Source organism: Henckelia pumila, chromosome 2 (assembly GCF_033568475.1).
Source record: "Henckelia pumila isolate YLH828 chromosome 2, ASM3356847v2, whole genome shotgun sequence".
In the NCBI taxonomy this organism is placed as follows: domain Eukaryota; kingdom Viridiplantae; phylum Streptophyta; class Magnoliopsida; order Lamiales; family Gesneriaceae; genus Henckelia; species Henckelia pumila.
Window position 1 is genome coordinate 181,460,005 of NC_133121.1, and position 72,089 is coordinate 181,532,093.

The 72,089-nt window shown below is 33.7% G+C and overlaps 3 protein-coding genes and 2 long non-coding RNA genes across 11 annotated transcripts; 3 read left to right on the plus strand and 2 right to left on the minus strand.

Annotated features, from left to right (window-relative positions):
• Positions 1 to 766: 766 nt before the first annotated feature.
• LOC140884929 (uncharacterized) lies at positions 767 to 2,974 on the minus strand. The gene is made up of 3 exons (XR_012150760.1): positions 2,853 to 2,974; positions 2,630 to 2,703; positions 767 to 1,835 (listed from the first exon to the last, which is right to left on the minus strand). It is a non-coding gene; the product is annotated as an uncharacterized lncRNA (long non-coding RNA).
• Positions 2,975 to 10,801: 7,827 nt separating this feature from the next.
• LOC140879569 (uncharacterized) lies at positions 10,802 to 23,296 on the plus strand. Of its 4 annotated transcripts, XR_012149458.1 has the most exons (12): positions 10,802 to 11,098; positions 11,788 to 13,460; positions 13,548 to 13,911; positions 15,090 to 15,174; positions 15,320 to 15,376; positions 15,460 to 15,519; positions 15,600 to 15,818; positions 16,363 to 16,568; positions 16,663 to 17,833; positions 18,330 to 19,623; positions 22,651 to 22,734; positions 23,045 to 23,296. XR_012149458.1 is itself a non-coding variant. In XM_073283331.1 (10 exons), the coding sequence occupies exons 2-10, from the start codon at positions 11,882 to 11,884 to the stop codon at positions 18,792 to 18,794; spliced, it is 4,206 nt and encodes a 1,401-aa protein (XP_073139432.1). In that variant the 5' UTR covers positions 10,802 to 11,098; positions 11,788 to 11,881; the 3' UTR covers positions 18,795 to 19,955. The 4 variants fall into 4 exon arrangements, 1 of the variants encoding a protein (XP_073139432.1); XR_012149460.1 differs by lacking the exons at positions 22,651 to 22,734; positions 23,045 to 23,296 and adding an exon at positions 20,175 to 20,367; XR_012149459.1 differs by lacking the exons at positions 22,651 to 22,734; positions 23,045 to 23,296 and adding an exon at positions 19,788 to 19,955.
• LOC140879570 (uncharacterized) lies at positions 20,086 to 21,085 on the minus strand. The gene is made up of 2 exons (XR_012149461.1): positions 20,976 to 21,085; positions 20,086 to 20,890 (listed from the first exon to the last, which is right to left on the minus strand). It is a non-coding gene; the product is annotated as an uncharacterized lncRNA (long non-coding RNA).
• Positions 23,297 to 53,995: 30,699 nt separating the features above from the next.
• On the plus strand, positions 53,996 to 56,756 carry LOC140883448 (uncharacterized). The gene is made up of 2 exons (XM_073289914.1): positions 53,996 to 55,418; positions 56,164 to 56,756. Exons 1-2 carry the CDS (start codon positions 54,293 to 54,295, stop codon positions 56,574 to 56,576), a joined length of 1,539 nt encoding a protein of 512 aa, XP_073146015.1. The 5' UTR covers positions 53,996 to 54,292; the 3' UTR covers positions 56,577 to 56,756.
• An 8,301-nt stretch (positions 56,757 to 65,057) lies between these two features.
• LOC140881589 (magnesium transporter MRS2-5) lies at positions 65,058 to 69,181 on the plus strand. 4 transcript variants are annotated; one of them, XM_073287012.1, is made up of 6 exons: positions 65,058 to 65,352; positions 65,889 to 66,519; positions 67,059 to 67,129; positions 67,821 to 68,291; positions 68,687 to 68,734; positions 68,822 to 69,181. In XM_073287012.1, the coding sequence occupies exons 2-6, from the start codon at positions 66,075 to 66,077 to the stop codon at positions 69,050 to 69,052; spliced, it is 1,266 nt and encodes a 421-aa protein (XP_073143113.1). In that variant the 5' UTR covers positions 65,058 to 65,352; positions 65,889 to 66,074; the 3' UTR covers positions 69,053 to 69,181. The 4 variants fall into 4 exon arrangements, with proteins under 4 accessions (XP_073143113.1, XP_073143112.1, XP_073143114.1 ...); XM_073287011.1 differs by having other exon boundaries at positions 65,058 to 65,348; XM_073287013.1 differs by having other exon boundaries at positions 65,058 to 65,301.
• The last annotated feature ends 2,908 nt before the right edge of the window (positions 69,182 to 72,089 follow it).

Sequence of the window (72,089 nt, forward strand, 5' to 3'; positions counted from 1 at the left end):
CCACTCCAAAACATCGAAGCTTGAGCTCCATTTCACAAAAGGATCTGAGAAGTACTTGTCCACTTCATTGGTTATTTCAACTTGATTTTGAGCTTTTCTTACTTGAGCCATTTTCAGATGGTAGTTCAGTTTAACCGGATCATTCTTATATATTTTCATAAACTCTTTATCTACATCACCATCATCAATCCTGTTAAAAGTATCCAAAGATGAATTCCCTTTATATGCATGATACAACTCCAATAGACAATTCTTTAAGCCATCGATAAATGATTGTATTTTAGTAGCATCCAATCTCATATCTCCCAAATGAATAGCAATCATTTGGAGTTTATAACGAGGATCTAGAACATGACCTAAGAAAACAAGTTTGTTAACCTTCTCAAGATCACCCCAATACTTTTTGAACTTACCCTCCATTTTATAAGCAACTTCTTGCAATGAAAGATCTGTAGAGTCAAGCATTGTTTCGTCAATGATTGTCCGCATTGAAACTATTTCTTCCCAAATCAAGGTTGATGTAGTTGTCTTGCTAGCACTAAGTTGCAATGTAGAGTCATAAAACCTCTTGAGAAATTTGACAAAGACTCGTGCATTCTCCCAATCCTTTTCCAAAGGCGGCCCCACCCTCTTTTTTCTCTCCGAACCATCAACCTCCTCAAAGTATTCAGCAAATTGTGCATTCTCTGTCATTCTACCAAACACTTTCTTGAACTTGCATGCAACAGAAAGCATTGAATATGTGGAATTCCACCTCGTAGGCACATCCATTGGAACGGTTGACATTTTAACCATCTTCAATAGGATAGCACACTCCCTAAATTGGTCCAACCTTGCCCCATAAGAGTGAATATACTTCACACAATTTCTAATAGACTCAACTAATTCATTAAGAAATTTTAACCCACTCTTGACAATTAAATTAATAATATGACAACAACATCTCAAATGCAAGTATTTACCATCAAATAATAGATTGCCCATCTCCTTTAGTCTCTTTCCCATGTACTCTACCGCTTTATCGTTCGTGCTAGCATTATCAACCGTTATGGTGAAAATTTTATCTATCCCCCAGTCGCTCAAACATGTTTCTAAAACTTTGCCGATGTCATCTCGTTTGTGAGAGGTGATCTTGGTAAAATTTATAATTCGTTTATGCAATTTCCAATCATCGTCTAAGAAATGAGCAGTGATTACCATATAGTTGATATTCTGAATTGAGGTCCAAGTATCGGTAGTGATACTTATCCTTTGATCACCTATGACACTCTTTATCTTAGCCACTTCAACTGCATATAAATCTCACACAAGTGATGCAATCTTCTTTCTGCTAGGAATCTTGAATCGAGGTTGAGCCTCTTTCATCATCTCTACAAACCCTGCCCCTTCCACTACCCTAAATGGCATCTCATCTTTAACAACAAATGCAACAACTTTATCTTCAAGCTTCTTCTGGCTAAAGATGTGAGGTGTCAAAGCATTATTCATAGACAACTGTGCTAAGATCGGTTGAGAAGAACTTGAATTCACCGCATTATGAGGATTTTTTTTGCATTTCTTCACGTGCCCATCAATATCATTATTTCCATGGGTTTTGCTATGAGCAGGAACTTCAGTGTTACAATAATTGCAAACAGCAACAATAGAGATTACCTCATTTTTGTCATTTTTCCTTACAATTTTCTTGGCGTGTGACCACACGTCACCTACTTTTTTTCTTTTGGCTCCGACATCCACTACCTCCTCATGAATGGTCGGTGTTTTGGATGAAGATTGTGTTGGAGGTCCAGTGGTGGAAGGAACACTACTGCTTCCGCTAGATGCATCCATGTTCACTTCATTAAAAACAAATGACATATAGTTATGCGGAATAACAAAAAAAGAAAGAATTTTCAGAATAAGAAGTAACAAAACCTAGTACTTAGGAACATGACTTTCTTAGTAATTAAAAAAAAAGCTTGAAAATAAGCAAGAAATTTTCCAGTAAGGGATTTTTCTCAAACACGCATAAACTCATATCAAAGTCAGAAAGGCACTTTCAAGACAGATTATTTGATTTTGAAGTAGTAATCATTTGAGTCTTGATAAAACAAAACTACACTATCTACACAGATACAAGTACAATGCATCAAATGTATTTAACTAGATTTCTCATGGTTATTAGCAGTGATAACATGCATTGAAATTAGAAAGTGCATTTCATTTTCTATTCTCTATCATAAGAAGTAAAATAACATAAAATTCGTGATTATTTCTATCTAATTAACAAACGACATCAAAAATCAAATAATAAAATCATCAAAATAAAATAAAGACAAATAGTTATATTTATATTATAAAAACACACAAAAATATGATACGTAAGATATAAATTGGAAATAAAAAATTTAAAACCCATTTCCAACATTATCGAACTGAATGCTAAACATATCATTAATCCATAAATCGAATAAACATCAGAATATGGACATGAGATATAATGATATACTATAAGTTTCCAACATTAACATCACAAATTAGTTCAGAAGCAATTTTTAACAGCTAATTTAGTGAAATTTTAAAAATGAAAACAACAATTTACACCGAACATATAATTATGCTCTGTCATAAGTCATAACAAATCCCCAACCTTGTAGTGTTTCAGAAGGGTCCTTGGAATGTCCAGAGGCTGAAAGAAGCTTATTTTCATGATTTCATCAGTACCTGCCAAGAGCAAAAATTATTTTGAAATCGTAATTCAATTCCAAAAATTAAACAAGAAATTAAAAAACTGCTTACATGGATCAAGTTGTAAATTAAGCAAAAAAAATTTGAAATAAGCAAGAAATAGAGAATCTTAATAGATAAATTACCCGAAAGCAACAAGGATTTTTCAATCTTGAGGGAGAAAGCATTTTCTCATTTATTTGTTGAGGGCGGCAGAACTCAGCGGAAGAGAGAATGGACATGAAAGTAAACGTCTAGTCATTTTCCTTTAACCCTAGTTTGACTAATAAAAAATTAAAATTAAAAATATTAATATAAAAAATATTATTAAAATATTCGGATCGGGTCGGGTCGGGATTCCCGTCGAGAAAAAATTATTTACCCGTTCCCTCTCCCGATACTGATCGGGACGGGAGAAATCCCGACTTGTCGGGTCGGGAAATGTTTGGGTCGGGAAATATTCGGGTCGGGCTCGGGTTGGGAAACGGGACGGGTCGGGATTTATGAGATTTTTTCCAGCCCTAAGATAGAGTTAGAAGCAAGCAATGACTTCAATGATAATATATTCGTTTGAGGAATCCTTTTCCAACTTCAGAAGTGAGCCAGCTTTAAGACACATCTCTGCTGCTACAACTATATGATATATATAGTTTTCTTGGGTTCTAAGTTTGGCTGGGAAATTTGATGAAAATATTTTATGCACAAATATATATATGGCTCGAATTTTGATGGATAAAATGAGAAATAACACGTGGCATATATATATATGGCAGCTTCTATGCTACATCGGGTGTTTTTCACCCGGTGCAGCATCTGCCCTTCATGGGCATGGGACCCACACATTTTTGTGGGCCCCATGCCCCATGAAGGGCCAAGATCCACCGGGTGAAGAACACCCGGTGGAGCATAGAAGCTCCCTATATATATATATGTATATATATATATAAGTAAAATTTATAAAACTCAAAAACTCAAAATATTCTCAAACTCCACACTTTAAATTTATTCTCTCAAATTGTGTTTTTCTACACAAATGGAGAGACCTATTTATAGATCTCAATGGGAGATTAGTCTAAAAATTAAATCATCATCATCTACATCATCACACACTAATTTTCAAAATAATACAACTCAATTTTCAACAATTCTAATATAATATAATATATTTTCAACACTCCCCCTTGTGATGATGATCGTCATATGATGATTGTCTTTATTACGTGTTTTATGCTGCCTCGTTAAAAACCTTACTAGGAAAAACCCAATGGGATAAAAATCATAGCAAGGAAAAAAGAGTGCAGCCACGTAAACTCCCCCTCATGCTAATATGAGTGATTCTTCACATATTCCGTAGATTGCACATCCCAATGTTGTATATATGCTTTATAAATATCGTCGTGGGAAGTGCCTTTGTGAAGAGATCTGATGAGTTCTCACTTGATTGAATGTAACAGATATCAATATCTTTATTCTTCTCAAGCTCTTGAGTGTAGGCAAAGAACTTTGGGGGATATATTTGGTTCTATCACTTTTGATGTATCCTTCTTTCATTTGAGAAATACATGCAGCATTGTCTTTATACAACGTCATAGGCTTCTTATCTACTGATAATCCACAAGAAGTTTGGATATGTTGTGTCATTGATTTTAACCACACACATTCACGACTTGCTTCATGTAATGCAATAATCTCGGCGTGATTTGATGAAGTTGTTACGAGTGTTTGTTTCTGTGAACGCCAAGAAATTGTGGTGCCTCCACGAGTAAATACATATTCGATTTGGGAATGTGCCTTATGTGGATCAGATAAATATCCAGCATCATCATAACCAATGATACTTTGATTGGTGTCTTTTGAGTACAAAAGTCCCAAATCTGTCGTTCCTCGTAGATAACGAAATATATGTTTAATTCCGTTCCAGTGCCTCTTTGTTGGATATGAACTGAATCTTGCCAATAAATTTACAGCAAAAGATATATCAGGTCTAGTGCAATTTGCAAGATACATAAGGGCACCAATGACACTTAGATATGGTACTTCTGGACCAAGAATAACTTCATCACCCTCACATGGACGGAATGGATTCTTTTCTATGTTTAATGATCTTACAACCATTGGAGTACTTAATGGATTTGATTTATCCATATTAAAACGTTTAAGGATCTTTGCTGTATAATTTGCCTGGTGAACAAAAATTTCACATTCTTTTTGTTCGATTTGCAAACCCAGACAGTACTTGGTTTTTCCAAGATCCTTCATTTCGAATTCTTCCTTCAAGTACATCATAACCTCTTGAATTTCTTTATTCGTTCCAATGATGTTTAAATCATCAACATATACAGCAATAATTACACATCCTGATGTTGTTTTCTTGATGAAAACACAAGGTCATATTGGATCATTTACATATCCCTTTTTCATCAAGTGCTCACTTAGCCGATTATACCACATTCGGCCGGATTGCTTCAACCCATATAATGATCTTTGCAATTTTACAGAATAAAATTCTCTGGGTTTTGAACTTTGTGCCTCAGGCATCTTAAATCCTTCAGGGATCTTCATGTATATATCACTATCAAGTGATCCGTATAAGTAAGCCGTAACAACATCCATCAGACACATTTCCAAATTTTCAGACACTGCCAAACTAATCAAATATCGAAACGTAATTGCATCCATAACAGGAGAATACGTTTCTTCATAATCAATTCCAGGCCTTTGAGAAAAACCTTGTGCAACAAGTCTAGCTTTATATCTTACTATTTCATTTTTCTCATTTCGCTTTCGAATAAAAACCCATTTGTATCCAACAGGTTTTACACCTTCAGGTGTGAGGACTATAGGTCCAAAAACATTACGTTTATTCAGCGAATCCAATTCAACCTGGATGACATCTTTCCATTTGGCCCAATCATGACGAGTTTTACATTCACCAAAAGATTTTGGTTCATGATCCTCATTTTCATTTATGATGTCACAAGCCACATTATAAGAAAATATCTCATCAATATCTTCTATGTCTTTTCGGTTCCATATTTTTCCAGTATTAATATAATTGATAGAGATTTCACGATTCTCGTCAGTTTGTGGTTCTGACAGAACATTTTCATCATCAGGTGTTTCTTCTGGAACACCATTTTCTATTTTATGATCATCGTGCTTCTCTATGCCTTTTCTTTTCCGAGGATTTTTATCCTTGGAACCGACTGGCCTTCCACGCTTCAGGCGTTTAATGACATCATGAGTGTCTTCAATCTGTTTCTTTGGAATTTCAATTCGAGCTGGGGCATTTACAGCATGTATATATGATTTTGTCACCCCTTTTGTGTCTGCAAATGCATCTGGCATTTGATTTGCTATTCTTTGCAAATGTACAATTTGATGTACATCTTTTTCACATTGTTTGGTCCTTGGATCCAAATGTAACAATGATGGTACATACCATGTGATTTCTTTTTCGATGTGTTTCTTTTCTCCCCCTAACATTGGGAATATTTCTTCATTAAAATGACAATCAGCAAAGCGTGCTGTAAATACATCGCCTGTCTGAGGCTCAAGATATCGAGTGATTGATGGACTATCATAACCGATATAAATACCGATTTTTCTTTGAGGACCCATTTTTGATCGTTGAGGTGGTGCAATAGGCACATACACCATACATCCAAAAATTCTTAGATGAGAGATATTTGGTTCTTTACCAAATGCAAGTTGCAATGGGAAGAATTTATGATATGCACTTGGTCTGATGCGAATTAATGCCGCAGCATGTAAAATTGCATGTCCCCATATAGAAATAGGGAGTTTTATTTTCATAATCATTGGTCTAGCAATCAGTTGTAGACGTTTAATCAATGATTCAGCTAATCCATTTTGCATATGAACATGAGCTACAGGATGTTCAACAGTGATTCCCATTGACATACAATAATCATTAAAAGTCTGGGATGTAAATTCTCCAGCATTATCAAGTCTTATTTTCTTGATTGTATAATCGGGAAATTGATTTCGCAATTTTATTATTTGAGCCATCAATCTTGCAAATGCCACATTCCGAGTTGACAATAAGCATACATGTGACCATCTGCTAGAAGCATCGATCAATACCATAAAGTATCGAAATGGTCCACATGGTGGATGAATTGGCCCACAAATATCACCCTGAATACGTTCAAGAAATATGGGTGATTCAGTTTGGATTTTAGCTGGTGATGGTCTTATAATAATTTTTCCAAGTGAACATGCTTTACATTGAAACTTATTATTCTGAAAGATCTTCTGGTCTTTCAGTGGATGACAATGTGTATTTTCAATAATTCTTCGCATCATTGTTGAACCAGGATGTCCCAATCGATCATGCCAATTTGTTAATATTGATGAATTATCCATCACCATATTTGATTCAATTGGACTTATATGTGTATAATGCAATCCAGTAGGGAGCATTGGTAGTTTCTCAACTACAAATTTCTTTCCTGACTTATATGTGGTAAGACACATATATTTTTGATTTCCATCAGTCATTGTCTCAGTATCATACCCATGAGAATATATGTCATTAAAACTCAACAAATTTCTTTTCGATCGTGGTGAATATAAAGCATCATTTATCAAAAATTTTGTACCATTAGGTAACAAAAATTTCTCTTTACCAAAACCTTCAATCAAGTCTACAGGACCTGATATTGTATTCACCACTATTTTTGTTGGTTTTAGTTCCAAGAAATATCTTTCATCTCGCAGAATAGTGTGCGTTGTACCACTATCCGGTATGCAAATTTCCATGATATTATTTCCATGTTTGCTCATAGCATTTTCCATATCAAACTTCACAAAAATGTAATAAAGAAAAATTAAGTACAATACAAATGTAAAATATAACATGCTTTATAATACAAAAATGCATGAAAAATACAAATTTGTTACAATCTAGTCCCACCAATCTTTTAATCAATGTCTTCGAAATCATTCAAAAAATCTACAGCACTGAAACTAGTTGAACCAATTAAATGGTCACTATTTTCAACAAAATTGGTCTCTTTTCCTTTTCCCTTTATCGATTCTTTATAGAGCTTACAAAGGTGCTCGGGGGCTCTACAAGTTCGTGACCAATGTCCCGGAGTGCCACATCTATAACAAACACTCTCGGTTCTTTTTGAGTGATTTTTTTTTCACTCATGTTTTCACGCTGCCTTTTTAGTGGGTGGTGTGTGATGCTCTTTTGAGATGAGTTACTGAAATAACTATCTCGATTATTTTCATATCCACGACCGCGTCCACGACCACGGTCATTTCTACGTCCACGTCCACGCCCACGTCCTCGACCTCGTCCACGACCAAATCTGGTCTATTCCTTTGATTTTAGTTTTCATTTTTCATTACGACATTTGCTTCAGGAAATGCCGTTGATCCAGTGGGTCGGGATTGATGATTTCTTACTAACAATTCGTTGTTCTTTTCCGCCACAAGAAGACATGCGATTAGTTCGAAATATCTCGAAAATCCACGCACTCTATACTGTTATTGTAGAGTTATATTCGATGCGTGAAAAGTGGAAAATGTTTTCTCAAGCATTTCCATCTCTGTGACTTCAAGTCCACAGAATTTTAATTGCGAGACTATTCGATACATCGCAGAATTATAATCACTGACTTTTTTAAAGTCTTGGAATCTCAACGTATTCCATTCATCACGGGCGGTCGGGAGTATCACTTCCCTTATATGCTCAAATCTTTCTTTCAGCCCTTTCCATAAAGTCATTGGGTCTTTTTCTGTGAGATACTCACATTTCAACCCTTCATCAAGATGTCGGCGCAAGAAAATCATAGTTTTTGCTTTATCTTGTGAGGTTGATATATTATTTTCTTTAATGCTTTCACTTAGACACAATGACTCAAGATGCATCTCAACATCAAGAGTCCATGGCATATAATTTTTTCCAGTGATATCGAGTGCAACGAATTCAAGCTTTGCCAAGTTTGACATGGTGGTACTAGAAAAATAACAATGCATTTTATTAGTTAATTTCCATTAATATGACAATACAAAATAATGGATAAACGATGAGTACAAGTAAGTGTACAAATAGAGAAAAAGTATGTAGTGGAAAATCGCTGGTGAGTACAAAACTCGTGAGCATGATGATCATAATCGTTATGAAAAATATCCTTAGAAAAACCAAAAACTCCATCTTCTTCTTTTTCGAAAAAAAACCGAGGAGAAAATGTTTTGAGATGAAGAATGAATTTTGGTGTGACTGAAAATGAGTTTGAGTGAAAATATTTATAGGCCAAAAACTAGCCGTTTGTGACCGTTGGGGGTAAAAAAAAATCGAGTATGTGTTGAATAAAAATTTGTGATAATGATACAATGCATATAATGATAATCATAATTAAATAATTATGTATATCATATCACATTATTATAAGATCGGTGTCGTAGACAGTCTTTTATATAATATTGTGAAATTATACCAATATAGTTAGTATAAAGTCAGGTATAGTATATCATATCACATTATTATAAGATCGGTGTCGTAGACAGCCTTTTATATAATAACATGACATTATACAAATATGATTATAATGTTTAAAAACCTTAGAGGCTTTTATACTTGTCGTATCCCTTATCGGAAGTGTGGGATGTCGTCTTAACATCGTCCCAGGATTTATAACAAGTTTTTTAAAAAAATTCATAACATGATATTATATATTAATATATACACAATAAAAATATATAAACAGTAAAATAAAAATTCTTACTTGTTGAATATTTTTGACTTCTTCTTGTATTTTGGAGCGTCGAAAATTATAGAGAACCTTCGAGCGATCGTGCTGATAACGTGTTGTGAAAAGTAAAATTTATAAAACTCAAAATATTCTCAAACTCCACACTTTAAATTTATTCTCTCAAATTGTGTTTTTCTACACAAATGGAGAGACCTATTTATAGATCTCAATGGGAGATTAGTCCAAAAATTAAATCATTATCATCTACATCATCACACACTAATTTTCAAAATAATACAACTCAATTTTCAACAATTCTAATATAATATAATATATTTTCAACACTATTGTCTTTTATTGTTTTTCTTTAGTTATTATTATATGATGTAAGAATGGTGATCCTAGAATTAATAGAGTAGTCTCTCAACCAAGTTAGTTAGATAAATTGCAATTGGTAAGCACTACGTTGTGCAATAAATTCGCCTGGAAAGGATATTGATTGAGAAAATTGAAATTGACCACTGATCAAACGTTTATCTACTCTATCAACTCGAATGTTGGTTTGTGAAGTAAACTTTTTAAGAATTTCTAATATCATTTAAAGTTTCAGTTGTGAAAATATGACCTTGAAAAATCTAAATATAAAGTTATACATTTTATATTTTTATTAAAAAAATTTATTTAAGAAAAATTATGTACAAATTCCAGTTACCACTCTAGTAATAAAATATATTAAAAAATATAAAACTATATACGTTAAATTATATATATATATATATATATATATATATATTATAAAACCCATATATTTTCATTTTCGGGAACAATTTCCTTACTTGTTTCATTTCTCAATTTTAAAACACGGGATTTTTAAAATTTCATCTAAAAAATTCATATGAAATCGTGTAATAAATCAATTTTGTGAAATAAATATCTTATTCGACTTATGAAAAAATATTAATTTTGGTTATAGATATGAATCTGGGATCTGTACGTGATACCCTTAGGGTAGCACCCAAAAACTGATCTGGACGGACCAAATCAGTTTGCAAATCAAATGATGTGATCTGTTGATCTGATCTGGGCCGTCCAGATCAGCTTGGGGGAACTACCCTGATCCGATACGTCTCAAAAATTTGGATTCTTGATATCGTCTCACAAGATACTAACTCTAATTTTGAATAATGCCGTATAAGGAAGGACTTGTATACTTTTCTTGAACTTTAGCAGAGGCGTTAAATGTTATTTGTCCGATAAATTAGACCCGGGAATTTAAGATTGATTGGATTTGATCTTTTAAATGATTGGGCTTTAGAGTAACAAAATTCGGTCCACTAAGCGTACAACAAAGCCTCCGGCCCTCCTCAAAAGCCCACAACCCGCCAAGAACCGGAAAAGAAAATCCCAAGCGTAGCACAGCCCATCCTACCCCGAACCACCGCCTTTCGCGACCGTCTCCGGACATCTGCCGCTCTGACCGCTCTCCGGCCAGCCATTGCCGTCCAGGCCACTGGAAAATGCATAATATTCGAGAAGGAACTGTGTATAGACAGTAATCAAGAAACTTGAAGATCTTGCTTAGTTTTTGGAATTTTTTTTCTCGAACCACCACCTTGGGGAACCTTCTTAGGTCAATTTTTGAAAGATCATCAGACCTCGAAGCGGTAGATTGTTTTTCCCTTGTTTATCTTCCAGTTTTTGACAAATTTTGGATGTTTTGTCTTTAAAAAATTTTAGATGCCTCGACGACCGATTATTGACATAGGAATGCATATGAGCCTTGTTAGGCGATATTATGCAACGTTTACCAGCTGGAAAAGGGCCGAAATGGCCCAAATGAGGGCTATATGCAACCGGGAAACAGCAGCAAAACGGCTCTGTTTCAGGCAGGTTAAAGGGCCAAAAACAGGGTGTCTGGTATTGCAAAATTTGGTATCCAAGCGTGGTTTGAATACCCGGAAGCCTGGCCAAAAATAGCTGCTTTATAATTTTTCCAGCCTAAAGAATTATGGTTTCGACTTTCAAAATTATTGTTTTAGGTTTCCTGAGGTCATGGTACTTTGTAAATTAACTTTTTCGAAGTTTTAGAGTTGTAATTAGTGTTCTTCACACATGCGACTTGAATAATTTCCAAAACTCATTGATCATGGGATTTGTAGGTTATTTAGGGGATTTTTGGATAGGAGAAGTGATAATAATTATTTAATTATAAATTAAATAGGAATCAGGTAGTTAAGTTAGAAAATCGGTAAATAATTTTCTTGCTTGATAAATTTGTAGGGAAAAAAAAAGCTAGAAATAGAATGGGGGAAGTAATGCATTTCTAATTTCTATGACCCACATAATTATGCAGGATGATTCAGTCTGTGATTTTGAGGAATGTTCATCAAAGTTGATCCCTTTGATGTTTCTTAGCCATCAGATTTGCTACGAAACATTTTGATAACATGTCTGCATTTTCAACTTCTACATCAACTGAAGTTCTAGAGCCAAATCAACCCAGTCCTCGTCCTACTCGTGCCAACCTAGCCAAGAGTGCTGAAGACTGCCCTTTGCAACATCAGGAGGACATGAAAGATAACAAACAACGAGATGGGAACCATGCTGGGAATGTGGATGAATACGAGGATGATGATGAGGATGAGGATGTAGATTTTAATCCTTTCCTTAAAGAAACGCTTTCTATAGAAGCCTCTTCAAGTTTGAGTTCTGAACTTGAAGGCCTGGATACTGATGTTGCTGACAGTGAGGAGAAAACTTCTGCTGCCTTTTTAAGTAATTCTGTGGATACACACTTAGACACTGTTGATAACTTTCATCCTACTGAAGCTGTAGAGCACGGTGAAGAGATTGTGATTAAAACTACTGTTTCTTCCGGAGAAGCAAGTGGGAAAAGGTTTGACATAGCTTTTGAGACAATTTCTCGAGAAGAATGTGAATTGATTACACAATCTGAGAATGGATCTGTATGTTGTAACGAAACTGGATTGGACAGCCTGAAAAATGTTACCGAAGATGTAGAGTTTGATAAGCTTGCCATAAATGTGGACTCTGAAGATGCCATCTGCATGCGGACTAGGGCTCGGTATTCACTTGCTAGTTTCACTCTTGATGAACTTGAGACGTTCCTTCAGGAAACAGATGATGATGATGATCTCCAAAATATCGATGATGAGGACGAGTATAGAAAATTTCTTGCAGCTGTTCTACAAGGAAAAGATGATTCCCAGAATGTACAAGGGAACACTAATGTGGATGATGAGGATGAAGATAATGATGCTGACTTTGAGCTTGAGCTCGAAGAGGCACTGGAAAGTGATCCTGATGAAATAGAAGAAAGGCGCAAAAGTAGGCGAAATAGACGTCAAAGAGGTTCCCTTGAACGCAACAACAAATTATCTGGGCAATTGAGTAGACCCTTACGACCCCTCTTACCTTTTGCACCTATGGGATCTTTTCCAGCCTTTGACGGGAAACATCTTATGAGCAACATTTCTCCGCAACCCTATATACCTCCAGTGAATAATTGCTTCACCAGTGGATTCACTCCGCATCAGATAGGGCAGTTGCATTGTCTGATTCATGAACATTTACAACTTCTTATTCAGGTTTTCTCCCTCTGTGTTCTTGAGCCTACTAAAGGCCATATTGCTCTTGAACTTAAGGAATTGATTTTAGATTTGCATAGAAAATATGATCAAGTATTGGCATGGAGGTCGCATCCATATCCCATATTTTGCTTCCTTCCTCCATATATTCATCCATCGGTGCCAGATGAGTGTCATGAGATATCACCACCACAGTGCATCAATGAGAATGTGGAGTGTGAAGGTAACACAGGACGACATTCTGCTATCACTTCCTCCACTAACGGGACATGTAAACATCTATTTAATGATCCGACAAACTCTTTTAGAACTGAGGAACATACGTCCTGGGTGCCTTATATTTGTGGTCCCATGCTGACTGTTATAGATGTAGCTCCTTTGAGATTAGTTGGAGACTATATTGAAGATGTTTATTCTGGTATGTACTATATTTTGTTTTTCCAACCATTATTTTCTTCATGTTCTTTATTGTATTTTGCTTATTGCGCTATAAAATGTTTTACAGCTGTTCGTGCATATGAACGATATCAAATTGATCTTGGTTTTGAGAGTCGCTTTGAAAAGGAACCATTGTTTCCTCTTTCTAATTCTCTTATTTCCGCCGAAGCTGATGGTCAAGGAGACATTAGATTCAACACCCTGAGTTCTAGTGGCACGCAGTCTTCATCGTCCAGCAAGCAAATGCCTAAAAAGACAATGGCTGCAACTCTAGTCGAGAAGGCAAAAAAGCAATCAGTTGCTCTTGTTCCTAAGGAGATTGCCAAATTAGCGCAGAGATTTTTTCCCTTGTTTAATCCAGCTCTTTATCCTCACAAGCCACCTCCTGCGCCAATTGCAAATCGGGTGCTTTTTACTGATGCGGAGGATGAGTGAGTTGTATGCTTTTTTACTGAAATTTCATGACATTAACTGGCTTCTTTAGAATGATATATTTATCTAAACGATTGTGATTGTCGCCATTTCTTAAATTTTATTTGATGGAAGATCATCTTCAAAATATGTCATGCTAGGTCCTTATTCCACTCGAATGTAGGAGTAAATGAGCCTAAGACGTTTATGCCAAAATATGATTCGATGCTATCAAGATCAGACATTGTTCATGTGATTAGCACGAGTTTCCATTTCTCCCCTACTTGTAGTGGCTAAATAAATTAAGGGAAGGCCACAATTAAAGTTCCTGACCGGATATTCAACTGCCATTGATGTTTTCATCATCAATCTGCATTTCCCCAATATACCACTATGCAGGGTGCTTATTTTGACTTCTGATTGACAACTTTGTATATATCATGCTTGTAGCTCTGGGTTTCCATGCCATTTTTTCCATCTTGTTATTAATTGAAAAAGGCAAATGATTTTCATGAATTTAGTTTCGAGATCTATTACGAATATTTGAGGTCAGATGAAAATATTTTTCGTATGATGTGGCAAATTCATTTCTGTCTATCTTGAATATATTTTTACCACATAGTGGTCTCTCATAGTATAATTGACAAGTGTCAATCCAGGAACACAACATTTTCTTCCATTTCCTCTATAGTATTGATCCCTCCTAGTTTTTTTTTGTTTTTTTAAGGGATGATCCCTCCTAGTTAATTAATAGTCTAGTTTGTAATAAAGATCTGTCATATAGTAGCATGGAATTCTTAAGATTAACATTGTCCGTAACAACCACCCATGACTTACAATAAGTAAATAAAACCAAGTATTGCATTTGATACTACCAGTATATAATCGTGGTCAAACTTCTTGTGACTAAAATACTTGCAGAATTTTCAAGTAACCGAAGTAGCAAAAAGTTATCAATACTTGGTGGGAGTACCTTGAAAATTTGAGAACCTCTAATCTCAAAATACGTCATTAAACTAAGATGCTGTAGGCGCTAAACTTCTCCATTCATTTGAATGCTTGATTAGGTACCTGTAACATGTTCAGTTTACATTCTAATTGCACAGTTGCTGATGTTAATCAACCCCCCCTCCCCAATTTTAAATCGTGCTTTTTTTTTTTCACTTCACTATTTGCTTTAATGTTGACTTGATTGCAGGTTATTAGCCTTGGGATTGATGGAATATAATACCAACTGGAAGGCTATACAGCAACGATTTCTTCCTTGCAAATCTAAGCATCAGGTGGCTCACTTTTGTTGATGTCCCAGCGTGGGACATATTATACGAATATCATCCCCTCTGTCATGCATATTAAATTCATGTGAATTATAAATTTTCGCAGAAAAATCATGCTTAATTAATATGATAAATATGCTGTGTAAAGCAGATATTTGTTCGGCAGAAGAATCGTGCATCATCAAAAGCTCCAGAAAATCCAATCAAGGTTTACCTTTTATTCTGATCACTGGAGAAGTTACCTTTGAATAGTGCATCTTGAAAAAATGAGTTGCTCATTCCTTCTTGTAGGCCGTTCGGAGGATTAAAAACTCTCCCTTGACATCTGAGGAGATAGCACGTATTGAAGTGGTATGAACTTCTATCAATGAACATATGGTTTAAAATTTTGATATAGTCGCATTGATCCCAGCATATGATTGGTAACTCAGGGATTGAAAAAGTTAAAACTCGACTGGATATCGATATGGAGATTTTTTGTTCCATATAGAGATCCTTCCTTACTTCCAAGACTCTGGCGCATTGCTTCTGGAACACAAAAGTCATATAAATCTGATGCAAATAAGAAAGCGAAAAGGCGATTGTATGAACTAAGAAGAAAAGAAGCTAAACCTTTGGCTCCAATGCAGCATTCTTCATCTGAAAAAGAGGTGAGCACATCTTTGAACTTGACCTCTGCTATAATAAGTCAGCGCTTCCGGTGCAAAGGTTTCTTGTATTTGTTATTAAGGTTGGAGTGCCACATCCAGTCATGGTTGGAGTTCCCAATTCCCCGTGCTTAGTTTAGTGGATGCAGGTTGGGACTATTTTTTTATATGTGTGGACAGGTTACATGGATTATTTGGAATGATCTTTGGTTTAGCTTCTGCTAAATTTTTATCGTAATTTAGTCATGATTATCCAGAAACCAGGAGAACTTCAAATTATTTTGCAATATGTCATGTTTGGCTAATTAACTTGGTACGATTTATGTCTGTGTTGGTCATCTCTGTTTAAAACATTTTTGGCAATTGCTATTTGATAGACATTGAAGACTGTAGGCAAATATATATGGCATATACTGGAGAAAATTTGATGTCTTGTGGCTTTCAGTTGATTTCTCCGTGGGATAAATGCAGTTTTGTTGTGGCACCTTGAGATGTGTTGGTGGCTGATTATCAGAGGTTGATTGTTAATTGAAATCTCATGTTTCAGGGCAATAGCACCGATGCTGTCGAAGAAACTTTAAGTGGAGATAATCGTGTGGACACTGAGGATGAAGCATATGTTCACGAGGCTTTTTTGGAAGATTGGAGGCCAGATAATGATATTTCTTTGAACTATTCAATTCACAAGCTCTCTCACGATGGAGCTTCTCAAGCCAATCAGCAGAATGATAATCCCGGTTCTGCTTCTTTAAGGTACCCCAAGTCATATCAATCTTATTTTTATTTGCTTGCCACATGATATGCTTCTCATTGAACTAAATTATTGTAATTCTGGCTTTTCCTAAAGGCCATCCAAGCCTCAAGTAATTTTGCGGCCCTATCGAGCTCGTAGATCGAATAGTGCACGCCTAGTAAAATTAGCTCCTGATTTACCTCCTGTAAATCTTCCGCCATCTGTTCGTGTAATGTCACAATCAGCTTTCCAAAACTCCCAGGCAGCATTTTCCGTAAAGTTCTCAGGAAATTATTCTAGATGTGATGGTAAGGTGGCAAATGGAGTTCCAGAGGTTGGTATCCTCAAAAAATCAGGAATAGATTATTCAGTGAAATCTGGTCAGACACAGAAAAATTTTACAAAAGTTACTGCTACTAATCAGCAATCAAAACATTCTGACAAATGTGTAGCAGATGAGAGAGGTGATTCAGATCTGCAAATGCATCCTCTATTATTCCAGCCACCTCAAGATGGTCGTTTGCCTTACTATCCCCTGAACTGCAGTACTGGCCCCTCCAGTTCTTTCACTTTCTTTCCAGGAAATCAAACACAACTAGATCTCAATCTTTTTCATAATCCACGCCATATAAGAGATGCTGTAAATTTTCTTAGCAAGTCGTCTATGCCTCCCGAAAAAAATTCATCATCAAGTAATGTCGACTTTCATCCACTTTTGCAAGATACTGATGCTGACTCCATAGCCGCACTTCCTGTTAGCAATCAACCGGATAATGTGGTATCAAGTCGAGCATGTTCTTTAATTCCAAATCCATCATCTAAGCCCTCTCTAAAAGGTAGAAAAATCTCTAGCCGCAGTGGAATGGGTAATGGACTAGACTTGGATATTCACTTAAATTTCACATCCACAAATCAGGAAACTGTTGAAAGTGGAAATGTGACTCAACATGGTTCGGACAGATCAGTGCGTGCTTCAGTATCTAGGACTAAAGAGTCTGAGGCTGTGAAAGATCCAAGCAAAGTGAACTGTTCTACTCCCAATGGAATCAGTGATAAGCTTCATTCGAGTGACCATTTGCTGGTTACACCCAGGAACAAACGAAATAGGAAAGTAGGCGATAGCATGCATGATGGATCCCTTCCTGAAATCATAATGGAACAGGAAGAGCTGAGTGACTCTGAGGAAGAATTTGGGGAAAATGTAGAGTTTGAGTGTGAGGAGATGGCTGACTCAGAAGGCGAAGATACGTCTGACTCTGAACAGCTTGTCAATACATCAAATGAGGTAATATTATTGTTGCTGTCCACCTCCTGTACACATTTTTTTATTATCAATGATTTGGTCCCTCAAATCTTATCTCCTAGATTAATTGTTCTCATTTTTAATTGTTCTCTCTCTCTTTTCCCCCATTGTGCTTGTCTGCCATTTACGTTAAAAAATCATGGTGCTTAATTAAAAATCCTGTATTGCTTCATGTTCTTGTTTTTGTTACTGGAACGAAGGCCCGATGCTTGGTTTATTATTTTTGGGTATCCAATTTCATCAGGATGAAATGCTTTTCTTCGTACTGATTGTGTTGCCCTGGCTTAAGGTCGAGTAAAAATCATCACTGTTGGTGGTTGCCTAGGTTCTGCTGGTTTAATTTTATGTAAATAGTATCTTTTATCTGGTCACGTCACGTGTCTGGTTCGCCCTTTCGGAAAATTGTTCCTACAAGTGAGAATATCAGTTATCTAGTGTTTCATATTTATTTCTTTCAACTGCTGTGAATTGCTTTCAGGAAATGCAGGCAGATGGAATGGATGCAACTATTAATGATATCCATGCGATCAATTCTGAAGGTGACTGTGTAGTTGACGCATGTATGGCTGATAGCGTGAAACCAAGTGTTTTTGCTTTAAATCTGAATTCCTGCCCTCCAGTTTCGCCGTACTCAAATCCTGGCAATGCTGTGGCTAAGTATGATTTTGGGCCATTTGGTGAAATGCAAGCTCCTTTATATTTGAAAAGACCTGAGAGACACCTGACATCAGAGTCCAGTTTTGTTCAGAAGCACGCAATGAATGCACATCAACATACCACTCCAGGTTGTGGAGACCCCTTGCCTAGACAACAGAGAAAACGTGCTCGTAGAATGACTTCTGAGTCAGGCATTACTACCATTACTACCTCTGGGCCAAGGCAACCAAACATTGACATGAATGTAGAAAATTCAGAAAATGTTGATAAAGATGAATTTAGTTAATGATAGCTTGTCCGGGAACTAATATTGAATTATTGTCGTGATTCAGAATTGGTTTAGAAGCCACTAATACAATAGATTGCACTTTCTGTTTGCATGTCTTGCAATTGATGCGGTTCTTATTATGGAGAAGGGGACAAAAATTATTCATATTTGATGGTTTGTTTTGTGATACAATTAGGAACAATATTTCTCCCATGACATCTATCATTAGATGTATTGAATATGTGTAGACCCTTCACGAAATCGACATGGAATTCGCTAATCCTATGGTGTATATTGTTCTGGAAAAGATCTGTTTATAGGCTTTTTACCAGACTGGGTTGGACGTGATCTAGATTTTATATTAAACTGGTTTCTGGGTCGAAAATAATGGAACCGGATCATTTCGACACCATGCCAGATTGGACTTGTTATGGCTTTACCATGCTAGATCTGCAACCCAATCAAATACCGGATTAGAATCTAACTGATCAGTACTGGAAATGGGATGTAAACCAGATTGGAGCTGATTGGGAACTGGATTGAATCTAAATCGGGAATGGATTATCTTGAAATTCATCCGCTGTGATTTAATTATGAATCAAACCAATCTTTCGTTGCCGAGGACGAGGATAATGGAAAGGAGGTTTAGGATATTGATTCCGTGGCTTTCTAGAAGATTTGATTGATTCACCAGCAGAGACAATCGATACTGGAGAAGGAGCTGGGAGTAGTAATGGAGGAAACACCAACACTAACATCAGCAATGGTAACAGAGGAGTATCTAGTTGATGCTCAGCAGGAGGGAGAGGGCAGGCTAATGAGGACATTGAGGAGGACCTTTATTAAAGTACGTTTGTGCTGTGGTTCATGTTTTTTTTAATTCACTAATATTTTGAGATACTGTTCTTATCATGTTCTATTGTATAGATGCTATGCATTATTGCTCGAATGTTTTATGACAAATGTGGATATTTTTTTCCCTCTCAAGTTTGTCTAACTTTGTTGGAATAGAGACGGTAATGCTGTGACAGCCAAGTGATGGGGCCATTGATTGCTTAGGACTTACTGCTCGCTCTTGTGTTTCTGGTACATCTGGTGTCTGCAAATTAAAAATTCATATATTGCAGGATTTTTCCTATCAACAAAATAGTGATTGAAACAGTAAAATGATATTGGGTAAAAAATGTTAGAAAACAGAAGATACCGCTCATCTGGTGGTTCTAAGAAACAAACTTAGTAGGTTTCACTGTTCAAGTCTCATTTCTGTGGCTGAAAATCTTTGATGACCGAATAATTTTGTTTTTTGTAGATTTTGCCAGTTAAGAAATACATATTGATGTGCTACCAATTATCACAATTGATTTTGCTAAACCGCTGCTTCGTTATGGCTCATTCCAGGGTCCAGCTTCAGATATAAGAATAAATTACCTGAATCAAATAAAATACTTCTGTTATGTGACATCATGCCTTCATTTGCCTAAGTAGCATCTGTTTACCTGATAAAGAGTGGTGCTATATGGCCTCCACAGGCATGACATAGCAGTAAAACATTTAAAGGATAACGTGAGTGCCACAAGCTCAAATCCCAGTGGGGGATGATTACTAAATGAGAGTCGGCTCCAAGTTGTATAGGTTATGATTGCACCTGGATTTACCTGGGGGACGAAGCAGGGGAATATTAAGCTGTGATTTGAATTGTAGAATTCATAGCACACACCAAAATTCATCTTTACAATGCATGGTTCATATGGAAGGGTGGCTTTGCCTGGAATTCCTGCTTTTGGTTATCAGATCCAAGATTTGGATTAGATGGCTTACATTCGACAATCCGTTGGTAGAGAACATATATTTCTGATGGACAGCCAAGGCCTGTGGCTGATTCTTCCTTGACTTGTCTAGTGAATTGGCGTTCCTCCATCTCGGAATCAGAATATGCGATCTCACTTTCCCCGCTTGAAGACGTTGGCTCTCCTAAACACAGATAACAATTAAGAACTATGACTTTGGGCAGCTGGGCAAGTAGATTGGTTGTTTCCCTGTCAAGTAGCACATTGCGAAGGAGGGCTATTTAAATATATAGGTCTGGTCTTGTTTTCAATTCAATAAAAGGGATTCTTGACTTTTTAATTCAGTCAAAGGGTCTCAATTAAGTGTAGTTTGGTCTTTTTTTTTTTTGAAAAAAAAAAAATTATGTCCAACACTTATTTTCCCTCCTCTCTCCCTTCCCTCTCTCCTCTCCAGGATTCGAACTTGACTCTCCTCTCTCCTCCTGGACTTTAACCACTTGACCACCAATATTTTTGATAATAATACTACACAATAAAATATATATACAATGGTTTGGGTTGACCCAAGCCTGGGTCGACCAAGCGGTCGACCAAGCCCAAGCCTTGGTCGACCGCTTTCCCAAGGCGATCGACCGCTTGGGCAGGGAAGGTGGTCGACCGAGCCCAAGCCTTGGTCGACCGCTTTCCCAAGGCGGTCGACCGCTTGGTGAATAAAAAAAAAAAAGAAGAAGAGGGAAAATGAGGAAGGAGAGTGAGAAAAGAAGACAGAAAAAAAAAAAAAAACAACGCAGAGACGTGACAGAAGAGAAGGAGGAGAGAGAAAACACTTAAAGAGACGTGAAAGAAGACAAGGAGGAGAGAGAAAACACTTAAAGAGACGTGAAAGAAGACAAGGAGGAGAGAGAAAACACTTAAAGCAGGGGTAATATAGTCTTTTCGATCAGAAGTCTATCTATTGAATTAAAAACAAGACCAGGTTTATATCCCTCATTTTTCCTTGCGAAGGATGTACCTCAATATCCGTTGAAGCATATCACCCATGTGAATAACGAGAAAAAACCTGTAAGTGACAGAAGGGATGCACAGGATGTTAGGCTGGAGCAGGGGCTTCAAATCCTCCAAATATTTAAAGATCATCTCTTAACGGTGCATCTTTGAGTTTTATTTTTAGAGGATTGCCAGGAGAATTCAGGACAAGAAATTCAACCAGCAACGGTCTCAGAAGCAGGTTCAGTATGAGAAGGAAAAAACCAACTGAAGAGAAAATCAAGGTAGCCACACTGGATAATGGAGATGATAAACATGCAGGCTCACTATATTCGAACTTTCATAGTTTCATGTATTGAGCATTCCTGATTCATTTCTTTTGTGCTCTGCTCCTCCCTCTCTGTAGGCTTTATTTTCATCAATAGATTTTTGTTATCATTTGTATGAGTTCTGCTTGCTTGCTGATCTTTCATAAGTGTGATCGCTCTTCGTCATTGTTGATTCTCAAATAGCATTATTGTCGAATTATGTTTGCTAGTCTGTTGACCATTGCAAGTCAAAATAGGTCATTGGAAGTATCGACTACAACCTAACATAATCGATAACATTTAGGTAGAGTTTAATCTTATCAGATCTTAACATTCAGGATCATAAACATGTAAGGTTTTGACAGAGTGAGTGAAGTAGAATTATTCGATTGAATGTCAGATTATTTTCAAGGGTTGTTTGAGGAGCGAACACACAATCCTTTGTTTAGAGGCTTTCATGTTATACAAATTTATCCGAACTTCATGCAGTCAAAGAACTAGTGCAGGGGTGCCATAATTATAATATCTTTAATTGGCAGCAGCTGCATTGGCGCTATCATTATGATGTCTTCCTTTGTGTTACTCCATAATTATCATATCTCGTTTTGGCAACAGCTGCATTGGCGCTTTACCTTCATATCCTGTCTTCAGGATATCGGAGGATAAAGGAATTTATTGTAACGTTTACATTTGTAGGGGCTGTGGATTATGAAATATGGTAAAAGATCAGTACCCTTTCTAACCTCTTCTTTTTACACTTTGTCTACACTTTCTTTACATGACACATAACAGAACTGCTACAAAACTGGTTGCGTAGTCATCGGTGGCAACGGACTGAGGCTCCGAATTGACATTTGAAATGCTGCTGTCCTAAAGGTGAGTGAACTCTGCAAAACCGTACTAGTTATTAGAAGTTAGAGCATCACTAACTAATGCTAGTAAAATCGTTCCCAATTAGTCTATAATTAATCAAGCGTTATTACTGTCGGGAGCAATGCAAGCATGCTTGACGAATGATGACAGAGCAGAGAATTTGTTTCCTACTGCATGTCTGCATCTGTAATGTAATGGCTTCACGTGATTGTTCAAGTTTCAGTCACGTCCCTGATCTGATATATTATGAGGAGTTTGTTTTCTCTTCAACCTCGTGTCTTTCGATGATTTAATGTTCTGTGTTTTTTTCCAGGTACATGAGGTTATCAACCTGAAGAAGGAAATAGGGTACTATATACATCCAACAAATTAAAGTAGGGACCAGGTAGCCAATTCTTTAATTTTCAGTCTTGTGCAACCTAAATTCGTTTGGATGTATGATATGCTACAGCGACTCGCCTTTTTTTGTTTGATATTTTCTTCCTCCTGCCGTTTGATCATGGCAACATAAATTCGTTTGGATGTATCATATGCTGCATAGACGCATCATTTTTGTTTGATATTTTCTTCGTCGCGATTCAAAAATGGCATCAAATCAAGATAGATAATGAAGTGATCTCTACTCTGGTAGAACAGTTCTATACTTGCTAGGGAGAAAAATCACTCAAAAGTGAATCTAGAGCAAGTGTCAATTATGATCATAATAATATATTATTTCATGTCACCTAATTTGGTTCTCTGTACTGGCCTGATTAAATCCATTTGCAGCAACCAATAACGTAGAAGTTGGTTGACTTTTTCTCACTTTTATGATATCTACTAGCCAAGTTAGCACGAAGCACAAGTTCTTTCTTTCTAGAGAAAGCTAGAAGGTGCTTTTTTCTCCCCAACCCATTTTCATCCTTAAGCTTGGGGTGGGGGCCACTTTTGGGAAAAAATAATAATTCTCCAAACGTGCAGCTTTCATCCCAATCCAAGGGCGGCCATACGAATTTTTTTTAAGTTTGATTAGTTTTTGATTAAAAACTAATTTGGTTTTTATATCACATTAAGTTCCATATATACCTCTAGTTTATGCAGGAGATATCCCATGTGGGAGGTGTTGCTCTTGCTGTTGTTTTTAAAAAAGAATTACGTTTTTTTGTTTTGTTTTATTTTATTTTTTTATAATAAAAATGTCAAAACATATCAATGGAACGGATCAATCCACCGCAATCCACTGTTAGACGGTTCGAGTTATTTTAGGTGGGTTTAGAGAAACACCAATCAACCCATCTATTTTAGGTGACGTAATGAACTAACCTGACGACTTACTCGATGGATAAGCCCATTTTGAGATCTATAGTTTCTAGGTGAAGGAAGTTTGAGGAAAGTTCCATTAATGGAATCTCCAAAAATAGACCCCATACGGGACATCTTTAATCACCCACGTATCAACAGCCAGACATTATTAATTCAGTCTAAATGGTTGTCAGATAATGACATTTTTATCATGACGTGACAGGCACTATATATACATATATATGGCAGACACTATGCTCCATCGAATGAACTTCACACGATAGAATTTTGGCCATTCATTGGGCTTGTGTGGGTTCTGGGCCCAATGAAGGGCAGATGCTGCATCGGGTGAAGCACACCCGGTGTAGCATAGCCCGGGCCTATATATATGCATAGTAATGATCACCTGCACCCTAGGATGCAGGGTTTTTCGTGTGCGACCACTAAAATCGGATTTTAGTGTTTTTTTGTTACACTAAAACATGGTACCGGATTTTAGTGATCGCACACAAAAAACCCTGCACCCTAGAGTGTAGGTGATCAAAATTATATATATATATATATATATATATATATATTCGTATATATATATATATATATTCGTTCTAAAAAATTCAGGCACTATATTTGACTAAAATAAAAAGTAGTCAAGAATAATTTAATAATATTAAAAAAATTTATTTTACTATAATTTTCACGAAAAATAAAATTTTCAACAAAAATATTATCTCAAATCTATACTTATATAAGTAAGCCACTATGGTTTTTTACTCTTTTTCTTATTTTCGAAAAAACAAAAACTTATCCGATGCAAACATAAACCACTCAAGTTTTTTTTTTTTTTTTAAATAATAAACCACTCAAGTTTTGGTTAATAATTAAGTTTTTCCCAATTTTTTATACCCCGCAAGAGATATTTTTTTTAAAAAAAATCTACAAAAACTTATATGAGATTATCTCAATTTTGTTAGATATATGTTTAATCTGATTCATAAAAAAATATTATGTTTGATATCATAAATATTAATTTTTTTGTAGATATGGAGGCAAGTCGATACGTTTCAAGAAACGAATATAAATTCAAGGGACCGTCGTATAATACATATAATTTCAAATATTTTTATGTTAAACTGAATATAATTTTTCAGTACCTGTTAATCTAAGAAATACTTTTTATTTAAAATTTATGAAAATAAGGTCCAATTTAAAATTTAAATAAATAATTCAACATATTTTATTAAGAATAAAAAAATGTAGATTTTTTTAGGGAGCTAGTCAGTCTGCAGCAAGAAGTTGTTTACGGACAGAAACTGGGATGATATTTGGGAATGTACAGAATCCCTTTGGATGACGAGCCTTACTGCACTTCCATTAAAAATCTTGATTATTAAAAATATTTTTTGAACTTCACAAACGAAATATCATTTGATTTGTATAAATTATAAATAAGTCACAATTAAAATAAAAAAAAATATCTTCAGCGTAAGTATTTGTGTGTGTGTTTTTTAACAATTATATTTACGAGTTTTAGCATGGTTTTTTGCTCATGTTCGGATTTTGGTTTAAATTTGACTTCGATCCACACTTTATTATCAAAATCTATTGAATGAAAACTAAAGTCATGGATCGAGGCTCATGCTTATAAAAGATAAATAAATTTGACGAACCATCGAATAAAACAAATTTAATTCAAACTATATTTAAATTCTCATTGAATTCAATAATTTCGAGTATGAATAAAATAATATTTTATTCTATTTAACTTATCACCACCATAAATTGATTTTTTTTTTTTTGTTTTTTTACAAAAAAATAGTAAAGATTATTTAACTTAAAAAAAATATGGGATATGTGAAGATATTTTGCTTCTCCCAACGTCACATGGAATTTGGTGAGAGTGGTATATATATATATATATATATAATGAAGCTTGGGTTCCAGCAAACCTTAACACTTGTTTGGTCACCTTTAACTTTGGACATATTTGTCTACCAAAACTCATATTTTAAAATCCCATTGTCTCAATCAAAAGGAATATGAAAATGACCAACAATGGAATGATTTCTACTTTGTGGATAAGAATAATCGAATACATATCTCTCTCAATTTTTTTTTGAAAATTTAATTTATAATCCCTTTGACATTGAATCCCAAGATTTCACTACATTAGAATTTGTTGGGAGATGTGGTTTCACCAGTGTTTTAAAAGGCGTAGCGTTTTTATCCTGTGATAGCATAGCGTAAATAGCGCAGCGCATAGCGTAAGTTACTCGTGCACGTCAATTATTTAATTAAAAAATAGAAATATGCTTATATAAGTAAATAGGTGAGATAATTAGTTATGAAATCATAATAATTTAGAAAGTCTTACAACTAAAACGACATAATCTAAAAATAATCGGATCTAGGGTTCATCTTTACCTCTGAAATCAGCTCCAGAAAGTTTCAATTCTGAATCGGCTCTAAGTTTTCTTCGCGTGAGGACTTCTGAATCGGTTCTAGGGCTTGGACGTGGGAATCGGCTTGGATGTACAAGTTGTAGGTCAAATAAATGAATTTATGGGCTTTTATTTTTAGGCCCAAAAAGCGTGGGCTATCACCAGAAAAGCGCAATAGCGCACGCTATTTGCTTTCAGGCGCGCCTCGCCCACAAATAGCGTGCGCTATTGAAGCAAACCGCTAAGGACCGAGCGCTATATAGCGCTCGACATGAAAAGTGCGCTATAGCGGGCTACGTAGCGCGCTATAGCGCGCTTTTGAAAACACTGGGTTTCACTACATTAGAATTTGTTGGGAGATGTGGCATCCGTTAAAATTATATAGGAATTGCCCTTTTTTTTTTACAGGACTAGTTCATGCTATCTTTGGGGTAGTTACCCCTAAGAGCAATATACCCCTAAGAGCAATTGAATGGATCAGATCACATTTGCACCCCAAATGATTTGATCTGGTCCATTGAATTGTAACATCGATCTTTTTCGTTATCTCAGAGATATAGTTCAGTTTTATATTTAGTTACGTTTTTTTCTTTATTTACTAATATACTCACGAAAAATGATTAAATAAGAATAAATAGAGACTTTGTATGTAAAATTTTGTCAATGGTTTTCTTTCATGAAAAAGTAAACAAGTTTATATATTTTGTAACATAGAGAGTAATGAATGATAACGAAATTATCTGCTCAACTTCATGTATATAATTTTTTTAAAAAAAAATTCTTGAGAATATAATATATAATTATTTTTTTTGACAGCATATAATATATAATTATTAATCATGATATACGTAGCAGATACCAAATGGATATAATTTTTATTTTAAAAAAGGATTCGAGCAAAAAAATCATAAATGTAATTTCCTAAAATTGACCCAAACAGAAGAGTTTGAAAATCATGACCTGCCGGCTACCTTAAACAACCACGTGTCATATCCAACAACCATACCAAACATTATTAAATTCAAACTTTCAACTTTAGACAACATCAGTCTGAATATGACGTGACAGGCACAGCATTTCAAAAACATAAGGTTGGTTCAAAAATAAAATAAATCTTTTTAACATAATTATAGTTACTATAGTTTCCCAAAATTATATGAAATTTTCAATTACAAAATAAATATAAATGAATATATTGTTATACGGTTTTACAAATTTATATATATGAAATTAATCGATCTAGTTTATATTTATAATGAAAATTTTTATTTTTGACATAAAAAATAAATTTTTTTTCATAAGTCGGATCAAACATAATATATGTTTCAAAAAATTAACTCGTGAAGCTACTCATGAAGCTATGGACGGAACCATAAAATTCAATCAAGAGACGCAAAACAAAAATGATCTTTTATCAGATCATCAAGGGTGACGTAAATAAATCATTTAAAAAAAAACTGTCATTACAAATTTAAAAAACAAAATATCGTAGATGATATAAAATTGAAATGGTGGATGCAATGGCAACCACCGCTTCCTTGACTCTGGCCTTACGTAAGACTATTTTATATAAGTTTTTGTGAATAAAAATAGATAGTTCTGAGTTATTAGAATATTCACTGGAATTGGTGGTTAAGAAAATATTTATGGAAATGTAATTATTTCATTATCTTATGTACAAGGTCCATAATTTGAAAATTTTAAAAGTTATAGAATCTCCAAAAGAATATTAATAAGCCGTTTAAAAAATTTAAGAGCTCATTTATAGTCAGAGAATATTAAGAGGTCAACTGGTCAAGAATACTTTTCGTTTTTTCTTCTTGATAAAAAAAAAAAAATGTATTGTCTGTAGGGGTGGAAAAAATCTTCGAATTCCCGACCCTTCTTGAATCTCATCTCATTTTCGTTCCGAAAAAATCTCAATCAAACATTTTTTCGATCCGAATTTTTGGGATTTTTTCCATCCCGATTAATATCGGGAGAGGGCCAGGAATAAAACCTTATTCCGACGGGATTTTCGATCCGTTCCGAAATAATATTATAATATATTTTATTCATAATTTTATTAATAGATTGAGCTAAATATTAATTAGTATGTTTTCATCCATATAACAATTAACTGTAGACTTAATTCACATAACTGTTTATTGTTGTAACTATCAAATAGTAGAATCACGAAACTATATTATATTTTTGTGTATTTTAAAAAAATTAATTAATAATTTAATTAATTCATATTTATAATTATCTAATTAGAACAAATATGTAGAATAAGATATGAAATTTTACAATCTATTTAACAAAATTTATCTAATAATTTTTATTCGAATATTTTATTAATAATTATCTGATGCATAATATCATGTTCTTTTTTTTTACAAAACTTTGAAGCATTATTGAAAATATTTTAATATTATATATTTTAAGTTGAATATTTATTTTTTAATTAGAAATATAAATTTTTAAATAGTACATTTTAAAGAAAATAATCACATTTTCATTTGTTTTTTTAAAGAAATCTTGAAAATGAAAAAAAAAATCGGGATTTTCTCTCCCTACCCGACGGGATCCCGAATATTCGGGTCCCAAAATGTGTCAGACACGGGGTCGGGAGAAAAAAAATTTCTCGATTTTTTTCGAAACGGAAATTGGATAGTATGGTTACGAGACGGGCCCCGACCCTATTCCACCTATAATTGTTTGGTTCCATAAAAAAAACATTTTAAGAGAACACTTCAAAATAATTTTATTTTAGAAGTTAGAATTTTTAGTTTGTGGAATTCCGCTTCTGCTTCTATCGAAAATAAAAACAAAAACATTTTTCAACATTTTTCTAAACATCAAATCGTTTCTTTTTTTAAAAAAAAAAACACTTTAAAAAATTACACTGATTTAAGTATTTTTTTAAAGCTATATTTTTTGTATCCAAACTCGTCAAAAGTTATAGAATCCCAAATAAAATATTAATAAGTTTATGTTCCTCCATTTTTAAAAATTAACACATTCAAGTGTTTCTTAAACTATCAAGAATATTTACCGCATTGCTAATATTTTTATAAATACAGGTTAAATGCAATTAACTTCACAAAAGCTATTTTTTGTTTTATTAAATTTTACAGGACTGATTAATTATGTAATTTTATCCTATCTACAACATTTGATTTAATTTTCGATAAACAAATTATTTTTTTAATTGTGTATTTACGTACGAATCCGAAATTCCATATATTAATTTTTGGAAGACATATATATTAATATTACACACATGCACATACAAAAACAAGCCACCCCACTACTTGTTATTCTAATAATAATTCTTTTAAATAGATAACTTGTGATTTAGTTTCACGGTTAATATTTTCAATTAAAAATAATTTTTTTGACATAAATAGTATTTTTCTATGAGTTAGATTGGGTTGAACTTTGAAGTCATGCATGTCTCATAAATAAGATTAATTCACGAAACAATTTCATGTTTTTGTCTAATTTTTTAAATCAAATGTCATAATAAGAGAATGTCAAAAGCTAAGCTTCAACTCTCTACATATTTTTCAACTTTATATAATCCCGTATTTGAGAATCAGAGGGAAACACTTATTGTCATTTTCTTATAACTTCATCTATGTTTTTTTTTCTTTTTTCGGAGAAATTTTTTGTTTTTAACTCCAAATAAAAATCCATCGTTATCAAACTTTTATACTAGTTTTAAGTCATTGCTTGACTGACAAAATTAAACATATCCCGCTTATATTTCATGGCAAAATCTTATTGTAGTCTCATATTTCAGTCACCTTCATTCAACGATTTTTATTGTAACATCCTATGCGAAAAATATGGGATAACCTATGTCGGATACAACATTGTAGTCTCACATAGTCGACCTGTCTCACAGTAGGATACCCATTTATGAAACATGCACCTATCAAATTTTGTCGTCGATGTGAATTTTATATTTTATATTTTTTATTTAACATCGAATAAAATCTTCTCACGGGAGGATATTTTTAGTGGCCCATATCCAGAATTAACGATAATGAGTAATTATCGTGTGATCATGTTAGATTTAGTAAAACGTGATTAAGGAGACTTCTAAATGGATTAACGGAGCCCAGAAATAGACCCAAAATGATCAGAAATGGTCCGGAGGGTCAGAGAGATCGGAAGCTCCGAAGTTAGAATCGGATGCTCCGAAGGTGATCGGAAGCTCCGATGAACGATCGGAAGCTCCGATCGAATTACGTCATCCATGACGTGTGGTTGATCGGAAGCTCCGAACAGGATCGGAAGCTCCGATCACCCCTATCCGAAGTCAACCAGTGAGATTTTGACACGTGGCAGATGAGGATGTTCGGAAGCTCCGATGGCAGGATCGGAGGTTCCGATCGAGGATCGGAGGTTCCGATCGCTGCCTATAAATATAAGGTCCAAGGCCTTCATTTCTTGCCAATTCCGAATTCTCTCCTTCGCCCTCGTGGCTCTATTTTAGGGCTTTGGGTACTCTTATTTTAGAGTTGGAGTAGAATATTTGTTTATTATAGTCAGACAGTGTCTGACATAGTAGCTGAGTCGTGCTCGTGTAGCGGAGCAGTGCTTGAGACTGTGGAGCTGCAGCAGGGGTGTACCCCTAGTTGCATGATAGTCGCCATCAGTGGGCTAACGACGGACGCAGGTATAGCTATGATCTCCTAAAATTATTTAGGAGTATGCAATAGCTTAGTTAAGGATTTTAGAGCTTATTGAATGATGCATGGGTATTTGCATTGTAGACTTGATGATAGGCTTGAAACCTAGAGTTGGACTACTAGGACTGCCTTAGAAAGGTACGTAAGTACTGACTGAGATTGTCAGCGGATATGCATGCTTATATGTTGCATTTATGTGTTTGCATGTTATTATTGTTATGCGGCATGTGCATATCATCTTGTGCCTGAACATCTGTATATCTTTCGAGATGAGCCAGTTAGGGTTGCTCAGCCCTGTTAGGACGTTTGATATCGAGTACCCTTAGGTACTGATACCTCGAGGACTCCGTGGTCCGCGTCCGTGATTCGGGAATGAGTGGTCGCACACAGTGGTTAGCTACCCCGATGTGACGAGCTTATATTCCAGACGCCAGTCTGAGCAGTTCGTATACAGTTATCCCAGATATGGATACCCTGTCATTTGCATGCATCATATTTGTATGTTTATCCGTGCTTTCGTATTGAGCTTAGAGCTCACGTCCAGTATTTTCTGTGTATCTGGATACCCTATTCGACGGGGCAGGTGTAGGTGCAGGATTGAGCACCAGGAGCCTGGAGGAGCCAGCGACCTTGAAGACAGTAATATTTAGCTGTAGGTTTTTATCTAAGTAATTCGATTGGGTTGTATAAATCGAGTTTGTTAGCCGGTTGTATTCTGCCGGTCTGCTTGTATTTAGTTTTCCGCAGCGATTTTATTTAATGCATACTTAATTATGCTCTTAACTCTGATTAGGTAGTGGATCCGGGATGGGTCGCTACATTTATTGGTATCAGAGCTGCATGCAAGGGACTTAGAAAATTGATAATAAGACTTCTTGATTATCCTTGTAGGATTTATTGAGGCCTAGCGAAAGAAGATTTGGTTCTTCATTGCCAAGTTTTGCGGCAGAAGTTTTTACTATAAGGAATGCAACAGTGATGAGAACAACAGTAGTAGCATATCGATAGATAGACTGACTGTTGTGGACGGTTCATTATTCGATGCATTGGGATGTTGATCGAAGAACATATGGATTCCAGCCAGGGAAGACTATAAGAGAAGATCGGGTATATCGCGTCAGATATCTCTGAGGGCTTTTTGGAACGAATGGTGTATAATAACCCATGTGGTTTCAGTCCAAAGAGATTCTCTACTTGTAGCTGGAGAGATTGTCAGATAGAACTTCACAGGAGATACCTTGAGTGCCTAAGGCATGACAGGTTTCGAGCGTAAGGTCTGTAAACTCGTGCAGAACATGGTTTTGCCGGTATGCTTGTATCGATGCTTTTGGTAGGCATACGGGAAACTTCATGTTCAAAAGCATGATTTGGTTACAAGAAGAACGCTGATGTTAGATCGTGAGCAGAAGAAGTCGACTGACATGCACTGACGCAGAGCATAGTTGGTTAGCTAACACGTGCCATTTCTCCGGAGTTCTTCGCAGGAGGACATATAGAGAGACTTGGACGGAAGTATGCTTGTATCGATACGTGTTTCGATTGGAAGCTTCATGCTCAAGGAGCGAAGAAAAGCTCGATGATTTTAAATACTGTATTGATGTATTTATAAACAGTATTTCAGTTGTAATATATCATCAGAATTTAGTTGTATCATATCAAGTTATTGGATGTACATGTTGTTGTATTTTCGAAATACTGTAATGATATTACATGGGATTGTAATAAAGAAATTGTACAAACTTGAAGTAATGATACATGTGTTACTTATTCAGCAATTCGTGATTGATTGCAAGTAATTTTATAAAGTTTGGCTTGGAATTAGTTGATTGGTAATCAACTAGGATAGCTCATGGATTTTTAGTAAGCCAGCGGTAACGGATTGACATGGGGTTAGTCTAGGTGTTTTCCTAGGATTGACCTAATTAGTCGTTCGACTGGGTTAGTGCCAGTGATGAGGTGATTCATCTGGGGGCATGGGAATTTTGATCTTGTTTGAAATTTTGAGTTTTGTTCTAGGTTGTTTCCGTAGAACAGTAGCCTGATTGACCTTCATAGGTTGGGAATTCGTGATGATGGGATTTCATCAGGAACCAGTTGAGTACATATCGAGAGTTGTGGACTATGATCATGACTAGACATGATGGAGTGCGACCCTATGCCAGTGTTACTCTGGGAGTCTTTTGTACTTCGGAGAATACCTGGAAGCCTTCGTGCTTCAGGATTGGCGGTGGGAAGGCTACCTAGTCTAGAGTTTTGGTAACAGTCACGACGGGGTATGACATTGGATTAGATGCCTGGTTAGGTATCAGCGGTTTAGATATCGACTGACTGTCGTCAGAGATATTGGTTTGTAGTTTTGTCATAAGGACCAGTCTTGGAGGGATTTTCTTGACAAGTGCATACTCTGAGCAGATAGTTTTAGCCTATTGGATACTGCTAGACTAGTGGATCTAGTCGGTGTTTGGATGCTCTAGTGATAGGGGCTATCCAGGAGATGGTTTGTGAACTTCCTGTAACATTTGACTCGGGGATGAGTATTTTCCGGCAAAGATAGTTTTCTTCAGTGATAGATTATATCTGATGCTAAGGATTGTACATGACTATTTGAGGTGTGAGAAAAGCGTGACTTATGCCAGTGTACACTTGATGGTGATTTCAGGTGGGACATCGTGGCAAGTTACCTCAGTCTCGATTTGTTGCAGTCTTAGCAAGAGATATAGTTATCAGGAATACGTTCAGCGATAGCTGGAATCTTTCGAACTTGTATTGCGGCTTGGGTTGAACAAGTCCTTATGATCATCTTGAATGAATATAGACAGTGGATAGTATGTCTAGACTGGTGCAGGTTTAGCACTAGTGATTACTTGTAACTGTTGTCTGACTCTGTCAAAGATGAGTGATTGAATCAGTTGTGATTCTTTTGATTCCAAGTATTTGGAATCTGCGGATGTGTGGCAGTGAGATCATCGATATTGATCGGCCATGAGAGTTTCATTGATCTGTGATTGTCTGATTAGTCAGGCAGAGCGAGAGCTACAGTAGATCAACTTGATCGATCAGATTATTCCAATCGGTACTGATTGGGATGTAGTGAAAAAAGAAGTACTGGGAATAGTACTATAAGTATGGTATGCTTTGATATAGCGATTCAAGTGCATTTAGGAAATTCTTTAGTTCCTAAGGAATCTCCAGGGATGCGAGAATCAGGGCTTTTTGGATTCTGCAGATCATGAGAATAGTCATAGGTTGGCTCTTGTGATCATTTTCTAGTTAATAGCATTACTGAGATTACCATTGACGAATTTTGATCTGAACATTGCTTGGTTTTAGCAATGATTTATCCAGTTTGCGGAAATAGAATTCAGTGATTGTCCCAGGATTGTCAGTGGACAAATTTTGGGGACTGTTAGTCAGAATGTTTAGCTTGAGGGCTTCCAGCAGATTTCTCGAGATTTGTTCTTGAGAGGCGATTCGACAAGTGCTCATGGATTTCAATGAACATTAGCAGGTTAGCATTAGTTGTTTCATGGAACGAGACAGCAGCTGAGACTTGTGTTTCTGAGTCTGGCAGGATTGTTGTCACTGATATCCCAGTGCGTTTTGATATGATGTGTCATTGAAAGGATTAGATAACAAAATTGCCACTAGTATTGATAGATTCTGTGCGGGATCAAGGTGAATCATTTTGGTTATCCCCGCTAGTGAGCCAAGGGTTTGGTTATCTGGAACAGGATAACCGGAATCGTTTTCATCGATACTATCTGTAGTTCCGAGATAGAAGTAAGCATTCGATATAGGCTACTAATGCTGAGGGTGGTGTTGGTCCATCTGAGGGTTTCAGCAGGATGGTAGTGAATTTCGAGGCGACGACCTCGAAAGATGCATTTAGACAAGAAATTGTGTATAAAAATTTTGCCATCTGTTTACTTAGTTGGTGTTCTTTGGGAAACATTCATCGGGCAGAGTGAGTACTGAAAGTACGTACTATGACGCCAGGAATTGTCAGGATTTTGTTGTTATCCATGGAAGGATGACTAATGCGATCGAGTAGATGCTATCTACGATAGCGGGATTCGAATCAAGGTTTATCGCAATCAGTCTGAGGATTTCAGATGGTTAGAGGGGTGGCAGTGATGCGATTGCTTTGCAAACTGGTGGCCGGTAGTTGCCATTTATATTCGCATAAGGTACTGTTTTGGGAAGAAATATTTTATCCTTAGTGATAAAGAGTAACTCACATGAGTTCTTGAAAGAAGGATATCTAGGATTTGACCGAAAGTCAAATCTAGATCAATTTGTTTAGAACTTTGCGATAACGTCAAGGGATGCGATGTTACCGTTAGACCAGTGAAATAAAATGTGTTGTATCTGGTTTTATCGTGGGCAGTGATGGAGTTCGTGCATGTCTAGAGAATAGCTGATGGCTAGTTACGATCTTAACAGGAGTGTCATCGCTAAGATTTGTAGGCAGTGTGGCTGATACAGTCGGCAATTTGGACCAAAGGTGCCGTGTTGTTGCGGTTATCGATGGATAACTGACGATAGTCAGTAGTGTTATTCGATTATCGCAAGATTGCTAATAAGAAGGCAGTGATTTTCAGAGTGATCGTTAAAAGCATGCGAGTTTGAAATCAGTGCGAATTATAAATCGAGTTTATGTTCTGATGTGGTTCAGTGAATGAACAGACCCTGCAGGTTTAGCGAGGTTTGGTATTGTCGAAGGTTATTTGACCAGATGTTTTGAACCGGAACTACTAATGAATTGGACGAATGGTTTATACTATAGTCCCGAGGTTTACCTTAGATTTCGAGGACGAAATCCTTTTAAGATGGTGGGAATATAGTGGCCCATATCCAAAATTAACGATAATGAGTAATTATCGTGTGATCATGTTAGATTTAGTAAAACGTGATTAAGAAAACTTCTAAATGGATTAATGGAGCCCGAAAATAGACCCAAAATGATCAGAAATGGTCCGGAGGGTCAGAGAGATCGGAAGCTCCGAAGTTAGGATCGGATGCTCCGAAGGTGATCGGAAGCTCCGATGAACGATCGAAAGCTCCGATCGAATTACGTCATCCATGACGTGTGGTTGATCGGAAGCTCCGATCACCCCTATCTGAAGTCAACCAGTGAGATTTTGACACATGGCAGATGAGGATGTTCGGAAGCTCCGATGGCAGGATCGGAGGTTCCGATCGCTGCCTATAAATATAAGGTCCGAGGCCTTCATTTATTGCCAATTCCGAATTCTCTCCTTCGCCCTCGTGACTCTATTTTAGGGTTTTGGGTACTCTTATTTTAGAATTGGAGTAGAATATTTGTTTTAGTATAGTCAGACAGTGTCTGACATAGTAGCTGAGCCGTGCTCGTGTAGCGGAGCAGTGCTTGAGACTGTGGAGCTGCAGCAGGGGTGTACCCCTAGTTGCATGATAGTCGTCATCAGTGGGCTGACGACGGACGCAGGTATAGTTATGGTCTCCTTAAATTATTTAGGAGTATGCAATATCTTAGTTAAGGCTTTTAGAGCTTATTGAATGATGCATGGTTATTTGCATTGTAGACTTGATGATAGGCTTGGAACCTAGAGTTGGACTACTAGGACTGCCTTAGAAAGGTACGTAAGTACTGACTGAAATTGCCAGCGGATATGCATGCTTATATGTTGCATTTATGTGTTTGCATGTTATTATTGTTATGCGACATGTGCATATCATCTTGTGCCTGAACATCTGTATATCTTTCGAGATGAGCCAGTTAGGGTTGCTCAGCCCTATTAGGACGTTTGATATCGAGTACCCTTAGGTACTGATACCTCGAGGACTCCGTGGTTCGGGTCCGTGATTCGGGAATGAGTGGTCGCACACAGTGGTTAGCTACCCCGATGTGACGAGCTTATATTCCAGGCGCCAGTCTGAGCAGTTCGTATACAGTTATCCCAGATATGGATACCCTGTCATTTGCATGCATCATATTTGTATGTTTATCCATGCTTTCGTATTGAGCTTAGAGCTCACGTCCAGTATTTTCTGTGTATCTGGATACCCTATTCGACGGGGCAGGTGTAGGTGCAGGATTGAGCACCAGGAGCCTGGAGGAGCTAGCGACCTTGAAGACAGCAGTATTTAGCTGTAGGTTTTTATCTAAGTAATTCGATTGGGTTGTATAAATCGAGTTTGTTAGCCGGTTGTATTCTGCCGGTCTGCTTATATTTATTCATCCTCAGCGATTTTATTTAATGCATGCTTAATTATGCTCTTAACTCTGATTAGGTAGTGGATCGGGATGGGTCGCTACAATACTCATTTATGAAAAATGCACCTATCAAATTTTGCATGTCGATGTGATTTTTTTTTTTTTTTATCGGATAAAATATTTTGCAATTTGTATGCAACACCCATCGGATTTAACCCGTGGATATTTCGTTCTACTATTAACTCAAATATTTTATCTATCTAACTTTTTGGTAAATTATAATCATATAGGTTTTATTCTACTTGTCAGGCGTCTTAATCTATCGCATCACATTAAAAACTATCTATCATATAAAATAGGATATGATATATTTTGAAGCATGAGATTTCACCAGTTTTACTATTGATATTATGTTTATCTTTAATACAAATGTCTCGACCGTGAACATTTATCAATACAACAAGGTTCAAAAGTTGTTCAATGGATCTCATGCGCAAGGATAAATGTCAACATACACATATTCGTAGGATATTATTATGATAATAATAGTACGTGAGTGATACCAAACCAAAATATCGATTTTTCAAGATTTCGTACCGAAATTTTTTCGATATATAAACATTTTTTAGGTATATCGAATTTTTTTTTGGTATTTGTACGATATCAATATGAATTTTTTTCATACTAATATTTTCGATACGGTATACCGAAAACTCATCGTTCCCGCACATAGGTTGGATTAACTCGTTCGGAGTTGTATAATATGGAGAAAAAAAACTGAGAAGTGCTTTCTATAAGCTTTTTCAAACCTACCTAAATTTGTTAAATTTTCTTACACATCGGTTGGATTAACTTGTTCGGAGTTTTATATGAACTTGAACGATCCCTCTCCCTTAATCTTGTTTTTGGGGGTGGAATTAGACTCAAATCCATGATTAAACATAATTTTCCTAAAAAAAATTTGTTCTTTAAAAATAAAATTAATAATATATGTATATATCTACACTATTTATTAACGTTAAACATAAACCCCTTTAACTAACTAAAAAATTTTGGTATGTCGATGAAATTTTTTTAAAATTCCTAAAATACTATCTGACAAGCCAATTATATATAACATTTTTCTTCACATTTAATTAACTTGATTTTTTTTTTCATTCCCTAATTTTTTTTATAGAAAATATACGTATCGTGTGTCTCGATCGACTATATTAACAGCCAATGAGAAAGGGTATGGATATCGATATTGGGGAGTGAAGAGAATCCTTTAGGGGGAAGCGCCGGATAGCATTGGTTTCTAATTTGGGGGTGCCAACCTATGCAGCTTTACGAGGCTCCTCCGATCCCATACACGTGGCAATCCCTCGTCACCCCACATCTCCGAATGACACGTGTACTCCGACATCCTACGGTCGACACGACTTGTCTCTGTTCTTATCTTTTCTAGACGCATCTCGATTCTCCACTTATTTAACCTTTGTTAAATAATTAATTATTTTTTTATAGATATTTTAATATTTTATTATATGCTATATTCAAAAAATCACATTGATTCACGGCCGACCATTATCAGGATTAGGACTTTATACATATATACATATATTTATTATTGGGTGTGGTCATCATCTTTTAGGTTTATTTTATTGTGAATTTAAAAAGACAATTAGTCAAAATGGACTTATAAGTATTTTTGTTCGTTTTATGTTTTGATGTCGTAGTTAGGTTGTGGTTTTATTTTTGGTCTTTTTTGTTGGAGTGTTTTTACGACGTCGAGAAATAAAACACTAAAAAATACTGATGAGACATGAGATTTTTTGAAAAAAAAAAAAAAAAAAAACCAAAATCATAATATAACTTACAACACCAAAACATAAAACTAAATACATACATAATCAAAACACTGTCTACTGTGTTTGGTTGGAGTATTGTTAATCTTGACATAATTTATTTCATCATATCCTGCGTTTTTTTTTACATATTATGTATCCATCTCTTAATTATTTATTTTACATCAATCAAATAATTAATTATTTATTTTACATCAATCAAATCATCGAATTCAATAACTATATTACCCCTTATAAATAATATTATTTATATTTTATTTATTGTTAAAAGGGCAAAATGATAATTTATCATTTTTATATATAATTTAATCAATCAAATCAATAAACTATAATATATCAATCAAATCAAATTTTATATTAACTATCATTTCTAATTTATTTTTTATTAAATTACATTACTTATCCATATATTATCAATCCTATCACCCGAACCAAACTGAACAAACTTGCATGTTTATTTTAATTATTGTTATATTTATAAAGTATCTATTTATCTAAATTTATGTTTGAAGATTAATTTGAAAATTGAAAACTTTGGTGGTATTAGGGGTGACATACCGTACTGTACCGTATCGTATTGAAAAATACATACCGTATATCGTACCGAAAATTACGGTATAAAAAAATTTTATACCGATACCGATTTTTGATATACCGAAAATTTCGCTATCTATAACTAGCATATCGATTATACCGAAATTTCGGTACGGTATCGATATATACTGTCTTATACCGAAAAAAAACTTTATATTTTTTAAAATTTACAAATTTATTGTTTAAAAATATTATATATTTTGAAATTTTTATATAATATTTCGGTATATCGGTATATACCGAAATTTTTAAATTTCATATCGTTACCGTACCGAAAAATTGGGTATCGTTACAGTACCGTACCGTACCGTACCGAAATCTTCGGTATACCAAAAATTTGATAAAATCGGTATTTTTCGGTACGGTAACCTCATTATGCCGAAAATTCGATATTTTTACCCCTAGGTGGTATATATATATATATACTAAAATGAATGGAAAAAATAAGTTTTTTGGTCCATTGACTTGTCCATATTTTAGTTTTGGTCCATTAACTTTTTCGATGTGCGTTTTGATATAATAACTTTGCATTTTCAGTGTTTTTTGGTCCAACTGTATATGTGTCAACTTCTGATTGATCTAAAATAATGACGTGGACCAATCAGAAACTGACACGTATGCAGTTGGACCAAAAAAACACTGAAAATGCAAAGTTAGTATACCAAAACCCACATCGAAAAGTTAATGGACCAAAATCCAAAAGAGGTAAAGTTACTGGACCAAAAAACTTATTTTTCCAAAATTAATGGTTAATGATGTTTCTTTTTCCATGTACGACTGATATAAACTTTCGATTTATGAACTTGTGCTCTTCATGTTATCATCTGATTCATCCAAATGAGATAATTCATATCCTAGGATTCTAATTATTTTTTCCCTAATAAAGAAGAGAAAACTTCTTGAATTAGTTTTAACACCCAAACCATGATATTTAAAAGTCGATAAAGCATGAATCGACCTTGAAAGATTAGAAACTATAAATTAAGGGTTAATTGCCAATCACTCCCTAAACCAATTTATAACTTATTTATAAATCCCTACATAAATAAAACTTACTTTCAACTCCCTGGAGAGAGAAACTTTTGTTTATAAATACCAATTATACCCTTATCTCTTAAAATTCATTAAAAAAAAAATTGAGAGAATGGATAATAATAAAAACAAAACCAATCCAAATAGTATATATATAAAAATTCAAATTAAAATCAAAGAACATAAACCATATCATATACATGCTTATGTTGATACAGGAGCAAGTATGTGTTTAGGAAGCAAACATATACTTTCAAATCATTATTGGAAGAAATATGATAAAGGATTAAAAGTTCGAATAAGAGATAGATAAATAATCATGCTTGATACAGTAGCAGAAAAATTAAAAATAGAAATTGAGGAAACAAAATTTGTAATACCCATTATATACCAAATAGAATCAGGAATGAACATTATAATAGGAAATAACTTTTTAAGAGAATATATTCCTTTTACACAATTTGAAAATCACATAACTTTAAACAAAGGATCATCAATGATTTATATTCCTAAAATACGAACAGCATTTCGTGTAGGAAATGAAGGATTTACAAAGAATTTTCATAAACGAAATACAAATCCAATAGAACTAAACATAGAAAATATTTTAACAATTAATCATGAAAAAAAAATCATGAAGAAATTTCATGATATTTGTTCTGAAAATTCTCAGGACAAAATTAAGAAAATAAAACAATTCATTGCTTCAATAAAACTTAAAGACCCTAATATCACAATCCGTGAAGCACCAAGAAGATGCAACATGGATGATGTAAAAATATTCGAAAAGAGGTTCAAGAATTACTAAAACTTAAGATAATCATCCCAAGCAAGAGTTCACACTCTTCACCAGCCTTTTATATCAGTAAGAAAGACACTGATAAGAAAAGAATGGTAATTGATTATCGAAAAATGAATAATGCAACAATTATGGATGAATATTAAATTCCAAACAAGAATGATTTACTATCTTATATAGGAGGAATGAAATATTTCTCCAGTTTAGATTGTAAATCAGGATTCTTGCAAATTCAGCTAGAACCACAAACACAATTACTTACATCATTCAGTTGTCCAAAAGGACAGTATCAATGGACTGTATTACCTTTCGGACTTAAACAAGCACCAGGTATCTTTCAAAGATATATGGATGAATCTTTTAAATCATATGTAGATTTTTGTTGTGTTTATATAGATGAAATATTAATTTATTCAAAAACACCAGATCAACATTATAAAGACTTCATGACAGTATTAGATATTTGTCATAAAATTGAATTATACTTTCTGAAAAGAAAGCACAATTGTTTAAAACAAAAATAAATTATTTAGGATTACAAATAGAAGATGGAAAACATTGTTTACAACAGCATATACTTAAGAAAATTCATGATTTTCCTAGTGAAATCAAGGATAAAGATCAATTAAGAAGATTTTTAGGATTATTAACTTATTCTGGAAATTACATTAAGAAACTTGCAGAAATCAGAAAACATCTTCAGGTAAAACTTAAACAAGACTACAAGTGGAAATGGTCTAAAGAAGATACTAATTATATAGATACTATTAAAAAAATAATAATTAGTAATCTTCCTGAGTTATATTTTACTTCCAATAAAGATATAATAATAATTGAAACAGACGCTTCAGATGAATAATGGGGAGCATGTTTAAAAGCTTATACAGGAGAAAGAAATTTAGAAGAACTTACTAAAACAGCTACTAGAAAAAATGAAGAATTATGCAATTATACATCAGGAACTTTTCAAGGTGCACAATTAAATTATCATTCAAATAAAAAAGAATTATTAGCTTTAATATTCACAATTAGGACTTATGAAATTTATCTTATTCCTAAACCATTTTTAGTAAGAACATATAATATGAATTTAACATATTTCAAGACAAGGAAAATATCAAGAAATGCAGGGAGAAATGAAGCAAGGCTAATTAGATGGCAATTGAAATTGAACCATTATCAGTTCGAGATCCAACATGTCAAAGGAACGGATAATTCATTACCCGACGCATTAACCAGAGAACTTCATCCAAATTATACTATCCGTAGTAACGGAATAACAAAAGAGATCCTAAGTGATCCAGAAAATGACCACGAGTCATCCGAACATGTCTTAGAAAGCATGAGAAATATAAATTGATGAAATGAGATTTATATTCAGAGACATGAATTATTTTATGACTTTCAGTCATCCAAACGTGCCTCAGAAAGCATGAGAAATATAAATTGATGAAATGAAATTTATATTCAGAAACATGAATTACTCTATGAGTAAAGACAATCAATCTCATTTATGAAGATTGATTCAATTCTTGCAAAAGAATTTCATAAATGCAATGATACGCATAATAAAACTATCCGAGTTACTCACGAAAAAGAGTTAAATTTCTAACCAGATATATATATATATATATATATATATGTTTTATTGTGCAGGATGGAACAATTAAATCAATTAGAAGAACAATTGATTGACATAGATGAAGAAATTCAGATTCTTCAACAAAGAAAAAAGAATATAAAAGGAAAAATTCAGAGGATTAAAGAAAAGATGACAACATCATCATCATCATCCTCACCAAAAACTCCAATCAAGTTAGCAACTCCATTTAACAAAATAATGGAGATGAATGAAAAACAGTCAGTGGTCACAGCCAACACTGATAACCAAGAAAAAAAAAAGAAAAAAAAACCGGTGGTCACAGCCAACACTGAGAAAAATGAAAAAAAAAAAAAAGAAAGGACGTTTAAAAGTGCCCTTGAAGCAAGAGAAAGAAAGATGGTCAATCTGCGACCACAAAAACCAATTTTTGAAAAAACAAAATTTTCAGAAAAACTCAAGACTGAATTCTTTGAAACACTAAACTATTTAAGAATAGCCAAACCATCTGCAGAATCTTGGCTACAAACTTGTGACACACAGAGCATATCAAGAGCAAGAACACTGCAAGGTGCTCCAGCGCATGAAGTCGCAAGATTCTTTTCAAATGGATTATTAAGTGGATTGGAAGTCAGTCCCAACAATCAAGAAATAGAACTATTTCCATATCAGTTGAGAAATAGTATCATCCAGTTCAAGAAAGCAGTCTTTAAGGACGATCCAGTATTAACATTGAGTATTCACTCAACCCTTCCAGATTGGGATGATAACAAATTCTATCAACCAATGGTATATATTCAATGTCGAAAACAAAAAGACAAGTTCTTATTCGAAGGATCAAATGAAGAAAAACCAGTAATGGATATCTCAACACTTTATGAGATAAGAATAAAGACATTGATTGACATGATCTCAAAGACAGGAAAGATTGATGGAAACTCAAAGGTTAAAATAAATTTTGCAACCAGTAAAATTTTATTAACCACTGGACACATGGAGACAATCCAAAAGAAAGAACAAGCCATGTTAGCTCAATTCGAAGCTCCTATGAAGCAAGAGTTGACATGACCCGAGAAACCCAACAAATGCTATGTCAAAAACTAAGAACAATGATTTCCACTCACAAATGTGGACATTGCCAACCCATTCAGACAAAAGAAACATCTGTCAAAGAGGACAAACCAGCTGTCAAAGAAGACAAACCAATAAAAAAATGGTCCGAATGTACCAGTGATTCATAAAGTGACACAATGTAAAAACAAATGAAATCGTGGACCACACCACATGTGAAAGGCATCCACTCAGATGTAAAATGAGCTGTTTTCCATTATGTAGTATGGTCCCCCTCTTCCTTTATTTTTACTACTGTATGCGTTTCTCCACGCCTATAAAAGGAGATGTTTGTGTTGTAAATGAATAAGTGAAGTTTGAGTATCTCTCTCTTCTCAAGTTTCTTACAATCTGGTTCATAAAAGACGTATGAAAACTATCAGAAACTAAGAAACATAAAATCAGAAACAAAAATAAGTCTTATGGCTAATAACTAAACAAGCAGGGCGTAAGGAGGATAAAGTTGGAAACCAACCATTGAAGATTCATGGTTAAAGTAAACCTGGAGATCCATAGAGCAAGTACCAGTTGATCAAGTGATCGTTAAGGAAAAGCAAGGATTTGGCCTCTGCTCAAAACCAAGATTCATTCAAACAAGGTAACCTTCCTAAATCTCCTGTAGCCCTTAATTTAAAAAAATAGTCAAAATACATTAATCATGTCATCATCCTTTATAAGAAATGGAAGATTGATAATAAAAAACTGATTTGAAATAGAAGATGATCATGAATATGATACATTTCATGAATATCATTTAAATACTTCTGATTTAACCATATTCGAATCAATTTATCAACTAAAATTCGTAATTATAACCTATGAATGGAACCAAACTAATCTGAAAACATTTATCTGTTATAAATGAATCAGATCTGTAAAGCCATGAATGAGAAAATTCATAAGAATTTGAAGAATTCCGCAACTTGGATATTCCATGAATATCATTTAAATACTTCTGATTTAACCATATTCGAATCAATTTATCAACTAAAATTCGTAATTATAACCTATGAATGGAACCAAACTAATCTGAAAACATTTATCTGTTATAAATGAATCATATCTGTAAAGCCATGAATGATCAAATTCATAAGAATTTGAAGAATTCCGCAACCTGGTAACAGAGCGGTTAAATAAAGCAGATTATTAATGTATGGATTAACTTTAGATTTTGAGATTAAAAATTTATTTGATAAAATAATCTTACTAAAAGATTTACGTCAAATAAATCAATTATGGAATAAAATAAAAGATCTCCAAACCTTTTATTTCAAAAATCATAAAAAAGAACATTTTTCAAGCAACTGGAAAATGATTATTCAAATTTCTGAAAACGATGAAATTAAAGACATAACAATATGTTATGAATAAGAACAAACTTTGTTATCGAAATCCGATCAACAAAAACAAAATAATAAAAGTAACAATTTTTACTAAATAGAAAATGTATGAAAATACAAAAATGAATATCTTTAATTTATATTCTCAAAATATAAATTTTGATGTAGAAAATTGTGAAAATAATTTGAAACATCTTAAAAATTGTCAATCTTCAATTGATAGTTTCGAAGATTTTCAGAATTTATTGGAACAGATAGATTCAACAAAATAACTTTTAATAGCCTTAAGAAAATTAATAAGTTCTATCATCTGTTAAAATGACAGAAGTAACAATTCCAAATCAAAATAGTCAGATTGATGAATCTAAAGAGAACCAAGAGTATAATTTGAATACTATATTTAATCAAAATAAGTTTGCTGAGATACAGAAAACAGGATTTTCTAATTCAAAAACAAATCTAATAGACCAACCAGGAATATTAAGCAAGATTTCAAATTTTATTAATCCTAGAAAAAAATTTAATTTATTATTCGATTCGTACAAAAGAACGATCTTGTAAAATAAATAACGAATCAAGGTCTAATACTCTGAAGTTATTAACAACTCAAGATATTGATACCATCATGGCAAAATCCAGCGGAAAAGAACGATTTGAACTGAAATATGTTCACATTGGAGGAATCGAAATAATAGTATTAGCTCACTACCGAGAAGGAATATATACACCAATTGAAATCACAGTTCGTGACAAAAGGATACGTAATTTTGAGGATTCTATCATTGGAAAAATTGAAGGAAACTTATGTTACAAAAAGATGAAATTTTGTATTTATCCACAATACAATATATCTATTTTTGATAAAAACATAAATGACGTTTTAACATTAGATTATTACTTTTATAGAAATAATCTTATGTTAACAGGAAACCATCCGATCAATATAAATTATGTTGTCGGTTTAGCAATAAGTAATAATTCTCAAACAGGAATAATTTCAACAAAAACAACTATTTATGTTGAAAGAATGTTTGAAAATATTACAAGAATTGAACACCCTCGAAAAGCATTTATTGAAGAAATAAATCTCTATAAAAGATGGAGTTCAGATGACCTCCAAATTACAAAATAGTCTGTACCAAGAAAATCATTATCATTTGCTAGAAATGATGAAGATATTCTTGAAAAGATTGGAACCATGAATCAAAATATTCTTAAAATTAAACAAGCTATTGTTAATGAATCAACCTCATCGCAATGACGTCCTTAATAAATTAAAAAAAGATCTAGGAGATTTAGAAAATAATATCAATAAGATCAATCTATCAATACAAGAATTATAGAAGAATTTAAAAGAATATATTGATTTAGCAACGACTAGATTAATAATTGAACAGGAAAGACATAGTAATGAAATATTAAACTATCTTAAAGAAGTTCTTTCAATAGATAAAGGAAAAATGAAAATGAAAGAAGAACCACCATTCAAAATTGAATCATGGTATATAAATCCCCTTAGTTATGGTAAATATAAATATGGAGATATTTAGTGAAACAGACTCATCTGATTTTGAACAAATAGGAGTAAATACAGAAGAATTATATCATTCACATCAGGAATCAGAACAATACAGAGATATGGATATTTCAGAATCAGAATCTGAAGATGATTCTAGACCACGATTAAATCTACGAACGAATGTAGAAGGTAGTGGTGGAAGAGATGATGAAAAATTTAAATATAACAGAAACCAATACTCTGGATCTTATAAAGATGTTAGAGATATTCTCAGAGAATCAAAAACATCAGGATTTGTGAAACAGAATATCTTAGATTTAGGTTGTTCAACAGCCAAAGAAAGAAAATCAAAGATAGATCATTGGGCAAATGAACTATCAGTACAAATTCAATTAACACCATTATTAGACAAAAGTGAGAGTATTCAAGTTTTAACTCATGGGATGATAAAAATGACATTGGTAGGAGCAGTAAGAACTTGGGCTGAAAACCTAGTAATTACTAATCTACCACAAGGAATGACATGACATCGATATTTCGAACTATTTGTTGATGCCTTGTACCAAGAATTTTTAGGAGTTTCTAATAATGATGCTAATCTGGTAGCTAAGAACATAGAACAAAATAGAGCAATTTTTATTCTAGATAATATTAAACTATGTAATTTATGTTATCTAGAAGAATTTATAATTGATTATGAAACAAACTATTATCAGTTAATAGATGCTGATAAAAAAAGAACATTATAAATTAAGTATTTTTAATAAAATACCTAATATACCAATAAATAGTAAAGATGAATTCTTAACTAGCGCTTATGCCAAAACACTAGGAGAAACTATTAAATTCATTAAAGATGTTATAACAAAGAAATGTCATGAAATAACATTAAATAAAAGAATATTCAGATCTTACAAACAAAACAATAAACTTTGTTGTGACAAAATGGAATTCACAGTAAAGGAATACGATTGCAAAACAAACATGTCACACAAACATTTAAAACGACAGAAACAGAATAAATTTAATAAACCTTATAAATCTTTTAATAGAAAATTTATTCACTATAAGAAAAAGAAATTTAAAAGGAATTTCTTCAGAAAACCTTATAAAAGAAAATTTTATAAAAAATTTGATAACAAAAAACCACCTTGCCCAAAAGGTAAAGGAAAAAACTGCACATGTTGGTTGTGCAATGAAGAAGGTCATTATGCAAATGAATGTCCAAAACAAAACGAAAAGAAAAATAAAGTTAAACTTCTTGAAGAAATATATACTATTGGATTCTATCCAGTAGAAACAATTGAATTTTCATCCGACGATGAAAATATTTATTATCTTGATGAATCAAGTGAATCAGATTTTGAATCCGATTCCACATTTGATAATTTAAGAAATAATAATGATTAAAATAAAGACAATGACATTTTCGAAAAGACAAATATAGGGGGTAAATTGAAACTTATGTTTGATTTATGAAGTTATCTACAAGTTGCCCATAAATTAACGTCCATTTTGTGACTCGTTCGAAACAAGATCTTATTATTGCATAGTGTCTTGTTAGACAATAAATAAAATACCGTATATCATTTATCATTTATTATAGAAAACTCCTATACACTTGACAAAACCACTTTTTCTTTGGTCATATTGCTTAAAAACACACCAAAAAGGCGGTGCCAGTCTCACAATTAATCAAAAAGGGTTTTGCATCATAATTTCCAAATCTCCTAAGATACTCGATCTTTATATATGTTAATATTTTATGATAAAAATATCGTTGACCTGAACATATGAATAAATAAATATGTTTTCAATGCTAAATAAACCAAAGAGATTAATGATATTTAGCTATTATTTATTATAAATAAATTATCTTGGTTGAATAATGATAACCTATTTAAGGCATTGCATAATTTGGCCTAAGTTCTGGTCAACAAGACTCGACACAATCAGCTCATAAAATTATTTACGTTTCGAGGGAACCCTTAATAAAAAATAAAAATAAACAAAAAATAAAATAAACAAAAAATAAAAAAAAAACTTAGGGGAGGAAGTGCGCTGTTACCAGAGTTGAACTCCCAGTTCTTTCACAACGCATGTGGAGGGTATTATATATGATATTTGGGAGATGCTATGATGCACGGGTGATCTTCACCCGATGCATCATCTACCCTTGATTGGGCATCCGGACCCATTTTATTGTGGGCTCGAGTGCCCAATCAAGGGCAAATGCTGCACCGGGTGAAGATCACCCGGTGTAGCTAGCATAGCACGAGCCATGATATTCATATCACAATAATGATAATGTTTTGAGCTGAACTATTTAAAAAAAACTAATGATGATTTTTGTTATAATTGATCAGGCTCGAATGCGATATTTTATCTAAAATTTGAGACTTTTGTTTGTATCATATGAAATATAAGTGTGACGCCCGGGGCTGAGGAGGCAGGGAGTGATCGCCGGTGCCAAGAGGTTGCACGGACAATGAGCGGATCCTGATAGGCTTCTAGGCGGAGGGAGACATGAATGAACCGATCCCATGCCGGAATGAGAGGGATTCTGAGACTGTGTAGGTATGGGACTACATGGTTGAGGAGGGCTTAAAAGATTTCATATGTACTATTCATATAAAGAAGGTGCATCTTCTTTTCGGAAGCTCATCACATAAGAACTCCAAAGTTAAGCGTGCTTGACTTGGGGCAATTATAGGATGGGTGACCTCCTGGGAAGTTTTCTAGGGTGCGTGTGAGTGAGGACATAAGCACGCTGAAAAGACCCGTCTTGATACAGTGGGGCGTTACAAATGGTATCAGAGCCGACCTCTCTTAGTACGGTATGGTTCGGGGACGAACCAAGCGGAAGCTGGTGGGCATGTGACGCCCGGGGCTGAGGAGGCAGGGAGTGATCGCCGGTGCCAAGAGGTTGCACGGACAATGAGCGGCTCCTGATAGGCTTCTAGGCGGAGGGAGACATGAATGAACCGATCCCATGCCGGAATGAGAGGGATTCTGAGACTGTGTAGGTATGGGACTACATGGTTGAGGAGGGCTTAAAAGATTTCATATGTACTATTCATATAAAGAAGGTGCATCTTCTTTTCGGAAGCTCATCACATAAGAACTCCAAAGTTAAGCGTGCTTGACTTGGGGCAATTATAGGATGGGTGACCTCCTGGGAAGTTTTCTAGGGTGCGTGTGAGTGAGGACATAAGCACGCTGAAAAGACCCGTCTTGATACAGTGGGGCGTTACAATAAGTCATAGATATTTTGAGTTGAAGTTAGGTTATTAAAATAAGGACATTTATAAAACATTAAATTACCGATCATACAAAACGATAAATTCATAATTATATGTATGGTACGTATACATGAAATTTTCAAATGAAAATAGTGCGATACAAATTTTAAATCCACAATGAATAACGTAGTTGAATCGTGATGCTTGAGCTATTTACGATTTAAAATATTAAAGTTGTATTGTTACCATACGTTATAGTACTTTTTGGTAAAGCGATAAACACTAGATCTTATAAGTTTATGATATGACATATGCTCTATATACAAACATAGACGACGTACCTAATGAGCCCGGTGTGAGCAACTATAACTCGATTATTTTCATCCTTCATATTCTTCACAAAATCTGGAATTTCACTAAATTTGAGCTTTGACTTTTTCTTTCTATGTTCATTTTTTGTATTCTCTTTGTGACCGAGAATGAATTCATGCTTATTTTTAAGATGTAGAGTTTACGTTTAATGTCAAATTTTTCTTTGATTGCGCGCGGGTATGCACGTGTTGTTCTTCTTCGTTCTCTCGTTGTTTTCCTCTCGATTAATTGGTGCTTCTGACCATGTATAGCTTGTTTTCGAACCTCGGGACACATTATTTTTGGATGCCAACTAATTGATTTCATTTTTTATTTAATAATTAGAATATATTGTTGAATATGCAGGGACCCGAACATAACTTAAGACATGTAATTAAATTTAAGTAAAACATAATAAATTCGAGGAAAAACTTAAATAGTTAATCAAATACAACCCCACAGAAAACAAAATAAAACTATAAACCAAATGTTATACATCCCAAGTGAAACGAAGTATCTCAACCAGATACAAAAATAAACTAGAAACCAAATCTTGCAAAGTCAGCGTTCACTCTCTCTTGGTCCGTCCAATTTAGGACCCGCCTCGTGGAATGAGATGTTAAAAAAAACTTGATGATGTAAGCGATAAATCGTCTTGCATGAAATTATGAGGAAACAATTATATGTGATGCATATATATACATGTGCAGGAAATCGGGGATTAACAAGATCAATGTGCTCGCTCAGTCTGAGGCGCCATTGTGTGTAGCACACTGGGCCGTAACATCAGGAGGTGACTCTATACCAAATCGATATCGTGGATGACCAATGTCTCGGCCTCCCAATGTCCAACCATCCAAGTGAAAGAGGGTTGAGCGACCATCACTGTAATGTTCCACTGTATCAAGACGAGTCTTTTCAGCATGCTTATGTCCTCACTCATACAGTCATATGCACCCTGAAAAACTTCCCAAGGGGGTCAAACAACCTAAAATTTTATCAATTCAAGCACGCTTAACTTTGGAGTTCTTATGTGATGTGCTCCCGAAAAGAAGAAGCACCTTCTTGATATGAGTTGTACATATCAAATATTTTTGTACCTCTCATTTCGGTGTGAGATCGGTTCATTCATGTCACCCATCGCCCATTCTTTTTGGTGGATTTTCCATCTTTTAGGTATTAACCACCCATATTGCGGACCATGTACAGTCCTAGGACTTTTTGACTCCGGGTGTCACATGTCCACCAGCTTCCGCCTGGTTCATCCCCGAACCACACCGTACTAGGAGAGACCAAGCTCTTAGACCATTTGTAACGTCTCAATGTATCAAAACGAGTCTTTTCAGCGTGCTTATATCCTCACTCACACACACCTTGGGAAACTTTCCAGCGGTCACCCATCCTAAAATTTTCCCAAGTCAAGAACACTTAACTTTGGAGTTCTTATGTGATGTGCTCTTGAAAAGAAGATGCACCTTCTTGATATGACTTGTGCATATCAAATTTTTTTGTACCTCTCATTTCAGTGTTGGATCGGTTCATACATGTCACCCATCACCCATTCTTTTTCGTGGGGTTTCCATCTTTCAGGTATTAAACACCCAAAATATGGACCATGTACCGCTCTAGGACTTTTTGGCTCCGGGTGTCACACTCACCAACTGGGTAATCATAAGCAATGTTTTAACAACCAGATCGATAATCGAACTGGTCTACTTTAAGAAAACAGTTCGATCAATAGGATCGTTTTTACCGAAACATCGGTCCAAAAAATCGTTTATATAAATATATTGAATAATATATTTTTAATTTTAAAAACTTAAAAGATGTATATAAATAGACAAAAAATATATTTACCATAATTTGAAAACTAAATAACTATATAAATATATTCAATATATAAATTATAGGTAAATATTTTTTAAAAATTAATTAATTAATTAAAAAAATTATAGTGTTACTAAAATAATATTGTTAACGAAGTAAAAATTCCAAATAATGATGTATATATATAATAAAATATAGAATTTAAGGTTTTAAAAATTAAAAATCTAATTTTTCAAAAAAAATTCCGGAAAACCGATTCAATCGGTTCTTGATCGGTTATGACCGATACTGACCTGTTCGATCGTTAAAATAGTTTTTGAGATTGTTCCAGATCGGACCACCGGTTCTCAGTCAAATCGATCGATCTGGTCCGATTTTGAAAACAATGATCACAAGGGATACAGACGCAACATGATATGCATGTAACATAAAATTTGTGACATGACATATCACATATATGCACATAAAATATTCCAAGTAATATATGCTACACATATAAATGCGTAGTCAAGCCTGAATATCTCAGACAATACTTACGTACTTTTAACTTTCGGTCTAGGAGAACATGGGTCTAAATTCAAAGCTTACAAATTAAGTGAATATGATATCACTATATCTCATCTAAAAGACTTCACTATTTCAATACTTGGGATTTAAGTCTATTTTTGCGTCCGCCCTTAGCTTGCTTATGTTGATAGCCCATAACTTGAGCACAACTTTGCTACAATCCCAGTAGCCCCTTACTAGTGTTTGACCCTTGATTATACAGATATAAATACTCAAATATAAATTGAATGATTTTAAAAAATGTTTGATTTCTATCGAAAATAAGGGATTTCGGAAGATCCGAACTGCTACGAGTCAAAGCAAAATCGACGCGACACAAGCCTCCAAACCTAGATCGGAAGATCCGATCTCATTCGTTTTTTCATAACTTGTTCGGCTGTTCTAAACTATTTCGTGACTACCAGACATGTCTGATCCACTCGACATTACAAATACACTAAACTAAGATTCTGACTTACAGATGCAATTATGGTGCTATCTTTAAATTTGGCAAAATAATCATAAATAACAAAAAAACAAAAATATCTTTAAAAACAAATATTTTAAAAGAAAAAATCGTCTATTGCCACACTCCCATTGTGAAGGAAAAAAAAAGAGCAAGAAAAAAAAGAAATCTATGGAAGCTTTGCTGAGTCCCATATTTTAACGGATTAAAAAATAAAAGTATATTTTAAGGGGCCCCACGTCCGTACGATTCTCACAATCCAATTCCGCCACTTGTCCTTTCCCAGAGATTTTCCCTGACCCTCAGCTGGCCCCATCCTCCTCCTCCGCCGGGGGTATTTTCGTCATTCCGCACCCCAAGCTTCTTCTTCGTTTTCACTCACCACCTCCATTGCTCCTTGTATTTGTTTCTATAAAGCTCGCGTCTTCTTGCACAGTCCTTCGAGAAAATCTCGGTTTTTGGCCGCTCTGTAATTCTATGAACGTCGTCTCTTGCAAATATTCTTTGATCACCTCGCATAAAAATCTAATCTTGGTGGGTTCTGGGAGTTAATATGCAGTTAAAGATCGAAAATTTTCATCCGGGCTTTGGTGAATCTGATCATGGGATTCTTGAACTTGCATGAAAGAATCGCGTGTTTGAACTGGAGACTGTTATATTGTTCCCTGAATCAGTTCTTTTTGGTCGGCTTATGGGAAATGGGGGTGATGACAAGAAGATTAGTTCACCGGAAACTGAGGAGAAATCTTTGGATAAATCATCGGAAATGTTTTCGAGAGATTTGTTGCAGAGTTTTCTGGGCAGCACGAGTGAGCATGAGATTGTGAGAGAGGTGGAGCCGGAGAAGGAAGAGGAGGAGATAGAACTGAATCTTGGGCTATCATTAGGTGGGGGATTTGGAGTGGAGCCCAAGGACTTGGTGAGATCTTCTTCTACAGCAAGCTTTTTACCTATGTGGAGAGATGTTAGTGATACGTCGCCATCGGAAGTGGCGGCAAAGAGCAGCCTGGCGAGGACCTCTTCAATGCCTGTGGAGACTGAGGATGAAAAGAGGAAGAGGAAAGAGTTGCAGAGCTTGAGAAGAATGGAGGTCAAGAAGAGGAGATCAGACAAGAAAAGGGCTGTTATGGGCGATAAAGAAATGGAGGTGGATTGGATGGGGGACTTGGAGAGGGAGAAGCATCTTATACCTGTCGGAGGGCCAGTTCTTGAGGCCTCCAGTAATCTTGGAAGAGGGATTGACGTGGCAATGGCCAAAGGAAAGGGAATTTCCGCTTTGGGTAGTGGTGGGATGCAAGGTTCTGGTCAAGTTTGGTCCCAAGGATCATCAATGGAGTCGACAGGGAAGAGTTCTTCGAGTTTGATGGGGACGAAGATGCCCGAGTTATCGGTTGGGGGGCCGGTTTTTGAGGCCTCAAGTAATCTTGGAGGAAGGACTGATGTGGCAACGGCTAAAGGAAAGGGAGTTTCCGCTTGGGGTAGTGGTGGGATGCAGGGATTTGGGCAGATGGTGTCTCAAGGATCATCAATGGATTCAACGGAGAAGAGTTCTCCGAGTTTGATGGGGGATTTGGAGAGGGAGAAGCCTCTTCCAGAGACAAAGAAGCCCCATTTATCGGTTGGGGGGGCGGTTTTTGAGGCCTCAAGTAATCTTGGAGGAGGGGTTGATTTAGCAATGGCTAAAGGAAAGGGAGTTTCAGCTTGGGGTAGTGGAGGGATGCAAGGATTTGGGCAGATGGTGTCCCAAGGATCGTCAGTGGAGTCGACTGGGGGGAGTTCTTCGACTTTGTCGGATTTGGAGAGTAAAGCTCTGCAAGGTTTTATCGTAAATTTACTTATTTTACCGGTTCCGTTTGATCTAATCGCGTGCATAGGCCATCTACTTTCTTGATATTAGCTGAAATGATGTTAGATATCCCATTTAACATGTCTTGAGCAGTGAATCCTCGTTTGTGATTTCATTGTGCTTGTGTTAACATATAATTATCAGATTCTTTCTCTGTTTTTCCATATGAATACTTTACTCTGTATTTAAGGCAGGTGATCTATGCTTGGAATCTTTCAGTCTTTAGCTCTGATGTTTTCACTTGTTCTTCAGTTCATGAGGAACAGCAAATTTTAGGAATTTTCAAGGAAATGCATCATGGGGTCACATTAGTTAAAACGCCATGAAATTGCGGATAACCGAGCATTAGATAAAACAGTGAATGCTACCTTATATATATGTGCAGAAACGGTAGAAGAGTTCATGTTACAGAGAAGAAAGATTGACAACTGGATGCTAGGGGGCTAATGTGACAGAGTCGTATGGCCTCAAAACAAATAAAAAGAAGAAAGCAACTGAGTAGAAGTTAAGGCATTGAAAGGAACTTTGTTCTTTCACAAGTTATTTTGGTGCGCAGTGTGGCACTGGTACCTGTTTACTTTGTTTCTCAGTTTAAAACAGCACCTAAGTGCGCGTTGTTCCGGACATTCGCTCGCTGCATCCCTTTATATACTGCATAAGGGAGGACCCTATGGTTTATAAGTAGATGGTGTTCAACTCATGATTTTCTGTTACAGGATCAAGCGGTGAGCTTAGCCCGGCTAGCACCCTATCCTTGCGAGAAAGAAGCAAACTCGACGTTGGTTCTTCCAAGACAGAAGCGAGAGAGAATCCGGTCGTAGCAACCGGATCCGTGATACAAAGTTCAGCTAAGCCGCCGGTTGATACATCCCGAACCGGAGGTAGAGAGACGAGGACAAGTGCAGTAGAAGATATGCCTAGTGTTTACACAAGGGGAGATGGCCCCAATGGTAGAAGGGTCGACGGAATACTGTACAGACACGGTAGGGGTGAGGAAGTGAGGATCATGTGCATATGCCATGGTACATTTCACTCTCCGGCGGAGTTTGTGTTGCACGCGGGCGGAACCAACGTCGATAATCCACTCAGGCATATAGTTATAAATCCAAACTCTTCTCCCCTGTTGTAAGACCGGCATGCTGCATATCATCCTCTTAAAGGTTTAGAAGTTTTAGAGTAGATCCTCGAGTCGCGTCGATCTCCAAAAGGGCCGTGTGTTTGTTTTTGTTTCCCGGGAGGGGTGCTTTGTAGTTAGTCGATGCTCCTGCATCCATGAGAAATCTTTCAAATAAATAAATAAACAGATAAAGTTTTTGGCACTTCGTTGAAGATAGTTTAAAATGGTCCTATCTGTACAACCCAATTGAAAAAAGAACTAACAAAGTAACAATCATCAAAGGGAGATGCCAAAAAAACAAGACGATTCTTTGAACATCTTGGTCAAAAGTTACGGTAACGCGACGGCTTGTATTTGTACAACCTGAAACTACACATTTGTGACGAACACGTTCACTAGACTTCACTTGACGAGAATCATTTGAGCCTCGACATTGCAGACTATTGGCTCCTGATAACGACTTCTTAAAATTCTCAGTTTCCAGATACAATTTTGTTTTATCGAGAAATAATTAAGTTATGATATAATCGTAAATTTATTTCAAGTTTTATAAATTAATTAGAAATAATTACTTAAAAACAGAGGTGTCAAAACGAGTTAGCGAAACGGGCAACACACAACCCGTCGCAACCTACCATTAGGCGGGACGGGGCGGGCCGGCCCACCTTTTATACGGGTTTAGAAAACATAAATTTAACCCACCCATTTTAGATGGTGGAACGGGCTAACCCAAAGGATTTACGTATAATTTAACGGATTTTGGCTTCTAAGAGGGTGTCCAAGTTGATAGAGCATATGAACTCTTGGCCAGATGTCAGAAGTTCGATTCCCCCTACCAACACCTTCTTGTACTAGCCTATCACACAGAGTTTGCTTAGTGTGGTTTACCTGGCTAACGTAATTTGCAGGTTATTGCGTTAATCCCGGAGTTTACTCAGTACACACCGAATATTAGCAATCACCGTTGGAATAGAAAAATCAATAAATATCTCATTCCTTCTTGTTTTCTATAATATTAATATTAAAAAACATTGTTTTTTTTTAAAAAAAATTCCATTCCATTCCATTCCAAAACTTTTACTGATGTATATGGGTACAATCATAGTTCATATTTGTGTGTGCGTACATATAAATAATGTTCTTTATTCAATGCCAAAATCCAAATTTACCTTTTTGATTTAACATTCGTTATCTACTTTGTCAGTACGTCATTATTTTGTTTTTTTTAAAAAAAAAAATCATATAAAAATTATCTATATAAATTTATTTTAATTAATAAATTTTGTATTGTTTTTTTTTTTTTTTACATCTCCATGTATCCCTTGACAAGAGATATTACTATAACACATGCTAATCTACGTCTTAGGTAGTGTTTGACAGAGCTTCTAAGGTAATGTTTGAAGAACTTCTAAGAAGCACTTTTCAACTTTTCCTTCACAAAAATTCACAAAATTTTAAAATTTTGTGAAAGAAAAACTGAGAAATGCTTCCTAGAAGCTCTTTTAAATACTACCTAAGAAGCACTTCTCAGCTTCTCATTCACAAAATTTTAGAATTTTGTGAAATCTTTACATATTATAAAAGTATGAATGTAAGGACAAAATTTTTGCATTGTGTATGTACATGTTTATCCTTTTGTTTCAAATGAATAAGATGTTAATGAGGGTTATATAAGTAAAATTACAAAAAAATATATTTTTACCTACTATAAATGTAGTAACCCGTATCCAAAATTAACGATTAATGAGTAATTAATAGTACGATCATGTTAGATTAAATGAAACATGATTAAGGAAGTTCCAGATGGGTTAACAAGGTTCGGAAATGGATTCAGAATGCTCGGAAGTGGTTGAGAGGGTTGCCAGTTCGGAGGCTCCGTTGTCGAGTTCGGACGGTCCGAAGTCAGAGTTCGGACAGTCCGAAGAGGGTTCGGACGCCCCGAAAGTTCTGCCGACAGACGTCATGGATGACGTCATTTTGCTGACGTAATCAATGATGCATTATCGGGTTCGGACGACCCGAAGTCAAGATCGGACGGTCCGATCGTGTTCGGAAGCTCCGAAGCATGGTTCGGACGGCCCGAACTCCGTCTATAAATAGGAGGGCCGAGATTCATTTTCAGTCGCACCATTCACCTCTCTTCTCTCGATTCCTTGGTCTTCCAACTTAGATCTAGGGCATTCTAGGCGTCCCGTTGGGAATCCGGAAGTGGCATAGCGATCCAGGCGTCGTAGCGGAGTTGTGGCCTAGTTTTGAGGCAATCGACAGCAAATGGCTAACGACGGACGAATGTATAGCTTTTGCTTTCTAAAAATATTTAGAAGTATGCAATAGCTTAGTTAAGGCTTTTAGAGGACTTTAATGATATTAGTATCATTTCGCTGTGTAGTGTGGTATTAGACGTGGACTTAGAGCTGGTAGCACTTGCCTGGTATTTGAGATACGAAAGTACTGTTCGAGTTATCCTGACTGAGTATGCATGTATTATGTGACTGCATGATTTATATGCCATGATTATATGCTGCATATATTTTCATATTGTGCTATCTCTTTTGATATGTCCGTTAGTAGGGTTTTACCCTATCCTGTTAGTGGATGGACTTCCATCGATTTGGGTCTGGCGTATCCACTAGTATTTTGGTATGTGAGCCACCTCCTGAAGCGACGGCACATCGTGCTACATACCAGGGTCCGGTCTGTCTTTGTTATCTGATTCTTGACCTCTAGTCAGTAGGCGGTTCACTTGCAATCATGTATACTTATACTCTCGTGCTGAGCGTTTTATACTCACGTCTCGTACTCTGTATTTCTGGACACCCTATTCCATGGGGCAGGTTTGCGATTGGATGAGGCGGGTGGATCCAAGAGAGGCTAGGCAGTGGATGGCCAGCTGGAGCTTCGCCTGGGGTTATTCTTTTTGGTATTGGGTTGATACAGCTGTTCGATTTGGTTGTATAACTATTTGGATATTTACAGATTCCTTTCCTTGGGATTGTATATTGTTTATGGTTTCCGCAGTTTAATTCTGATTATTGTTTTATTAAGTTAATTGCATGCCTAAGTTCTGTTTAGTAGGTGATCTCGGTAAGGGTCACTACAATAAAAGTATAAATGTAGGGGCAAAGTTTTTGTATTTTGTATATATATGTTTACCCTTTTGTTTCATATGAATAAGATGTTAATGAGGGTTATATAAGTAAAATTACAAAAAAGATATGTACAAATATGAGAAAATACACAAGACAATTGATTGAGTGTAATAATTGATTGAATGTAATAATTTCTCACATTTAAATTCCATCTTTAAAAGTTATTTAATTCTGTAACTTCCATTTTTTACTATTGATTGTGTCAAATTGTCTAAAAAATTATCATACATAAATTTTATATGTTGTTATATGATTTTTTTTCATTTCATCAATGTATTTGCAATATTCTAATATAAATTTTTATAATATTATTTTATTAATATTCAATCAAATATTGAATAAATGATTCAAAATTATAATAAAAATTATATAGTATTTTCTCTATAATTATTTATTTATGTTTCAAAAATTTTCAAAATATTTGAAGTAACTAGACAAGTATTCAATATTATGATTGTGTTTAATAATTCTATACTTATATTATTTTGTTCATTATTAGGACATTAGTTTGGTTATTTAAAAAATAGTTACATTATTTCAAAGAAAAACACTAGTCATGTCAATTTATTATTTTTTAGCTTATAAACCAATAATTTTAATATTTTTTTTACGAAAGATACACTCTAATATAAAAATAAATTATCATGAGGACAATTCAAATAGTGTATTAATAAAAAGTTTTGCAACATATAAATAAATGATTATAGCAAAAATTATATAGTATTTTCAAAAAATTTCAAAAAATTTTAAGTAACTAGACAATTAATAATTTTAATATTTATTATTTCAATTATTTATTATGATGATTTATTTCAAAGTTCTATGTGTTTGATAATATAATATTTTATACTTATATTATTTTTTCATGATTATGGTATTAATTTGGTTGATTAAAAGTGGTTACATTATTTCAAAGAAAAACATTAATGGTCATCTAAATTTATTATTGTGTAGCTTATGAATCAATAATTGTTAATATTTCTTTACGAAAATACATTCTAATATAAAAATAAAATATCACGCATTCTAAATTTATTATTGTGTAGCTTATAAACCAATTCATTGAAGGTGAATTTTCATAATTAAATAAGAGGCCTGCGAATTGACACGGTGTATTTTTAATAACAAAGAAATTATATGAAAATAATTTATTCCTTGATTGCACTTATATTGTAATAGTACATACAAATAAATTATCATGATGACAATTCAAATAGTATATTAATAAAAAGTTTTGCAACATAAATAAATTATTATAATAAAAATTATATAGTATTTTCAAAAAAATTCAAATATTTTAAGTAACTAGACAATTATTCAAAATTTCAATATTTATTTGAATTATTTATTATGCTGATTTATTTCAAAGTTCTATGCGTTTCATAATATATATATTCTATACTTATATTGTTTTTTCATGATTATTATTGTATTATTTGGTTGTTTAAAAAAATGGTTACATTATTTCAAAAAAAACATTGGTCATCTAAATTTGTTATCGTGTAGCTTATAAACCAATAATTGTAAATATTTTTTTTTACGAAAGATACATTCTAATATAAAAATAAAATATCATGCATTTAGATTATCACTTTAATAAATGAAATGTTATACATATATTTATATATATATACATGAATTAATGATATAAAATTCAATATATTAATACAAACATAGCAAATTATAAACAATAAACATTACTGTTAATATAGTTAAATAAAATGATTAGATAAAAATAATTTATCTATTCGGTATAAAAAAAATTCAAATGATTGAAAATAAAACTATCAATTATCATTAAATAATACTTAGTAAAAAAGTTGAGCAAAAATCATTTATTTACAAATAATACTTTGAATATGTAAATTATTATGGCAAGGAGATTAATTTATTATATTTTATACTTTTGTATAAAAAATATTTTGTTAAAATATTTCCTCATTTTTTATGTTTACATGTATTTTTTTTTTACATAGTAATAGGGACCATAGGGTTGAGTAATATGTCAATAATCGAATATTTTCAAAAAGTGAATAAAAATAATAGAATAAATCATAATGTCTATTAATGAAATGTTTATAATTAAAAAGTTATTATAAAATTATATTTAATATAATTGCTATATTTAATTTTTAGGTGGTAAAAAAAATAAAATAAAATGTTAATTAAATATGATAAATTTAGAATTAATATTAAAATAATAATCAAAACTATTAATTAATAATCCATAGTAAAATTATCATTTATATATACTAATGAGTAAGAAAACGTTTTTTAAGATGATCAAATATAATTATTAATTAATATAAAATATTATCTTTTAAAATATAATAAACGAAACAACAGAGAAAAATTTTGTTGAAGACAATATTTTTTTTTGATATTTCTTCCTAATATATCTACATATAATACATGTAAGTGATATGAAAATAAGAAATAGATTGATGAATTTGAATGTGATGACATAATAATTAATGTATTATGTTGAAATTAACTACTATTAAAATTATGTTAAGTTATTTAAATTTAAAAATAAAAAAAAATTGTAGTGACGTAAATTAGCATGACACTAAAAATATTGAAATAAATTGGTATATAATAAAAATCTATATAAAATATTAAATTTAGCAGTATAAATAATACGAGGATAATTATTGAAAAATAAAGCCTAAAACATAATTCATATCTATCAAAAGAAACTTAAGATCCAAACATAAGATTTGTAGTTACTATTAGAAAAATAATACATCTCAAACAAATAGATGATTTGATTATTAATATTTATTTTATTTCTATTATAATATGAGTAAAATTAAAGTTATTTTAATTTTATATTATATTTAATATAAAAATTATTTTGTTAAAATATTTTCCATTTTTTTTTGTTTACATGTATTTTGTTTAACTATAAAAAAAATTACAACATTTATTATCAAAATTCAATTTGATATAATTTTGAAGGTTTTTAATGCAAACAAATGGAGTGATCAATTAATATATCAACATATTAAATATTATTTAAATAATTTGACGCTCTAAGTAATTTTTATAGAAACAACGAAGTGATAATATATAATAAGTTTAAAATAACAGTACTTTAAGTTACTATTATAAATTTTTTACTTATTTATGAAAGTTTAGTTTAATTGTTATATTTCTATGTTAAATTAATCATATAGTACTTTAACACTCCAAGTAATTCTTACAGAAGACATAATATATGTAGGATCGAGCGCTTTTTGCCTTACCAAAATCTATAGCTGGTTGTAATGGAGCAACTCAAATCTTTTAACCGCACATCATTTCAAGTGTCACGGTTCGATCGCTCTATCAAGTAAGAACAATTATTGCACCCCAATAAAATATAATAAGTTTAAAATCACAGTACTTTAAGTTATTATTATAATTTTTTACTTAAAATTTATTTTAATTGTTATATTTCTATGTTAAATTAATCATATTATAAAATAAATAATTATAAAATTATTATTATTATTATTATTATTATTATTATTATTATTATTATTATTATTATATATAAAATAAGAGTTTGAAAAGTTCAAATAAAGATAAAGTAATAAAATATATGACAAAAAATTAGCGGCTTATAAATTTTAGTTATTATGTTATTTGTTAATTATAAATACTAATTTCATATAATAAATCTAAATATTAATTATTATAATTATGCATCGTTTGGTTTGAGGTATGATATAAGTAATATATAGATAAGTAATATAATGTAATAAAAATAAATAAGAAATGATAGTTAACATAGTATTGGATTTGATTGATAGATTATAGTTTATTTCATTTGATTGATTAAATTTTATATAAAAATGTTAAATGGCTATTTCGTCCTTTTAGCAATAAATAAAATAAAAATTATATTATTTATAAGGGGTAATATAGTAATTTAAATTCAATGATTTGATTGATGTAAAATAAATAATCACTGATTTGATTGATTTAAAATAAATAGTTAATATATGGATAAATAATATGATGAGAAGAACGTGAGATGAGATGAGATGAAATGAGTTATACATACAGGCTGTGTTTACTTAGTGAGATTAATTATATATAGATAAATAATACTAAGACTATTAAACTAATTTTATAGGATGTTGAATAATGATGCATAAACAATCACATGTTTACTTTAATGGATCAATTTTGTGATTGATACTATGAATAAATTACGAGTTACAATTTTGCCCTTTCTGTATATTATATAATCTTATTTTTAGTTTTTATTTGTAAAATTGGGATTGTGATTTTTATTGAATAATATAAATTATTATTAATTCACATGTAAATTATTTTAATTGACCAAAATTATTGAGTATAAATATTATTTATTTTTTAAAACAACAATTAATAAATTGAGTTAAAAAATTTTCCCCCATGAATAAAGATAAAATCTAATGAAATGTATTAATCATATATTAAATTATTAGATTTTTTCATTTTTTATAATTTTTAAATGGATCTTTCGTATATTTAAATCAAATGAAATGTATTAATATATCTTAAAGTATTTGAAATTTATATCCATGTTAAATACTTTTTTAAATGAGATTTTCATAGATTAATTTTTTGGAAAATAAATTAAGGATATTAGTGTAATTTTTTTCAATTAGAAACATAATGATTATTTATCACACCATTTATTTGTGATAAATAATCAATGTTTAATGTTCAAATTAGGTAACTATGGATGAGCTTTATGAGTTAATACGTGCCCTAAAAAACAAGTAAACAAGTGATTGCATAGGATTATTAATATAATCCTATGCTTATCATAGCAAGTAAACACAACCATATTATTTATATTATGTGCTTTGATTTCTCATTGTTTTTTGTCATTTAATATTGAGTCAATGTTTTAGAATATCTATGTTCACTTCTTTATAATTACGTTTATATATCATTTTTTACTCAAGATGTAAAATGTTTTTAAAAGGTATTTGATTTTTTTGCCTTATGATATATTATGTTTCAAGTTATATATAGACTTCTGAGTCAATATTTTTTCTTAAATTAGATAATGAAGTGGATGTATATTAGAATATGTGACATGATTTAAAATAAATATATATATAACACATGTCATTATTAGTATCATCTTTAATTCAATTATATAAATAATTAGTCATAAAATAAGTAATCTTACGTGCCCTGCATTTTACTAGTTTAATGAAATAGAGCTGAAAATTATTTACTAAAACTCTCTCAAAACAAATACACTTTCCAAAACTAGCAAAAGTCGCATTAACCAAACATTAAAAGCGTGTGTAGCTTCTGTGACAGAAAATTCTACATGCCCGAACGAAATTATCCACGACAAACTCGTGAGCTACCAACATCTATCACTCAATTCTCACCACACCTCACCACCACATTTGACAGTGAAAGTAGTACAATAATTATAGGTGCCTTGTGAGCCTTGAAAAACATGAGAAAAGATATGGAATCAACCAACAGTTTCTTGTAGAAAAGGTGTAATTTTTTTTCTGGGAATTGTTTGAACCTGTGATTTACTGCGTCTCACACGTGTGTCTACGACTAAAGATCGAAAAACAGTGGTGGGTTCTTCTCAATGCATGTGATTATCGCCTTCTTCGATGTTTAAGTGAGTAAGAATTGGGATTTCTTGGTTTCTGGTGCTAAATTGGTCTATTCAGTGTTTCATTCGAGTGATTGATCGGCTCTGAGCTGAAGTTTTTGTCAATTATTATTATTATTATTATTATTATTATTATTATTGTTACCGTAAAGCTTGGGTTTGTGACATTTGTGAGAAATCCCAGAAGAAAGTATGTTTTTCATGCTCCGCTTGAAATTCATATTATTGTTATTTATTTTTCTTTTTGTTGCTTCTTGGGGTTGTGATTGCAGAATGATTGGGTAAAGTTTTGAATGTGGACATTTAGGTACAGTTTAGAATAAAATTTGGAAAAGGAAAAATAAATTGAGCACAATTATGTTCTTAAATGTAACTGAGACTCGAGAATTTTGGTTTCTTTATTATCTTTTGTTATTTGGTGATGTTCCATGATCCATTTCAAAAATCCACACCACGTCTTTTTATTTATTTTTTTATTTTGGGTTCTAGTTTTGAAATTTTGAATGCCAATTTCTTTATATCTATCTAATTGTATTCCATTTTCAGGTTCTACATCAAAATGTGGAGAAAATTTCATTTTGCCGATAACAAATAGGGTGGGTAACTTTATATATCTCTGAGCCTGCAGGTGCTAGATCATGTATTGAAGTCATGTAAAAATTGATTTACTGGTGAAGGCAGCAGCCCTCTGCTTTAAAATCCCACGTGAATCAAGAGAAGAACTGAATTGAAATGATTCAACCACAGCCTCCATCTTTTGATTATGCCGCTCCCGAGTCTGCTTCACTCGACCCTTCAAAATACTACTTGGATGTTCATGGGAGTCATAATACTCATGGATCGAGTTTTCTAAGCTTAAAGAAGAGAGGTCATATTCTTGGACATAGGTCTTGGATAAAGATTGATAGGAGTGGGAATTCAAATATCTTGGAACTGGATAAGTCTACCATAATGAGAAGTTGCAATTTGCCTTCAAGAGATCTGAGGCTTCTGGATCCTTTGTTTATCTATCCCTCGACTATATTAGGTCGTGAGTCCGCTATTGTAGTTTGTCTCGAACAGATTAGATGCATAATCACAGCTGACGAGGTTATATTGATGAACTCCCTGGATGGTTCGGTGCTACAATACAAGTCCGAATTGTGCAAGCGGCTCGAGACATCTATAGATCAACCTGGTAAGATACTCTGCCTTCTGAAGCACGGTTACATATGAATTGACCATACTTATGGAGTAGGTTTGTGTCAAGTGGGCAATGGCCTATTGTTGCACAAATTTGTACTTGTGGAAAATTTAGTCCAAACACCAATATTCAGATGCTAGTTTGTGTACATCCTCCATTCAAAATTCTCCTCAGATATGTAAATGTTGGAAACTGTGTATTTCATTAATAGTGTAAGAAAAATGAAATTGTGGTACAACAGGTTGATCATTATACACTATTTTGTATGATAAAAATATTTATGAAGGTCACCTTGCGTTTTTAGTGGATGCTTGTTTCAGATACCTTCACCTCATATGACCTGACCGTGTATGTTTCTTATTGTTATTTTCTTTTGTTTCATCAATTAACTAAGATTTATCCAGTAAGTTTATTACTCTCGCTGTTTCTCATGGTTCATTTTTTTTGCTTCATCAATTAATCAAGAATTTGAATTTGAATTTGTTTTGGGAATAAATGCCGATCATCTCACATTGTGTTCTAATTTGATTCAGATGATCTACCTTTTGAATTCCGGGCCTTGGAGCTTGCTTTGGAACTTACTTGTATGTCTCTCGATGACCAGGTATGCAGCTTCTTGTAATGTGATCAATAGATTCTTCTCGATTTGTTATTTTTGTTAGTCTCTTTCAAAACAAAAAAAAAAAATCCAATGCTCCAAATTGTTATAATACTAAATCGATCCAAGGCAATATTATTTACTAATAGTGCATTTGTGCTATAATTATCCAAGCAGAATCATTTGGAACTTTTCAATGTAAATATATTATATGAATGTATATTTATTAGTAAAGTCATATTTTTTTTAGTAACAGTGAATGTTAATAATGTATGAAAAGCCAAGTTTAAGTTCTAACTTCATTTTAGTAATTAAGAAAATCTATGTGCATTCAATTGATTAATGCATGAAAGCGGCCAAATATTAATGACACATCAAAGAGAGAAAAAAATCCAATTGTGGGCTTGTTTACTATATGTATTAGATAGATAAATAGTATGTAACTTTATATGCACCAGAATAATTTTGGAGGTTCCGTTAAGAATTGTGATTTCTATGTGCTTGATAGATAAGTGTTTTTATGTCTGATGTCAGTTGAAGAAGAAAGGCTACTGTTTGTCTTCCATATATCTTGATTTTCTTCCGGTCTTAATCTTCACGTCCCTGTACATTTCTACTAACAATGAAAAGGTTTCAACAAAAATATTCGTGTATTTAAATGATATGCATGTGGTATTAAACCTCAGTAATCTGGCAGGAAAATGAATTAGAAATGGAGATATATCCCATGCTTGATGAGTTAGCATCAACCATAAGCACTCTGACTCTAGAGCGTGTCCGTAGATTCAAAGGTCACCTTCTTGCTTTGACTCAACGAGTCCAAAAGGTTTGTGACGAAATAGAGCATTTGATGGATGATGATGGTGATATGGCTGAGATGTATTTAACGGAGAAGAAGGAAAGAAAGGACTCCGTAACTAGCAATGAGCCAGATGATCAACTTAATATTTCACGAAATTTCAAGGTTGAATCCAAGTCAGCTCCTGTTTCTCCAGTTGGATCGTGCAGTGGAGTTCAGAAATTGCAGAGAGCTTTCAGCAGTATCAATTCTATCAAACAAGAAAGCTTCTTAAGTTCATCAAGTTCTGGCGAAAACATCGATCAACTTGAAATGTTACTTGAAGCATACTTTGTTGTTATAGACAATACCCTCAATAAGTTACTTTCGGTAAGTGAGAAATCTATACATGCGGCTTGTTTGAAATTGATCAGTACTCTTACAGAGAAAGACGAGCTATTTTTAGCAATTACCATTATCGCCTAGGAACCAGATAACCAGATAATGGAAGATTTACCTCTCGTGGGCCTGAATGCAAAACACTAAAAAAACAATGAATTGTGTACATCTCATATGTGTATAGACGGTTACTCCGACATATACCTAGACAGTAGCATTCAACACAATTCACAGCATTATATTATATATGTGATAACAGTATGTGCACACTATTGCTGTACTGCGTATAACTAGAGTTTAGGCCAAACCAAAGGAAAATGGTAAAAAAAATTGCATTGCTGCTGCTATTGACTTATGTTTCACACTCATTTTTCATGACAATGCAGCTTAAAGAGTACATTGATGATACCGAGGATTTGATCAACATAAAGCTGGTAAGAATCTGTCTTTTACGTCGTAATTCTTTACATTGAATAAGCCATTGTCATCAAATTTTATTTCATAATTATCACTTTGCTCAGGGAACTGTTCAGAATCAGCTGATTAAATTTGAGTTGCTTCTGACGGCCGCCACTTTTGTTGCTACAATATTCGGTGTTGTTGCTGCAGTCTTTGGTACGAACTTTGAAGATTCAGTATTTGATCTCCCAACGACCTTTAATTGGGTCCTCATAGTAAGTGGCGTATTCTGTGTGATGGTGTACTTGGCCTTCTTGATATATTTCCGGCACAAGAAAGTATTTCCTCTGTAAACTATAAGTTGGGATCTCTCAAATTCATTATTTTTGAAATCGATTAGCAATTGCATGAAATTCTTGGGTTCCTTGTACATGAGTCTTTGTTGGGAACAAGTTATGATCAATAATATTATTGTGTTTCTACGTGATGAGGATTCTTGATTTGTCAGCAGATGAAGAATTGTGGTACTAAAATATTTAAGTTGATCAATTATCGCCTAGTTTGCGGATTTCATACATGTTCATGAGGATAACATGCACGCTGTACACGATTCGGAGGTGTATAGTCTTTAAGGAATGCATTGTCGTGTCATGTAGAAAACGATGTTTCTATCCTTATAAGCTAGTTATGATACAAGGATCTCAAGTTCAGGGAAAAAGAACTTTTGAATTCTGAGGATATCTGAAACCAATGGTGTGTTACTTCCCATTTCTACTGATTCTGCATTGTGACAACAAAGTTTACTTTGTATAACTTAGCTATGAACTCTTTTGTAAAGGTTATTTTGTCCATGTTGAAAAAGTATGCAACTTGATAAGTTTTTTGGAAATTACTGAGCAATAACTCTACAAAAGGTGGGACAGAACCGGAACAAAAAATTTTAACACGGATTTCTCTTACACGTATTTTCATGAATGAATATAAGCATAAAATATTGAAAATATGATATTAATATATCGTATTTAAATGTTAACTTTTTCAGATGTCGTATTTTGAGTATAACTGTGCAAAAACTGCATCGACATCAAAATTTATCATACATATATGTTTGGGTACAAGACATTAATATTTAAGAACTTGTTAATAAATTAAGTTGAGTACATAAATTAGTATTAGTATCAGTGTTTGAAAACTCGGTCTAGGCGGCCGCCTAGCGCCGTTGTGCGGCGTAGGTGCTGCAGAAGAAGATGTAGGCGGCAGAATTCTGTGGAAGAAGAAGAAGAAGAAAGGCGAAGAAAGCTGCAGAAGAAAGAAGAAGATGCAGAGGCGGCTGAAGAATGAAGACGTTTTATTTAGGTTTTGTTTTTTAAGTTTTGTTTTTGGGCTTTTACCTTAAAAAAGTTAAAAGCCCAATAAAAAATGAAAACCAATTTTTAAAGGTTTTAAATTAAAGTCCAATAAGCAAACTCAAGTCTACCCTAACTTGAAAGATAATGATATATATTAATCTGTAATAAAAATTTGAGCTAGAAATTTTTTTTGAAGTGATTTATAATTATTTTTGTTCATACGGGGGAATCCGCCTAGGCGGGGACTAGTTTTTAGTTTTGCCCAAATCACCTATTTTTATACCAAATATAAAATGGTCGGAAATTAACATCCATATTTTATACTAGACTAAAAAATTGAAACAAATATAAATAATATTCTGATATTATTTGGTAAAATCATATTGAACTCAAATGAGTATTTGAATTAAAGAAAATGAAGTTCAATATAATGTAGGCAATGTTATAAACAATAATGTTTATTAGACTTATCTTTTTTCTTTGTTACACATTCTATTTTTGTTACAATTTCTTTCTTGAGCACTTTATTTTTTTTCTCCGCTTTTTTCTTCGTTGCTTGTTGGTTTTTTACAACTTTTTAGGCATATTTTCAATTTCATCAAGTATTACAAATATTATGTTATTATTTGTATCCACTGATTCTCCAATCATAAACAAGAATTTGTAGTTATCATTGACTACATCATCCAATGGATCAATAACCTTTGTTTTATATGACGTAAGCTGCATCATTTATCAAACAAATTAACAACACACAGGAAAATATGTTTACTTTATATCATTGTAATTGGTTTTTTTTTACGAAATATTTATATGTGTTATATAATATGAACCTTCTTTTGGATGCTGATGTAGTATTGAATATGATGTCCAACGAACGTTGCAGCAACATCATCGAACATTGTGATCCTAGTAACATCATCTACATTATCCATCAACAATGATAATTTATATCTTGAAATAAAAATTAACATTTAATTAATTTTCGTTGTTTGCATATAAAGTTGTACAATTCTAATAATATATATGAAGTACATTACCTTGAAAATATCTTAGTCTTCAACTTTTTGCAGTTCAAACAAGTGAGACTATTTGTCGTCTTTATGGTTGGGTTGAAACAATGATTGCAAGCTTCGTACCAAAATGATGATCTATTTTCTATTTCTTTAATTCTACCTTCGAAAAAATAATATGAATTAGCTTGATTCATTTTAAGTGTGTAATTATAATTCGCATCATATTTAGATCATTTTTGGTATAACTATATTTTTATAATCACTTAGAAAAAAAAAGTTGTATTTAATATGTATAAGTAATTTATAAGAAACTGTCCAAACCTTTGTGAAACTTCCATTTTTGTTGAATATCTCGTTTGCTGTCATACTCGTTGTGATCACGAACATTTTTTCAGTTCAAGTATTGTTTAGATGCTTTCGTCTTTTGTCAGCGGCCAACCTATGGCTATGATAACACGAAAAAAAAACTCTAAAACAATTTTTGTTGTCTCTTTTGCAAAATTAATTGGGTGTGAAAGTTGATAAAAAAATGTGAATAACATCATTACATGGAGAAAAGAGTTTATTTTCAAAGACAAATAACGGTTTTAAAGGATAATTGATTATTTTAGTAATTTAATGGCATGGAGAAACTAATTTTTCAGTTAGTTCAAATTGAACACATACTATATGAAAATTGTAAAGAAAGATCAATAAATCAAAACTATATATTAATATGAACAAAATATTAAGAATCCATCATCAATTTCTATTTACATGATAATGACTCATAAATAGATAGAGATAAAATATATCAAAACTGAGAGTCTGAAATCAAGACATTTCATTAGTTGGTTGATTATCGATCACTTAAACTTTGTTTCAGTAGGACAAAAATTAAATCAATCACATTTATTTGAAAGGATAAATTAAAAATAACAAGCTAACGCTACCTCGAATATTAGTGCTAAAAAATTGTGGATTAAATTTGAGAAAATAAGTTCATAAATACGTGTTCCCTGCAATGTGGACACAAATCAAGCGAA

Bases quoted from the DNA above. Each gene is read 5' to 3' on its own strand.
- LOC140879569 (XM_073283331.1), top strand. From the start codon at position 11,882: ATGTCTGCATTTTCAACTTCTACATCAACTGAAGTTCTAGAGCCAAAT. The intron at 15,175-15,319 runs GTGGCTCACTTT...TGTGTAAAGCAG, and splicing joins CTTGCAAATCTAAGCATCAG to ATATTTGTTCGGCAGAAGAA. The intron at 15,819-16,362 runs GTGAGCACATCT...CTCATGTTTCAG, and splicing joins ATTCTTCATCTGAAAAAGAG to GGCAATAGCACCGATGCTGT.
- LOC140883448 (XM_073289914.1), top strand. From the start codon at position 54,293: ATGGGAAATGGGGGTGATGACAAGAAGATTAGTTCACCGGAAACTGAG. The intron at 55,419-56,163 runs GTTTTATCGTAA...TTTCTGTTACAG, and splicing joins GGAGAGTAAAGCTCTGCAAG to GATCAAGCGGTGAGCTTAGC.
- LOC140881589 (XM_073287012.1), top strand. From the start codon at position 66,075: ATGATTCAACCACAGCCTCCATCTTTTGATTATGCCGCTCCCGAGTCT. The intron at 67,130-67,820 runs GTATGCAGCTTC...GTAATCTGGCAG, and splicing joins GTATGTCTCTCGATGACCAG to GAAAATGAATTAGAAATGGA. The intron at 68,292-68,686 runs GTAAGTGAGAAA...ATGACAATGCAG, and splicing joins CCCTCAATAAGTTACTTTCG to CTTAAAGAGTACATTGATGA.